At 40.3% G+C, this 72,089-nt stretch overlaps 2 protein-coding genes and 1 pseudogene across 3 annotated transcripts; 2 read left to right on the top strand and 1 right to left on the bottom strand.

Annotated features, from left to right (window-relative positions):
• The first annotated feature begins 4,729 nt into the window (after positions 1 to 4,729).
• Positions 4,730 to 7,735, top strand: LOC112305371 (GRB2-associated-binding protein 3-like; annotated as a pseudogene).
• A 5,661-nt stretch (positions 7,736 to 13,396) lies between these two features.
• Positions 13,397 to 29,956, bottom strand: DYDC1 (DPY30 domain containing 1). 2 transcript variants are annotated; one of them, XM_024561124.3, is made up of 6 exons: positions 29,799 to 29,956; positions 29,258 to 29,359; positions 21,582 to 21,674; positions 18,332 to 18,388; positions 15,731 to 15,835; positions 13,447 to 13,476 (listed from the first exon to the last, which is right to left on the bottom strand). In XM_024561124.3, the coding sequence occupies exons 1-6, from the start codon at positions 29,943 to 29,945 to the stop codon at positions 13,447 to 13,449; spliced, it is 534 nt and encodes a 177-aa protein (XP_024416892.2). In that variant the 5' UTR covers positions 29,946 to 29,956. The 2 variants fall into 2 exon arrangements, with proteins under 2 accessions (XP_053779275.1, XP_024416892.2); XM_053923300.1 differs by lacking the exon at positions 15,731 to 15,835 and having other exon boundaries at positions 13,397 to 13,476.
• A 5,814-nt stretch (positions 29,957 to 35,770) lies between these two features.
• On the top strand, positions 35,771 to 46,861 carry DYDC2 (DPY30 domain containing 2). The gene is given in 6 exon segments (XM_053923548.1): positions 35,771 to 35,864; positions 39,598 to 39,680; positions 41,005 to 41,159; positions 41,513 to 41,635; positions 46,339 to 46,561; positions 46,564 to 46,861. Coding segments are annotated over 5 exon segments (630 nt in total). The 5' UTR covers positions 35,771 to 35,864; positions 39,598 to 39,655; the 3' UTR covers positions 46,668 to 46,861.
• Positions 46,862 to 72,089: the final 25,228 nt, after the last annotated feature.

Raw genomic sequence — 72,089 nt, forward strand, 5'->3', positions numbered from 1 at the left:
ATGGGGCTGAATTGCTGACCTAAGTTTTCACAAAAAAGTTTCTCAAAAACTGTGGCAGAGACAGAAGTCAAGTCACCTCTTTCCCAGAATGAAATTTCTTCACTAAACAAATTCCCATCCCAAACAACTAAACAGGGAATTAAAACATTTTAGAAGCAAAAAGTGTAGAGAAAGATAATTATAGTCATGAAGTAATCTGACTTTAGTTTTCTCCTGATATTTTGTCTTTCTCTTATTTACCTAGAAAGTATTTTGATAATAACAAACAGTGTTTTGGGGTCTAAATATTTTAAATGAAATATGAGAGCTCGAGAAACAACCACCCATTACTTCTCAACTTAGTACTGAAGTCCAAGCCACAGCATTCAGATAAGAAGAGGTAAAAGGCATCCGAACTGGAAAGGAGGAAGCAAAACTGTCATTGTTTGCTGATGACATGATAATGTACATAGAAAATCCTAATAGAGGAGGAAGCTGAACACCAAAAAGAACTGGTGATTTATTTGGGGTCACCCAACTAGCAAGTAATACCACACTCCAAATAATCACTGGCTCCAAGTACTGTCTCCTTTTCCCACACTGTGCTCCTTATCAAAACTACTTCAATTTTACTTCCTATCATAAATAGCAATGACCTTTAAACTTTTGTTACTTATCTGCTACCAGCTACTCTAATGCTTTCTGCTATCAGAGCTTAGAAAAAAAGACTTTCAATGCCTCATTTGTAGAAAGCTTGCTGTTGAATGCTCCAGAACTATACCCAAAGGGTTACTGGACACTGAGGCAAAGCCATCTGTAATTCCAGTGCTAAGCGTGATCTGCTTCCACTGGCTTTTGAGCCATAAGGATCACTTGTACCACAGTGCTGTGTCTAACGCTTCATCAGACACCATAAAGGAGAAAGGGACACTGCTCAGCCTGGGCTCAGAACCTACAGCATGAGCCAAAGGCACTGCCAGCACTGTGCCCACCACCCACCTCCCCTGCCACCACCACCCAGGCAGCCTTCCATCACCTTCCTTAGAACTTCAGCACTAACTCAAATGGCATCAAACACTTTTTTCCCTCCCCAATCCATTCTCCCCCCCACACACCTTCTGTGTATACTTGGGACCCTTGTTATTCAGTGTGGTCTCCTAATTAGCAGCCTGAGCATCACCTGCCCACTTGTTAGAGACGCAGAATCTGGGGATCCACCCTAGACTCAGAAATTAGGACCTACACTTTAACAAAATTCTAGTAGTTTATAAGAAATTGAAATTTGAGAAGCATTACTCTAGGAAAAGACAAAGCAAGTGAACTTACTCCTGTCTGGTTTCCACCCCATGCTGTTCTTCGGTACCAGTTCTTCAGGCCAAGTTCTAACCATCCAGTAACAGACCACCTGCTCACTTATTCCCCTACCATATCCAATTCAGCTAGGTTTTGTTTAGCAAAATAGCTTGGGCTACTTTACCTTAAAGTATAAATAGCTAATAATACCTGCAAACAGTAGTCTCTGATGGATTGTTACTGAGAACACAGTGGTAACCAAGAAAGTTTTGAAGTCAGAAAAATCTGGGCCTGCATAGCAGCTCTCTCAATACTCAGCTGTGAGGATCTCAGAACTTTAAATTTTCTCTGAACTTCTGCTCTGTAAAATAGAGATAGTGTCTGCCTTACATAGGGAATAGACATATTTCAAAGTATCTTGCATACCATATCTGGCATATAGTAAGTATTCTCTCTTCCTTTTGAATGAATAAACTATAATGTCAGAAATAACTGAGTTTCAAAATAGTGTTGATGCAAATGAATATCTAGTCAGTACCCTTCTTGCCGGTGTGGCCACATTGGAGACATTTTGGAGTAGGTAAGTATTTCTTGTGACATAAAATTACATCTACCAACCACTATCAGCTGAGTTTCACCGCACACCTCCCACCTGGTAACTTCTCTTGCACTAACTTATACTTCAGAGCTCTCTGATACAAACGCCCTTTTCCTTCCTCCTTGAAGAAAGTGTTTAATTGTCAAATTAAAAGGCCAAAAATATAGCAGTGGTGGAAGTAGGTTGAGATGTTTACACTGCAATAGTTCATGTTTAGCACTTAAAATATCATTTCAGCAATATTATCAACGTACAAATTATTAACTAGAATTGTTTTTATTATTTAATGTAACTGGTAAAATTACACTTTACCTGATTTTTAAATTTTCAGTCTGATTACTGACTTTACTTGAAGGAAATTAATTTGAAAAATCTAAATGAAAATACATGAAAATAATTTCTAAAAATTATCGGACTGAATATGTTGTAAGAATTAATAATGTTTCATTAATTTATTAGAAGACAGAAAAACACAAAACATGAATGAAAAAGTACATTTAACTAAAAGTTAACATTTTTGCCAAACAAGAAACAGTATAAACCAAGCTAAAAGTCAACCTACCACCTGAGAGATTTCCCAACACATGTAGCCAACAAAGTCAATAAGAAGACAAACAAATCAATAATGAATGTAAACAAATAATATGAACATGCAATTCCCAGAAAAGCAAGCCCACTGTCCAATAAACATGAAAAGATTTGTAACCTCACTAATAATCAGAGAAAACGCAAAATAAAGAACAAAAAAGCTACCACATTATACTCCTGTAATGGGCAAAAATATTGAAGTGTGACATCACCAAGTATCAGGAAGGAAACAACACAGCACAGCAGGAACCCCATATCCCGCTGGTAGAATTGTCTAGTAAACTCACATACCCACTTTGGAAAGCACTTGAGCACTATCTAGTAGCTTGACAAGGGGAACCAGGAACTGCACAGGTGGGCCTCATCTACCCTACAGCAGTGTTTTCCAGAGTGGCTACTGAGTAACAACAGGAGCCCTGGGAGCTTATTAGGAATGCCAGACTTCCTGCCTTACTGGGATGCATTTTTTTAAAAAGATCTTTTGAGAGAGAGGAAGCGGGGGGAGAAAGAGAGGGAGAGAAATGCTAATGTGTGGTTGCCTTTCATAGGCCCCTTACTGGGCACCTGGCCCACAACCCAGGCATATACCCTGACTAAAAATCGAACCAGCGACCCTTTGGTTTGCAGGCTGGCACTCAATCTACTGAGCCACACCAGCCAGGATGCTAGGGTGCATTTTAAGAAATACTCAAGCAGATTCTGAGGCATGCTAAAGTTTCAGAACCACTGCCCCAGAGAAACTCTCACACTTGAGTTCTCACCTGTTTCAACAGGATATTGTGTCAGGATATTGGGGACATGTTTTTTGACAAATTTTCTAGGAAGACTGTCTGACAGACTGGTTCACTAAGAAAGAGTGTCACTGCAAGTCAAGGGACAGTGTGCAGATAATCAGGTTTCCTCAAAGTACACATTTACACAAAGAGGTACATACAAGGATGTAGGTGTATAAAAAGTACTCATTTAGCTCTGGCCAAGTCGCTCAGTTGGTTGGAGCATCGTCCTGTATACCAAAAGATTGCAGGTTCTATACCCGGTCAGGGCACATGCCTCGGTTGCAAGTTTGATCCCTGGTTGAGGTGCACACGGGAGGCAGTCGATCACTGTTCCTCTCTCATATGGATTTCTCTCTCTCTTCCTTCCTCTCCCTTCCTCTCTCTCTAAAACCAATAAACATTTCTTCAGATGAGGATAAAAAAAACATTTAAAAGTCTAAAAACAGCTGCCAACAGAAGAATGGGTACAATGGTACATTATATGGCAGTTAAAATAAATAAAAGTAGGTATGCGTGAAACAGCAGGGATAAATCTTAAGATATAATGGTGAATGAATAAAAGCAAGTTGCAGAATTACACCTATAGGGTGATACTATTTAACATTAAGTTCAAATGTCACCAAAAATATGATGTAATTTTGCATAAATAAACATTTGCATGAAAGCATCAGGAATATGTATCTGGGAAGTTCATCTACTCATCTCTAGATAATGCCTGCCTGTGGTCAAGAAATAAAAGAATGGGATGGAGGAGCACAAAGAGAATATCAGACTTTAGGTTTTTAAAAAGCTATCCCACATATGTTAAAAGGTTAATATTTGTTAAATCTGGGTTGACATAAAATATATTACTCACAATATTATTGTGTATTCTTGTGCATATTTGGAGAATTTCATAATTTTAAAATCTTAAAGTAGTATTTTATTGTATTTGTGAATACTGTACAAGAAGAAATTTTTCAAAGTCACAGCCTCAAGAGTTAGTCCTCCCCCCAACTCCAGTTTCACTGGGGTATAATTGACAAATAAAATGTGTGTATTGTAAGATGTAGTACTTGAAGTTTGATATGCATACACATTGTGAAATTACCACCACAATCAAGCTAGTAAATGCATCCATCAGCTCACATACTTACAACTTATTTATTTATTTGTGTGTGTGTGTCTGTGTGTGTGGAGAGAACACAATCTAAAAGAGGTAGGGCTTTTAAAATCTGAATCTTTGTGACATCTAGTGGTAGCAGAAACAATTACAATTTAGTTACAATTAGAATAAGCCTTGAATCAATGTATTATTTATATCTGAATTCTAGGTTTAATTCAACTGTCACAAAATTTAAAAGCTTGTGCTTTTATTTTTATTTGTGTTTTTGGTGGTCTATACTTGGATATTTTTTATGAGGATGACACTTTGGAATAGATTATCTTGCATATATTATGTGGTTCATCCACTGGTCTGAACATGTCTTATTTCATTTGTAGAGTTCCCCAGACAATGTCCCCCTGTCCCTCCGCCACCCTACTTTCTGGATCAGTGAGAGCAGCAGGGACAAGCTACAGTAAGGGAGCTTCTCACCTACAACCTGCTACACACCCAGCTGGCTAGGTGTCCCTCCCTGCCCCAGACCTGCACCTCTGCATGATCTTTCTAAGCCATATAATGTCCCACCATTTTTCCAGGTCCCAGGCTCTTCCTATGTCCTTTACATCCATACAATCAGTTTCCAAGTCAACCTATAGAAGGTGTCACACCCACTATTGTTTTTGTTGTTGTTGACACTATTACAGATGTACCCATTTTCCCACCATTGTTTTCTTTATATCCCCTACTAGACTGTGAATGACTTGAAAGTAGGAACCACGCCTTGCATGTAAGTTCACCTGAGAACCTAGGACCGTTGTTGGCATGTACTAGATACACATTAAATGTTCATTAAATGAATTTCCACTACCATACCCAGGTTCAGACCTTCATGACCTGAAGCCTAAACAATGGCAATAGCATCCTAAGCCCAAACCACCCTTAATACCACCATTTAAGGATCTTAAAATATCTCTTTGCAAAATAGCACCACTTTCTCATCTTCCATTCCCAATAAAGTTGTTTGATGTACAGTCCTCATTTCCATTCTTATTGTCACCAGATACTGGCTAAACTTCCTAGGTTAGAATTTAATATGCTTCACAATTGGATCCAGATCAACATTCTTGAACTTCCCCTCTCACTACATCCCTGCAGGGACCTGCTAGTCTTTAAACATTGCACAGGCATTCCCGCCTTTGTTTCTCTACTCACCTCGTCCTGCCCACCCACAATCAATTCTGTACCTTTGTTCTTTGGTTTTTTGGTGCATTTTGGTCCCGCACTTCCATGAAACTCCAAGTGAGTTCTCTCCTTGTAGGTAGTTAAGTACTAACTGCCAAACTGTTCATTTGGAGCCTGCATCATTATTTGCCATCTTGCCTGTGCCTTTGTTCAACAACTGGAAGAGGGCTTCTCAAAGGAACTGACTGACTCTCACACCAGTTTTTGCACTAAAAATCTAGCTAAGTCCTCAGAGAGGAGCCAAATAAGAGGTATGTCAAAATGAGGAAAACTAGGTAAATGATAAAAGACCATTGAGGAGTCAGCCCTGCCAGCATCCCTGGCCATACTTCCTCTGGCGGGAGGGCAGGGGGCTGGCTCTTCAAGTTGCCCCCTCTCCCACCCCAGCTTACGCCTGGCACAAGCGCTGGTTTGTCTTCCAGCGTGGCCGCAAGAGTGGCAACCCTGACGTCTTGGAGTACTATAGGTACAAATACTCAAGCAAGCCCATTTGTGGGATAGACCTCAGCGAGTGTGCAGTGGGGAAGCATGTGGGCCCTGGCTTCATTTGGAAGGAATTTCAGAATAATTTTGTGTTCATTGTTAAGACTACTTTTCATACATTCTATCTGGTGGCCAAGACCAAGGAAGAATTGCAGGTGTGGGTATACAGCATCACTCAGGTCTGCAACTTTGGCCACCCCAGGGGTGGAGCAGATTCTGTGAGAGCCCCTCTCACACTCTCTTCCCTCCAGCCATTCCCTGCCAGCTCCCTTCACAGCGCCCATGCTTCAGCTCCTCCTTGCCTAGAGATGGCCCAAGCTCTAATACCACAGCTACTGAGGAAACCAGAAGTGAGCCAGAGTTTCCCTGCCTTCCTGATTATGATTCAGTCCAGCTGTGAGACTGGAAAACTGTGCCATGTCAGTCTACCCACCAGATGTGACAGCTGGTCAAACTCAGACCATTCATTGGAACAGATTTCATTTGATGATGTTTTTGTTGGTGGCCTGCAGCGGCTGCCCTACATTAACTCCGCCCATCCCTCACTCTGGGGCAAGTGTGGCTTCTCTGGCCACACTTGCCCAAGGGAATGGATCTCAGGAGGCACGTTACTACCAAGACCACAGGCTTCCCTGATCTGGATAGAGATATCAGTGGGCCCTCTGGGGATCACTTTTCTTCACCATTGCTGGAAACTTCCTTAAGTTCCACCATTCAGGTAGATAAAAACCAATGTTCCTTGTCCTATGGGGTATAAAAGAAGCAGACATTGTGTCCAATGTGTTGCCTCCCCACCCCACTAAGCCAACCCATCTCTCTAAACAGCGCCAAAAGGAGCAGCTCCTGTGGAGAGGGCAAAACAACATCAAGAAACCAGAATGCATCATGGCACCAAGAAGAATCTCTCTCTGTAGTTTAGATAACATGAGACCATGGAAAGCTGATGTAGAAGGCCAACCTTTAAGACACCAAGACAAGCAGCATAGTTTAAATTTGCCATGCAGGTTCTCCCCAATATGCCCCACAGCTTCAACCAGTGAATGAAGATAGCTACATGCCAATGGCACCCCTGGCCGCCATCTCTGGTCTCAATCCCAGTCTGATGATTACATCCGAATGAGCTCAGGAAACATCTCCAGCCCACTGCCTGAGCTACCTGCAGACCTGGAACCTCCCCCAGTGACTAAAGATCTGAAGCCTCAGAGGAAACCATGGTCATCTCCCCTAGACCTGAGAAGTCTTTCTACCATCCAGGAATATGCATCTCTAATCAGGACCCACACTGTGCCTTGCAATTGGACCAGCTTTCTCTCTCCAGAAAAAAAAAATGGCATTAATTCTGCAAGATTTTTTGCCAATTCTGTTTCCAGAGAAGAGGAAGAAAGCATCACCCAAATAAGGAAACACTGAACAGTCAACTTCCTGAGTAGTGGTGCTCTGATGTGGACAAAGAACTTCAGCCTAGATTATTTAGCCCTGGACTTCAATTCAGCACCACCAGACCCTGTACAGCAGAAACTTATCTTTTCAGAAGAACAAAGAGTAGACTATATCCAAGTGGATGAGCAGAAGACATGAGCTCTCCAGAGCACAAAACAGAAATGGATTGATGAGAGGCAATGCAAAGTAGAGAGAGGAAGACAGAGAGAAAGGGAGAGCGAAACATCAATGCAAAAGAGAAGCACTGACTGATTGCCTTCTCATATGTACCAGAACAGACTGGGGATCATACATGCCCAGACTGGGGATCGAACCTGTAACCTAGGCATGTGCCCTGACCAAGAATCAAGCCTTCAATCTTTTGGTTACAGGATGACATACCAACCAACTGAGCTGCACTGGCCAGGGCAAGGGTTTGAGATTTTTCAGTAGAATCACACTGATGTTCAACACAGGTCAAGATCCAGAGAGAATGTCTAATTTCCATGGGCTTGGCAAGAATCTTTGGGAGAGAGGACCTATTTGTATACATTAAATGGAGAAAAGAAGTAAGCAGTAGCATTCCAGAGGAGACTCTGATGGAGTCCAGCTCCTGCCCTCACCCCCACCTGTTGCCTAAGTTTGCTTCTTTGGCCACACTTGCCCATGCACAGAGCCTCAAGGATGCTTAGGATTGGCTCTACAGTCACAAGGGACAGAAATGGAGGATTCCACAGCCATCGACTGACATGTAGAAAATTACATTCATTCAGACAGAGTAGGAACAATAACAACAAGACTTAAGAGAATATTTTTCAGAGTTTGGTTAAAAATCTTGCCAGTGGTGATTTGGAGTGCAGACTGAAGCCAGCATTACTGACAGGAAGACATTGTTTGACTCCAATACCTGAAATTGACCTCTCTCCTGTACTTCCATGGAAATTATAAATTTTCCTAGCAGAGAAGCCCCAGGAGGTCATCTGATCCTAACACCTGAAGACATGGTTGAAGAGATCAAGACCAGCAACGGTGGGAGAATATGCACTCCTTACATTGTACGTTGCAGCAGACAAATCATTTCTATCTCCCAAAGAAAGGCAATTCAAGTGATGGGGCAGTGAATCCTGGGCTCCATGATAACCATATCAGATGACACCAGTGGCTCTAAGGACATAATGGTTTAAGCAGCTACCTGTGACTGGGTATTCTGTTCCTGTTGGCCTTTTTCCAGCGTGTTTTCAAGTGCATCATCTCCTGTCTTCCTTTAAAAGGCCTTGGAAGCTTGGGTTGGTAGATACCGTTGCTCCCACCTTGAAGAAAAGAAAACTGAGAACCAGAGGAGGGTGTACTTTGCCTAAGATCACTCGTGGATCTCAGACACAGAGTCAGGTTTAGAATAGAGCTGGCCACACTGTCCATTGCAGGTTCATCCCACCATCTGACACTGACTCTGAGGGTTTTGAGGAAATCAAGCAGTTTGGTCAGCCTTGGAGACCTATGGGTAATATGTGCAGACATGACATGGGTCATCCTCACCTCTCCCTTTCATAGAAGTTTGAGTAGTTCTTTTTATGTTTGAATGTATGTCAAGCCAGGGTTTCTTTGCATGGTGTTCAAATGGGGAACTCTGACATACTCAGTAATTACCATCAGAAATAACTCCTGGCAATTGGTGTGAAATCCATTCTTGAATCACAATGTGTTTCCCATGAGTAGGCTAATGCTGGCAAAAGAATTTTTGCCAGCTTGGGAAGGCACAAATTTTCCCTGGCTATCCTGTTCCAGACCCAGGCTTTTCAGTGATAAAGAGTTATGATCAAGAAAAAAACACAAACAAACAAAAACCAAAGAGTTGCATTCTCAGGTTTCCTGGCTAATTTCCCCCCCTGCTTTTTGGAGTATTGGGGTTTAGGAGACTCAGAAGAAAGTCTCACTTGGGCATTGGATTTTACTTGATGTTGTTTCCTGATCCTTCTGAGCACCTGTGGCCAGAAGACAGATCTGAACAACTGGGAATTAAGCAGTTACTGCTCCAACATTTCGACTGACACTGTGTCCTTCATATGAAGATGAATCAAATAGGCCGGTAGGTCCATGATGGACAGGACAGTTGTGGGCTTTACTGTCTGATTTGGGGGCTTTAGAGTGCCCCAAAAGTAAAATGCCAAAGACTTGTTTTTTTCAGATCATAAAGAAGTAATTTTGATGTTAAAAGCAGCAGGATCTGGTAACATCATTTTCTTCCAGGAGTAAGGTGGGAGGAAACTGCTGAATCAAGTCCTTAGTGAGTGCAGGCAAAGCAATGAGAGGGCTCCCTCACCCTGTGGCCAGCTCCATGTCACCACACAGAAGCTGGAGCTGTAAAGAGCTGCCTTCTTCCCTAAGTGACTTGCAAAGAGTCACAGAGCCTCAAGCAAGAATCTAGGGCTGCAGATGGCCAGTTCCCATAGATGGTAGCTTCCTCATATGTGGGGCACCTGTGTTTGGACCACGGAGTACCTGATACAGGCCAGTGCAGAAAAATTGCATGCCCAAGTGTCAAGAACTACACCAGATTGCAAATAGAATGGAAAAAATAATACAGCTGAAATTATGTTGATAATGAAATGTCATTTGGCTTCCGGCCAAGATGTAGGTTAGGTGGACATGCTGTGCCTCCTTGCACAACCAAAAGAAGGACAACAACAATTTAAAAACAAAAATCAAGCAGAACTGACAGAAAATTGAACTGTATGGAAGTCCAACAATCAAGGAGATAAAGAAGAAACATTCCTCCAGACTGGTAGGAGGGGCAGAGACAGGCAGCCAGGGTGGAAAGAACTTGCGGCAGGGCGGCAGCTGGCTGACCCAGCGAGGTGGCGGATTATGGAAAGGGGCAGGCCAGGCTGCATCTAGCAGACCTCACAGCCCCACATTCACGCATAGATAGACTGGGAGGAACGGTGGGGGAGAGAAACAGACCCCGCAACCCAGGGCTTCAGCAAAAGGAGATAAAGCCTCAAACCTCTGATTGAGAACACCCGTGGAGGTTGAGGTGGCAGCAGGAGAAACTCCCAGCCTCACAGGAGAGTTCGCTGGAGAGAACCACAGGCGCCTAGAGTGTGCACAAGCCCACCCACCCAGGAATCAGCACTAGAGGGGCCCAGTTTGATTGTGGGTAGCAGAGGGAGTGACTGCAGTCTGGCAGAGAGTGGAGTGAGTGCCATTGCTCCCTCTCAGCCCCTCCCCCACACAGCATCACAGCACACTGACCAGCATTACCTCACCCCAGTGAACACCTAAGGCTCCGCCCCTTTATGTAACAGGCCGCCAAGACAAAAAAAAAAAAATGACCTGGATGAAAGAACAGATCAAAGCCCGAGAAAAAATACAACTAAGCAACGAAGAGATAGCCACCATATCAGATGCACAGTTCAAAACACTGGTATTTAGAATGCTCACAGAATTGGTTGAATTTGGTCGCAAATTAGATGAAAAAATGAAGACTATGCTAAGAGAAACAAAGGAAAATGTACAGGGAACCAATAGTGATGGGAAGGAAACTGGGACTCAAATCAACAGTGTGGACCAGAAGGAAGAAAGAAACATCCAACCAGAAAAGAATGAAGAAACAAGAATTCAGAAAAATAAGGAGAGGCTTAGGAACCTCCAGGACATCTTGAAATGTTCCAACATCTGAATTATAGGGGTACCAGAAGGAGAAGAGGAAGAGCAAACAATTGAAAACTTATTTGAACAAATAATGAAGGAGAACTTCCCCAATCTGGCAAAGGAAATAGACTTCCAGGAAGTCCAGGAAGCTCAGAGAGTCCCAAAGAAGCTGGACCCAAGGAGGAACACACCAAGGCCCATCATAATTACATTAGCCAAGATGAAACAGAAGGAGAGAATCTTAGAAGCAGCAAGAGAAAAGGACACAGTTACCTACAAAGGAGTTCCCATAAGACTGTCAGCTGATTTCTCCAAAGAGACCTTACAGGCAAGAAGGGGCTGGCAAGAAGTATTCCAAATCATTAAAGGCAAGGACCTACATCCAAGATTACTGTATCCAGCAAAGCTATCATTTAGAATGGAAGGGCAGATAAAGTGCTTCCCAGATAAGGTCAAGTTAAAGGAGTTCATCATCACCAAGCCCTTATTATATGAAATGTTAAAGGGAGTTACCTAAGAAAAAGAAGATAAAAAGTATGAACAGTAAAAATGACAGCAAACTCATAGTTATTAACAACCACACCTAAAACGAAAATAAAAGCAAACTAAGCAAATAACTAGAACGGGAACAGAACCATAGAGATAGAGATCACATGGAGGGTTACCAACAGGGGAGTGGGAGGGGGAGAGAGAGGGGAAAGGTACAGAGAATAAGTAGCATAAATGGTAGGTAGAAAATAGACAGGGGGAGGGTAAGAATAGTATAGGAAATGTAGAAGCCAAAGAACTTATATGTATGACCCATGGACATGAACTATAGGGGGGGAATGTGGGAGGGAGGGGGTGGGCAGGATGGAGTGGAGTGAAGGGGGGGAAATGGAACAACTGTAATAGCATAATCAGTAAATATATTATAAATAAATAAAAATAAAGTAAATTTTCTTAAAATTAAGCCTGATGCTTTATTCACAAAATTTTTTTCATACAAACAAAAAAATGTGAGAATTAAAGAATGATAAAATTGTTACCTCTGTTCTTACTCCCTAGCCTGAGACATAGAATATTATTAGCACCTCCACATTCATTTACATACCCCTGATCCTAGAGGGAACCATCATTCTGAATTTGGTGTTAATGATTCTTTTAGCATGTAATGTATCCTCAAGCAAAATATTTAGTTTTTATATGCTTTTTTTTACTTTTTGCAAATAGAATAATATAGTAATTCTTTTTTTCTATTCAGCTTTGCCTTTTTGAGCTGAATATCTAATCATGATACTCTGCTGGTATGAGTGTGACACAATTTAATCATCTGTACTTCTGTTAATAAGGACTTAGATGATTGTCAGGTTTTGACTGTTAGGAACAATGCGGCTGTGAATATTCTCCTAGATGTCTTTCCGTGTACATGTGTAAAAAGTTCTCCTTATACACACTTTAGAATGAGCTTATGATCAACATTTCTAGGTAATACCCATCTCTCTTCCAAATTGGCTTTATTAATTCACACCTCTGACAGCAATGTATGTGAACTCCCATGCTTCTACCTCCTTAGAAGATTTAAGATGGTCAGACTCTTAACCTGAAGAAAAAAAAAGCCTCTTCATGGCATCTATGTTTCCATGCCTACACCCATTCTTAGGAAAGAGAAAAACCTCATGATGTAGATTTGGAAGAGTTTTCTAAAGGAAATAAAGTTCTCCTTAAAGTTCAAGGCTAGACTTGAAATTTCCAGAGGGCCAGAAATCCACAGACCACCCAGTGTGCATTCAAGGAAGCATGTTGCATGGCCTGTATCCAGTGCAATTGTCCACTGATTGTTCCAGAACAAATGATGCTTCTCTGTATCCTTACCCATCCTAGGCCCATCAACAAGAAAGGATTAAATGGCACTGCAAAACATCAATTCTAAGCAAACCGGGGAAATCTTTGCAGTTGGATCTCAGGAAGAAATGCCAAATCTAAAGCATGTTGAATATTCCCGACACAGTGGCTTCGTGTCCCACTTTTCACAGACAGTAACTTTCATCTCAGGTAATCTTGTCCTCAGATACACACATTCTTTCCAGTTTATCTCTCATTTGCCCCTTGTAGCTGCTTTGGGAAATTCTCATGTTCTGGCAATGGGATCATATGAATAACAAGTTTGCATTAGGGAATCCAAAGCAGTATTTTAAGGCCTCCCTGGAAGCCCATTTACAAAGCTATCTGTACAGAAAAAATATATACTTCAAGTCTACTGAAGAAAAGTTGGGAAGAAAAAATACAGTTGGGACTTCATATTTTGAAACTTGAAACAAGCAGAAAAATTTATTGCTCTTAGCTGGTTGATCCTACAAATCTTGATCAATGTTTAATGCAACCTAAAAAGCAAAATGAAAAGTAAATATGTTTTAATACAATTAGAAATGTGAAAGTGTACAAGCCAAAGAAAATAGAGTTTAGGAAATTTCTATGTGACTATGTAAATGAAGCTTTTTCATAATTTAAAATAAAACCCAAATCAATATAATAACTGTATCCTTGATGTATTTATAACCCACCCTCTCTTCTACTTCTCTTGCTATCCTCTATTGATATCCTTATTCTTCCTGCAGGAATCTTCTTCCTGTAGACACCCCTTAAATGCTGGAATTTCTAATAGTCTCACCCTGAGCCCCCTCCTTTATTCTGTATGCTCTCCTAGATGCCTTACTCACTCTCTTAGCTTCACTTAGCCCATGACTGCCACATTGCTATCTCCTTCCTGGACCTCCCTCCGGTCCTCCAGACCTGTGTTGTACATCAACTGGCCTTTGGCTATTTCCACCTGTATATCTCAGAGTCGCCTGAAATTCAACGTGTCCACAACTGAAGCCATCATTTTCACAAAACCTACTTTCTGTTCTTTTGTTCCTCAACTCAACAAATGGTGAAGCTCAAAAATGTAGAGTCCAGCTGCCTAAGGCAGAAATCTGGGCATCATCCTTGATTTCTTTTTCATCCTTATTCTCCCAGTCAATATCAAATCTACTCAGTTCTACTCATCTCTGATGTTTGCACCCTGGTCATTTTGCATCTGGATGACTGTTAATAACCTCCTAAGTGGTCTCCTGTTTCCACTCCTGACCACCTAAATCCTCTCTCCACTTTCTAAACACACACATCTAATCCTTAAACCCTTTCAATGAGTCCCACTGCACTTAAGTCCAAAATCTCTAATCTGACAAGAGAGCCCTTTATGCATTTCTCCAGCTCCACACCATCCTCCTAGCTTCTTGCAACCCAGCCACAACACTGTACTATGTCAGTTCCTTAAAAGCATCTTCCTGTCTCCATCCTCTGGGTTTATCTCAGCTGATTCCTTAAACTTCAGTTCCTCGAGGAGACATATGCAGACTGGGTCATCTTTCCCTGCCCTGTCCTCTCAGCACCTTCTCCAGTGGTTTACAGCCCCCAAAGGGCAGAAACCCAACCTGCTTTGTTCACTGGTATTTTCTAACACCCTGCATAGTACCAAAACATTTAATAAGTTTTCCCACTGACTGATTATCACCCAGTTCTTCCAGTTCCACCTTCTGAAAAGCTTTTAAAAACAGCATTTACTATTGCCGGCCATCAATGTCAGTTCTGCCTGGGTGACTACAATAGTTCATAAAGTTCTTCTCTTCACTCCATCCTCTTTTATATGCTGTCACTCCATTCTATTTTATATGCTGTAGCCAGATGGCCTTTTGAAAATGAAATTCTAATCATATTGATCTTTAGGATAAAATCTAATAATCTAAGCACAGGTTAGAAGTCCTTTCATGGACTGGACTCTGTCTTCTCCCCTTCCTTATCTCCTCCCTCTCTGATTCACACTCTCAATAGTCTTTGCTAGCTGGGTCTTCATACTTGCTGTGCTGTCAGCCCCCACTCCACCACTGAGTGACAAATAACTGACTTCTTTCAGGAAGACTTCCTTGACCAAGGTTCCTCAACTAGGCTGCTGTCCCACTTGTCAGCACACATGGATTAAGGTGACTAAATGTATCTGTCTGCCAGGACAGTCCCGTTTACACCTGCTGATCTGCCTCATTGTCAACACTCCTTCTTTCACTCTCAAAGCATACTGATTTGGACAATACATTACCTGGTCATTCTACCAATGACTATTAATCTCTTATTCAGTTGTCTGTTTCTCCCCTTAACAAGGTCAAAAACTGTCTTATTCACAACAGCATCAGGCACAGTGTTTGGTGCATAGAAAGCACTGTATGTTTCTTAAATAAAAAAAAAAATTATATACTACTGTAAAAGCATATACGTTCATCAAGATACTTATTTGGTTCCAGGGTTTGCTACTGAGGCACACTGCTACCTCAACACAAACTTCCAGCTACTGTGCCATCAGTGCTGACACATTTGGAAAGAGCCAGACATGTGCCCATCCTCAACTTGTGGCCAGCTGCACATGTTCACAAAAGGGCAGAGGGCCAAAAAGGGATGTGGAACACCCTTATTAGGGAACTGGTTTTCTTTATATGAAGCAAAAGACCCATTTACCAACCAAGTCTGGCCTCATATGCACAAGGCTTTTCCAAAGTAAAAAAAGAAAATCTCGTTTTCACAAAACGGTCTCCTAAAGATACTTACATCGGAGAGCACTGGTTCATCAAGTTCTTCCACTGTGCTCAAGTTAGGTGCCCCATATCGATCACTAATTTCAGCTAGTGTCTTGCCTGAGTCTGCTGCTGTACCCTACAATCATAAAATTCATTTTGACTTTTAAATGACTTAAAAATTAATACATTGATTTTCTTTCAATTTTGATAAGAAATTTCTGAATTACATCAAAGTTCAGCCTTGTTAACTAATGGAATGAATCGATGTGTGTTGAGGATAAGAGAATTCTAGGAATAAATTCTAAAACTTGCTTAAAAATACATTCAGAAGGAACCAAGATGGTGGCGTAGGTAGACACACTGCGCCTCCTCGCACAACCAGAACTGACAGAGAATCGAACAGCAAGGGGGACCAACACCAAGAAAATAGAAAATAAACATTCATCCAGACTGGTAGGAGGGGCGGAGACGGGCACCGGGGTGGAGAGGACTCGCGTGGCTGTGGCGGGACTGAGACTGGCAGAGTGGGACAAATGGCGCAGGCTGTCCGACCCTGTGGCCCCACATTTGCACAGATAAACCCAGAGGGCCGGACTCAGAGTGGCGGAGAGTGGGGCAGGCAGAGTGGCCGGTAGCACCCTGCAGCACCACATTCGCCCACAGATAAACTGGACGAACGGCAGGCAGCGAAGCAGACCACGCAGCCCAGGGCTCCAGCTGAGGGAAATAAAGCCTCAAACCTCTGATTGAAAGTGCCCCTGGGGGTTGGGGCGGCAGCAGGAGAGACTCCCAGCCTCACAGGAGAGGTTGTTGGAGAGACCCACAGGGGCCTAGAGTGTGCACAGGCCCACTTACTCGGGAACCAGCACCACAGTGGCCCAGTTTGATTGTGGGTATCGGAGTGAAAGATTGAAATCCGGAGGAGAGTGAGGCGGGCGCCATTGCTCCCTCGGCCCCTCCCCCACATACAGCTTCACAGCACAGTGACCAGCATCACCCAGCCCCGGTGAACACCTCAGACTCCGCCCCTTAAAGTAACAGATGCGCCAAGACAAACAAACAAACAAAAAAAAATGGCCCAAATGACAGAACACTTCAAAGCTCCAGAAAAAATACAACTAAGCGACGAAGAGATAGCCAACCTATAGGATGCACAGTTCAAAGCACTGGTTATCAATATGCTCACAGACTTGGTTGAATCTGTTCGAAAAACAGATGAAAAAATGAAGCCTATGCTAAGAGAAACAAAGGAAAATGTACAAGGAACCAATAGTGAAGAGAAGGAAACTGGGACTCAAATCAATGGTATGGACCAGAAGGAAGAAACAAACATCCAACCAGAAAAGAATGAAGAAACAAGAACTTGGAAAAATGAGGAGAGGCTTAGGAACCTCCAGGACATCTTGAAATGTTCCAACATCCGAATTATAGGGGTGCCAGAAGGAGAAGAGGAAGAACAAAAAATTGAAAACTTATTTGAACAAATAATGGAGAACTTCCCCGATCTGGCAAAGGAAATAGACTTCCGGGAAGTCCAGGAAGCTCAGAGAGTCCCAAAGAAGCTGGACCCAAGGAGGAACACAACAAGGCACATCCTAGTTACATTACCCAAGATTAAACGCAAGGACCTACATCCAAGATTACTGTATCCAGCAAAGCTATCATTTAGAATGGAAGGGAAGATAAAGTGCTTCTCAGATAAGGTCAAGTTAAAGAAGCTCATCATCACCAAGCCCTTATTATATGAAATGTTAAAGGGAGTTACCTAAGAAAAAGAAGATCAAAAATAGGAACAGTAAAAATGACAGCAAACTCACAGTTATTAACGACCACACATAAAACAAAAACGAGAGCAAACTAGGCAAACAACTAGAACATGAGGGTTGTCAATAAGGGAGTGGGAGGGGGAGAGGGGGGTAAAGGTACAGAGAATAAGTAGCATAGATGATAGGTGGAAAATAGACAGGGGGAGGGTAAAAATAGTGTAGGAAATGTAGAAGCCAAAGAACTTATAAGTATGACCCATGGACATGAACTATGGGGGGGGAATGTGGGAGGGAGGGGGGTGGGCAGGATGGAGTGGAGTCGGGGGGGAAATGGGACAACTGTAATAGCATAATCAATAAATATATTTTAAAAAAATACATTCAGAAATGTAAAATATATCATCGTAAGTAAGCATGTGTCAGTATCTCATAAAATTCTTGTTTTTAAAAATACAAACAGAAACTGAATGTCTAATTTTTATCCACTTTGAGGTTTTGCTTTAAAATTTAAAACACATCATATTTGTGGCTTGATGTTACTAGAATATATATTTGGCTTATCAGTTTTGATAATCTCCTGATTAAAAATTTAGCTACTGCCTTGGCTAGTATGGCTCAGTGGATTGAGTGCCAGCCTGCGAACCAAAGGGTCACCAGTTCGATTCCTAGTCAGGGCACATGCCCAGGTTGCAGGCCAGGTCCCCAATAGGGGGCTCATGAGAGGCAACCACACATTAATGTTTCTCTCCCTGCCTCCCTCTCTTCCCCTCTCTCTAAAAATAAATAAATAAAATATTTTTTAAAAATTTAGCTACTAATGTATCATAATTGAGCTTTATTAACATAGAATAAATTTTTCTTCTCACCTTTGGAGGTGAAGTATCTTCACCCCTAGCTATATTTTCCATCTTCATTTTCATCTCCTGTAACACATAAACAAAGAAAAATACTTTGAATATACTTTTAAATTTGATTACATGTTTAATTTTCAAACATTTTAATTTTTACATAAAGCTATGATCAATTTAACAGTGGAAATGTTAGCACTCTTAAAGGAGTTATTTGAATACAATTAATATAAAGCTGCCAATTAGTCTTTTTTTAACACTCTATGCTAATAGAAGACAACCATGTTTTGCTTACAATTAAATACAATTTTTAAAAAATGAAATAGACTGAAACATCAAAGCTGAAGCCAAATATTAGCAAATCTAAAAAGTGACAAAACAAAAATTTTAATAAACTCTTAGAATAAGAGATTTTAGAGAGAATTGCAGTTAAATAGAATTGTACACATAATAAGAAAGAGGTAAATATTTCTGAAGAAATTAACCTGGCCCCAGTCACTATCCAGTGCATGAATCCTCCTATAGTACCTGAGCAATGCCCTCTATAGTATTCTGAGCACATGGGAAGCTTTGTTCTGAATGTGAAAACATTCTTCCAACCAACAAAGCCTTGCTATGGCCTCTGTCTTTTCATTTTAAGGCAGCAAGATGATCTAAATGATCCTGAGCTGATTCATTTGGCTGTTTAAAGATTAGTGATCTCATGAACATGTATATGGTCACCATAATAATAGGAACACATCTGGTATATTTCTTAAGGCCATTCCATTCTCCTGTAACATCTTATCCCACCACCACATAGCTATAGTTGGGGGGGAGGGGGAAGAGGCATGTTCTCATAGGACCTTGTCCCCCAGCCAGTGGATGAATACCTGACACAAATTAAGCCAGTCAGAATCCTTCCCTAAGAAGCAAAACAAAAAAAAGAGTCCACTCTTCTTAGATGGTAGGAGCCACAACATTGTGAAACCCAGGAGCCTTCAAGGACTATGTCCTTCACCATGTGCAGCAAACCAGGCCATTGTGAGAGAGACTGAAACTGAGGGCCAGAGAATAGCAGAGTTGAGAACCCAGGTAACATTTGATTTTCATCCTCCCAATTGTACCAGAGCCCTTCACGGTTTAGTTGTAAAACCCTTTCTTCAACAAAGATCCTTCCAATAAATTTCCATTTGCAAATGATAGTTTAAATTGTATCTCTACAGCCACCAAGAGGCCAGGGTGAAAAGACATAAATGGATTCGTCTCTGAGCAATAGGTAAGGCAGGGGTACTTTGCAGGAGAGAGGTGAGGAGTGATAAGCCACTAGAAATATGGACTATTGAAGTTATTGTGGTTCTGGTCACAAGGTCTGATGATGCCTGCAGAGAGTAGATAATGAGCCACAAAACAATCCAATCCCTCCTATAAATCATAGAATTTCAAACATTCAAATATAGTGTGAACTTTGAGGGAAAAAAAGACACCTACTAAGAAGGGCACCACTGGGCTCCAATTTTTAAAAACAGAGCCTAGTGACCATTTCTGTACAGGGGTTTCTCATGCAAACTGCACTCCACAGAGAAGCCATCACTGAACTGCCTGCCTGCTCTGTGTTTCTACTGTCTGAGCCAGCTCGTATAAAGAAGTCCCTAGAATCCTATTTCAACCAGCAAGCCTGAGACTTTCCCCATCCCACTGGAGCAGTGCAGCTCTGACTAATCAGGACAGTGCCTTTTGGACTAAACTGGGGTTTTGGAGTCCTCATTTGTGCAAGGATGGAGTAATCGGGGACTTAAGGCAAGGACTTCTACCCATATAAGCCAGCTCCCTGCCTGACTCAGAGAGTGCATTTTCCCTTTCCAGGGAAGAATGAAGACTGTGTATCATCCCTGACTGAGCTGAACCACCAAACATATCTAACCAGAGCAGAATGAAGCATGCCGTCACAAAGCAGAGCAGACCAGTGCAGCACAAAGCAGACCGGCATGGGGCAAAGCACAGCAGTCTAGGAGGAGAGGGGTCTGGCCCCAGGACTGCCTGCCCTTGGAGCTGTTCCACAGTGTGCTGTTTTCATAGCCTTGCTAAATCACAATTGAGCTGTTTTGCAGTGAATAAAGTTTCCTTCTTCACCGCACCCCAAATTGGGGATCCTTGATGGTATTGAATATGGTGCAAACAACCATTGGTTGACAATAGCAATCAGGGTATCTCAATAGAAAATACTTTCAATTTTCTTATCCTTTTGATCATTGTCTTCTTGATATTCTGCTTTTTCTCCTTTCATTTTAGATCATGGAATCTTAACTGAATAGAAAGGGCATATGTATTTGTATTTATGTGTGTATGCAGGCATGTATATCCATGTGCCCTACTATGCTCAGACTAAGATAGCATCAGCATCTGTATATTTTAAAACCGTGTATAAAGCTTTGAATTTATCCTTTTAAAATACATCTTTTTAAATTCAGTTTACCCTTACAACTTTTTAAAAATTGTTTTAAATAATGAAGCTCTCATCTAAGCATGTTAATAAACATATTCTATAAAACCTGCTTCTGTTTTTATTTAATTATGTAATAGAAAAATAACATTTCCATAACAGACGCTAGCTATACACATACAACATGAAATATCCAGCTGAAAAGTATAGCTCAGTCATTCAGAAGTTTGGTTTATGACACGTACTTTTGGGATAACAAGAAACATTGGTCAAACTAGAGACTTGACATATTACACAGACACAGTAAATCGAGATGGACTTTTTGATTTAAGTTACTACATAGATTACTTAATAAAAGACATGAAAAATCCATACTGATAACATATTTTAAATGTAAATTATTGTTGATAATATATCGAACATAAAGAAAAGAGATGCACTACTGTGTCAGAGATCAGAATACCCTGACATTACAAAGGGCTTAACCTTCAATATCAACCACCAGAATTAGAAACAACTATCTCTTAATTAAAATGTTGATAATATCACTATTAGAGAGCTATTAATATCTCTTTTATAAAACTTCTCACAAAGTAGTTTTGAACACATGATCTTATTTGATCCTTAAAATAACTCAGTGAGCTATTGCTAATAATATTATACTGTTATCTCTATTTTTAAAAAATGTAAACTGAGACTAAAAAAGTTGTAAGACTTGTTTCAGTCATACAGCTAATGTGTGGCAGGTCTTTAGACCATGAACCCCATGATAACATCTAGAAAAAAACAGGTTGAGAATCCTGAGAGGTTTTAAATAAAACAGACATTTATAAAACTTCAGATTACCTTCTCTAATTGTTCTTGAGCTCTCTGTAATTCTTCTATTCTCTGTTTCTCTTTTTCTTGCATTTCCAACTCCAGCTGGAAGGCCAGCTGTTGCTGAATATTCAAAAAAATAAGGAAGTCATGTTAGAGTCAAAGCAATGGCAAGAAATTTCTTTTATCACTCTGAGATGTCCCAGGATAATTAACTCTACACCCACCTAAATTTCAGAAACTTACAAAAATAAATGACCACAGCAATCTAATACTTTAGCTTTTATAAATATTTCCTGAAATATAAAATTAAAAGGGAAGCTTCCTTAATTGCAAATTGTAGGAAAGCAGTTTGTACAAAATCAAATCATCTTCTCTGTTATTCTTGAAGCAATAAATGAGATTACAGTAATTTTTTCAGATAAAAACTCATTAAGTATAGATGGATGGGCCTTCAAACAACCAAAACTTGGATACAGAGAGTGAATGAGAAAATCCTAAGTATGTTTTCTAAAATCATTCATGATCAACAATATATTTGGTCCCAACTCAACATATATACCGTACTAAATTCTGTGGTCCAAATCTGACCCACTCCTATTTTTGTACAGTCCTCAAGCTAAGAGTGATTTTTAAATTTTTAAATGCTGGAAAAATATCAAAGAATAATAATAATTATTATTATGCAAAATTCAAATTTCAGTGTCTATAAATAAAGTTTTATTGAAACTGCATGGTCACTCCTTTGCTGCTTTTGCACTGCAATAGTACAGTTGTTGTAGTTGCAACACAGACCACAGGTGGTGCTCTCTTCACTCTGTATCACTGCTCAGCACACTAGGAATCACAGTGACACCATTATAATTTGATAGTTTTGCAGTGCCACAGTAACACTATACTGCAATAGTTATTTTAATCAGTGTATACCCATCATGTATTATATAAACAGGAAATGGATTTGAATGTTGTCCTTTTAAGACAGAGTGGAGAGTGGATGGTTTAATTATCAAATTAAATGACAAAGTATGGAGATTTTTAAAGCAGTGGACACTGGACTAAAACAATATGATAGTATCAATATTACCAGATTAAGCACTCATTACAATATTATCAAGTCACATGGAAAAAAGGTCAGAAATAATATCTTAAAAGTTATAACAATTTTTCATCACACAACTTCACAAAAATTAAAACGAGGTTACAACAAAAATAAGTTTCCCAGTGGCTCCTTTGTAAGTCAAGAAAAGAAACACATTTTCCTAATGTGATTTATTTAAACATATTTGATTTTGGTGTCCAGGAAAAAACAACCTTATTTAACATTTTTAGCCCCAGAATAAGAAAAGTTGCCATAGAGCTGATGACATTGGGAGAAACATCAATAGTAAATTAAATACAAGGCAAATAACTCTGAGTGGTTTTCCTTAGCTCTTGATGAGTGGACAAATGTTCCCAACACTGCTTAGTTGTCATTTATTCAAGGAGTCAATGCTGAATTCGAAGTGACTGAAAGTGAAGTGATTGAAGAATCAACCTCTATGAAGTCTTCATGAGATAACTACAAGCAATAATATTTTCTAAAAAGTTGAGAAACATTATTTCAGTCCATCAAAAAGTAAAATCTGCCAAGATGTGTTTCAACAAATGATGATAAAAATATGCATGGAACAGTAAAAGGCTTAGTTGGACAAATTAACAAAGCTTGTGAAAATCCAGTGTTTAAAGCCTATGAGAATTCATTTTGTTATTCAACAGCAGCTGCTCTGAAGAAAATCTGTCATGTGTATTGAGCCAGTAGTGTCAACAGTGTCCTTCACTCACTCTCATGAACTTTACCATCATCAGTCCTGCGGGGTTTTGTCAGCATTAGGAGCTGAATAAATCTTCACTTGCCCTACCACATGGCAGTTTCATGGCTTAACGATGGTAATGTTTTATTGTGAATTTTTGAGTTCGGGGTCAAGACTGAAATTTTTCCAAATGAGAACTATTCTCAACCACTATTATCAAATATTAAATAGCTCTGGAAATTAGCTTTTTGCTGCAGACTTAATAATGTTTTGTAATCAATTCAACCTAAAATTATAAGGCAAACCAGCACTTACATATCAAACTTACATCGTAGAAAAATCATTTCAACAATTAATGTTTGAATCACAATGCCACACTGCTTTATATACTTCCAGTGCTGTCAAAACTAGAACAATAAGCTAGGTTACCATTCCCACACAAATTTGCAGCAGATGTATTTTCCAAGCTCAAACTGTAGTTTTAGAGTGTTACTAGGCCACAATGTAAGTAAAAAGAAAATTTCCATAGTTCAAAATCCATCTAATTGTGTAATTGAGAAGCTTGTACCAACCTTCAACTGGAATTGATTAATAAACAAGGCAATGACATGCTAAAAGGCCAATATCAAGAAAAAAATCTAACAGAATTCTACAAATGCCTTCCAAGAGATAAATATGCTCAAAATTGTATGTACATGGACTGATTTAATATTTGGCAGGACCTTTGTGTGAAAAGATAATTTCAAAGATAAATACATAAAACTTCATGTCAAGTCAGCACTAACAAACAAACATTTTCAATCAATTTTGGCGATAGGGAATATTAACTTTGAACTCCAACTAAGTGAAATGTTATCTTTTTAAACAAGAATTTAATTCTTTTCTATAGTAAGCTATATTGCAAAAAAATCTATTCAAATGTTATTATTTATTTCATCAACAAAACATTTTTGGAAATTTGTTTTCTCTCTTGCTATATTATGTAGCTATAGCTACATAATACACCATAACACCTATCCTCAATTTTGCCTCTAGGATATCTACTTTTGAGGAAAGTGGTTGCCAGCCCCTAAACCAGAAACCAATTTCTCACCATCAATCCAGCACTACCTCATAAACATGCTAATAAGCTAATCCCATTAAGATCATTTTAAAACTATACATTTCTTTGACACTTTAAAAAATGTCACACCATATGTTTTATTGTGTTTAGAGGGAGAGGAAGGGAGGGAAAGAGAGAGGGAAAGAAACATCAACATGAGAGAGAAACATCAGTTGGCCACCTCCCACAGGCACCCCAATGTGGGATCTAACCTGTAACCCAGGCATGTGCCCTGACCAGGGATTGAACACACAACCCTTTTATGCTCAGGATGATGTTCCAATCAACTGAGCCACCTGGCCAGGGCTAAAACTACATTTTTAAAATGCATTTTATAAAATAATACATTTTAACAAATAGAAATAATAAACAGTGGTTAATATATTCACAAAAGGCTATTAAGAGTAATTTCTTTGCATTCCTACAGGTAGCTGACATATAGGAACATATCATTTAATCAATTTTCAGACATTGGTAGAGGAGGGTAAATAACTCTAATCTCTCAAAAATAATGCAAAATACAGTTCTTAAATATCAATCATACTGGTCAACATAAACAGTTTCTTAACATCTCAGGAAATTTTCAAAACCCAATTCCTTCCTTCACACAAGGAAAGTAAAATCATTAGAAAGATATTCAAATGAATTTTTAAAAGCTTTTATTTCCAAAATAAGCTATTCAGCAGTAAAAATACTATCCTGTTCATGAGGGCTTGGACTTGTTGGAGAGTACCTAATTTTAAAGGACTTTCAAGTCAGTATTACTACTACGAGAACACATGCCCTCGTGATCAATTAAGCTTTTCTCTGTTGGTCCATCTCTCCACATGTCCCTTCTCCTATTCTCATCTGTATCTGCCTACCAATCCAGTTCTTTAACTGGCCATAAAATCTTTTGCAGAATATCACTATATCTTTCACTCCCAATACAATGCTTAGAGTTTGATGCACAGTGAATTGCTTTATACTAGACAACATGCTACAGCTAGGGAAATGTTAGATTTCTAGTATTGACAAATTTCATCTAAGTAAGATAAAGCAGATGAGTGAAAGAAAATTAAGTATCCTCACATTAATGGTATAATTTCTCTGGGGGAAGGAGAACTGCTGGGAAGTTTTCCTTATTCTGTTAGATGCAAAACAGACAGAAGCCATAGGATCTGCTAAGAGGAAGGGCATATATTCACTCAAAGTTGGGGCCACTCCAGCAGACACTTGCCTGCTTGGATGATTATTTGACATGCAACTCAACACTTTGCAACTTCCCCAGAAGAATAAGCCAAATGATTAAAAAATGAAGACTAAGAAATAGCAAAGTTTTCAACAACCATATGCTTCCTAAGGTGCCTAGAATGTTCTACCCAGTATCAAAAAAGGGAGATTAGAGACTTCTGGCCAAGATGGAGGTGTAGGTGGATACACTTTGCTTCCTTGCACAACCAAAAGAAGAACAACAACAAATTTAAAAACAAAAAACAACCAGAACTTCCATAAAATGGAACTGTATGGAAGTCCAACAACCAAGGAGTTAAAGAAGAAACATTCATCCAGACTGATAATAGGGGCAGAGACTGGCAGCAGGGGAAGGGAGGACGTGGCAAGGCATCAGCTGGTGCACTGGGTGATCCCACATTTGCGTGTGGATAAACCAGGAGGAACAACTGGGGAGCCAGACAGACGGCATGACCCATGGTTCCAGCGCCAGAAAAGAAAGCCTCAAAACCTCTGTCTGTAAAAATCTGTGGGGGTTGCAGCAGCGGGAGGAACTCCCAGCATCACATGAGAGTTCATTGGAGAGACCCACACAGTCCTAGAAGGTACACAAACCCACCCACCCAGGAATCAGCATCAGGAGGGCCCAATTTGCTTGTGCATAGCTGGGGAAGTGACTGAAAGTAGGGCGAGAGCCGAGAAAGTGGCATTGTTCCCTCTCTGACCTCTCCCCCACATATAGCACCACAATGCAGCAAAGTGGGTTGCCACACCCTGGCGAATACTTAAGGCTCCACCCCTTACAATGTAACATGTGTGCCAAGACAAAGAAATATGGCTCAAATGAAAGAACAGATCAAAGCTCCAAAAACAGAGCTAAGCAATGAAGAGAGAGTCAACCTCTCAGATGCAGAGTTCAAAACACTGGTAATCAGGATGCTCACAGTATTGGTTGAGCATGGTCACAAAATAGAGGAAAAAATGAAGGCTATACAAAGTGAAATGAAGGAAAATATATAGAGAACCAACAGTGAAGGGAAGGAAACCAGGACTCAGATCAATGATTTAGAACAAGAGGAAGAAATAAACATTAAATCAGAACAGAATGAAGAAAAAATAATGAAAAAAAACGGGGAGACGCTTAGGAACCTCTGGGAAAACTTTAAATATTCCAACATCTGAATCATATGGGTGCTAGAAGGACAAGAGGAAGAGCAAGAAATTGAAAACTTATTTGAAAAACTAACGAAGGAGAATTTCCCCAGTGTGGCAAAGGAAATAGGAAGTCCAGGAAGCTTAGAGTCCCAAAGGAGTTGGATCCAAGGAAACACATACTAAGGCCCATCATAATTACATTACCCAAGATTAAACAGAAGGAGAGAATCTTAGAAGCAGCAAGAGAAAAGGACACAGTTATCTACAAAGGAGTTCCCATAAGACTGTCAGATGATTTCTCCAAAGAGACCTTACAGGCAAGAAGGGGCTGGCAAGAAGTATTCCAAGTCATGAAAGGCAAGGACCTACATCCAAGATTACTCTATCCAGCAAAGCTTTCATTTAGAATGGAGAGCAGATAAAGTGCTTCCCAGATAAGGTCAAGTTAAAGGAGTTCATCATCACCAAGCCCTTATTATATGAAATGTTAAAGGGACTTATCTAAGGAAAAGAGGAAGATCAAAAACAATGAACAGTAAAATGACAACAAGCTCACAACTATCAACAACTGAACCTAAAAACGAAAACAACAACAAAAAAAACTAAGCAAATAACTAGAACAGGAACAGAATCACAGAAATGGAGATCACATGGAGGGTTATCCAAGAGAAGTAGTTGGGGGAAGGGCGGAAGGTACAGGATATAAGAAGCATAAATGGTAAGTACAAAATAGACAGGGGAAGGTTAAGAATAGTATAGGAAATGGAAGGTGCCTCAGAGCAGTAGGTAGCGCATCAGTTCTCATGATCTCAAGGAAATGGAGAAGCCAAAGAATGTATATGTATGACCCATGGACATGAACTAATGGAGGGGGGAATGCTGGTGGGAGGCAGAGTGGAGGAAGGAGGGGAATAAAGGGGATGAAAAAATTGGGCAACTGTAATATCATAATCAATAAAATATATTTTAAAAAAGTGTGGGAGATTAGACAAAAAAGCTATTTTCCATATTTCTATTTAACTTTTTATCAATGCATTAAATAATTGGCTTCTTTCCCTTTTTTAAATATATAAACTCAAATTGAAACTCTAGAGTTAAGTACTATGTGGTAGAACTATAGGGGTGACTTAAATTTAGTTGAGAATCTCCCCATAAATTAAATTAGTCCAGAAGCCACCCTGGAACTTTCCTCTATCTAGTTAATACTCCATGACCCATCTGTCCAACCATTCTCTTCCCAACATTTTCATTTCCTCAGTCCTGCTACCCCAGACTTACTTCAGTCAAAGGGTCTGCCTCTGCCACATCTGCCCTCAGATATCCAGATCTAAGTGCAGAAAATCACTAAACCAAATCACTAAATAATCAGATGGATTAATAATCACTAAACCAAATCAGATGGAAACTTTATAAATGCTTGGTCTTCCAACTATATCAGGGTACTCAATGCTACAAAGTAATGCTAAGTTTCCCCAATCAACTCTCTGCCATTTTCCAAAGTCATCATTTCAAACCTTTCACCATTCCCCCACACCTCCTACTTTACCACCTCATTTTTTTTTTAAGATTTTATTTATTCATTTTTAGACAGAAGGAAAGGGAGGGAGACATAGCGGGAGAGAAGCATCAATGTGTGGTTGCCTCCCACGTGCTCCCCACTGGGGACCCAGCCCACAACCCGACTGAGAATCAAACCTGCCATCCTTTGGTTTGCAGGCTGGCGCTCAATCCACTGAGCCACACCAGCCAGGGCTACCACCTCATTCTTAAAAAAATGATCATCGTCCCTACTTCATAAAGAACAGCAAACAGAAACTGCTTTCAACTTTGTGCCACAAATCCTACATACTCACGTGTACCTATGCCATACTCTCCTCTTTCCTTGACTCAAGGAATAAAAGAAGTGCCCTTCTACCTTCATAACCTATGTTACAGACTCAATTCTTTTTTTTCTCCATGGAAAGCTGACTCTACAAATCATCCCCTCTACTTATTAATATCAATCACTCCCCTATGTTGCAAAAAATAAAAAATGAAGGAAAAACCCCAAAACTCCTTCCTTGAAAATCTGCTTGAAAGTATTGCCTGTACTCACCATCTGCCTTCCTATAGTCCACCCCATCCACACTGCTCCCACCAAAGTCACAATTTGTGGCCTCTAATGAGCACTTTGCAGTCTGCTCTCACTCAACCAGCCTATATGTGGCTGTCCACGGAGGTCTCACTAAGACACTCTCCCCCTGGCTTGCTTGGGACCTCTCTCTGGGTTTTCCTCCTACCTCACTGCTGCTGCTTCCCCAGCAAAGACAGCATATATACCAAGATGAAGATATAAGAAAACCATATATGAGTAGCCAGACACGCGAGTTTTTCAACATTTGCGTTGCCCCACATCCAGGTTGATACTGCTAATTTCAGTCACATCTGAACTTTATTACTTGTCTCACCTGCTGAAAGATAAGTTCCTCTGCTTTGAGCCTCTCCATCATTTCCTGCTCTGTCAGAGCTAGTTCTCTTTCACGCTCCAATTCAGCCATTTCCTTTTGTCTCTAGCATTGTTTAAAACAGTGTCACATAACTAATTAGAGATAAAACAACTTGTAAAAACAATTTGGAAAGCATCTTAACCACAAACAGTAGGGAAGGGGTTAAGCAAAATATAATCTATTTGAGAACTGTGTAATACCTTGGAGAAACATGTTTTATTTGAATAAAGAGCATAGAATTAAAGTTGTACATTTAGTATGATCATAATTACGTAAAAAATCCACACACAAATGTGTAGAAAAAAGATTAGAATACCTAACAAATCTAAATAGAAGTCTTCTTTTGAAATGTTATTCTTTCTACTTTTTCATGTTGTCCAAGATTTTGTATAGTAAACATACTACTTTATAATAGAAAGAAATCATAATACTGAGCTTTTTAAAAGCAGATAAATGAAACCAATTATTTTTATCTTCTAAATTTCTAAAAATCAATACTTACCAGTTCCTCCATGGTCACATTTTCCTTATACTTGTAAATCCACAATGCTAAATATTCTATTGGATCCACTGGGCGAATTCTTGCCACTTCTGCAAGACCTTGAGTTAGACATGTCCCAAGGTGCTTTTGAAGATATGTTGACTCCATTTCAACCGCCTAACTTCTAAAAGATAAATGTTTTTGCATTAATGCAGGCAATTTTCATTTAAGACACAACGAAAGTCCAATGAGGCCAACAAAGCATTACATCCTGTCACTAGTCATGGGCACCTCACATCAGGGATGGTACCAGCAAGCTGGTCTCAGGAAACTTCTAATGGTTTCCAATAAAGGCCCCACAGAAGTCACTACAACTAAAATAGTTTCAAAATCTTGAAGAGCCCTCAAATCCAAGAGTCAGAAAAGAAATACTGTCATTACTGATTGTGAGAGGACTGTATGCCAAGCAATGCATGTCTCACTTAATCCTTACAAAATACCTGAAAAATAGATGTCATTATCCCCATGGTACAGATGATGAAGCCCAGGCACAAAGAGCATAAGTGGACAGTTCAGGATCACACAGGTGGCACACGGTAAAGGTGAGATTCGTACCCAACTCCTGATTCCAGAGTTGTTAACCTAGATTCTGTACTAAGATGCTACTCCCAAGTCATGGGAATCATTTTTAGAAAACATCACAATCATCCACCTCAAAAAAGAAAAAAGTCCAAAGAATAAAAAACAATTAACCTTCAAAGAACAGCATATGAGGCTCCTGACACTCTCACCCCAATTTTCTTTCGAGGCTCACCAGACAACTCTTTTGCCTACATTAAACCCTGGGCTCTAACTACATTAAACACCCTGCCATTCTGCTGATCACATCTTGTACATTTCCATCTCCATGACTATTTATCATGATGATGCCTCTCTCTCCCTCAGCTTGGAAAGTATGTCCTCACCTGCAAGATAAAGATCATCTCTCATCCCTGAGCTTACCTAGGCAATGCAAAAAATTCCTCCTTCCCCAATTCCTGATTCCCCTGGTAGTTCTCATAGTCATTCAATATATTGACTCTACTCCCTATGCTGCACTTTACATCCTGTGTCTTTTGTAACTAACAATTTGTACTTTTTAATCTCTTCACCTTTTTCACCAAGCCCCACCCCCTCCCATCTGTGTGCATGTGTGTATTCACATAGATACTGAGTACCTATTATATGTTGGGTATGAGCAATTATATGTAGGGGGCAGAATGTCCGTGTATCAAGACCTATCTCTGAACAAATGCACCTACCATTTTGTAAAAAATTTTTACAACAATGACTAGAGGGCATTATGCTAAGTCAAATAAGTTAGATAAAGAGTCCATTGAGTCCACATGGCTTAACTTACATGTGGAAACTAAAAATCAAAACAAAACAGAAACAGACTCATACAAAGGGAGACTCATAAACAGACTCATAAAACTGATGGTTGCCAGAAGGGAGTAGTGGAATAGATGAAAAAAGGTAAAGAGAACATAATCAATATTGTGATAACTTTGCACTATGACAGATCATTACTAGACTTAGTGTGGTGATCACATTGTAAGGTATATAAATGTTGAATTACTGTATCATACACCTGGAATTAATATAATACTTTGTTACAACTATGCTTAGTTTTTGTAAAAAAATGACCTCCTGAGATTCATCCGTAAACCCCAATACTGCTCTCTCTCATGCTATGGTAGTGAGAGTACAAAATGGCATAACCACTGTGGAGAAGAATTTGACACTACCTAGAAAATTACATTAGACCATTCAGAATTTACCCTTAGACCATTCAGTCTCTCTTTTGGAATCTTATTTTACAAAAATATGAAGTCAAATATGCACGTGGTTATTTTGCACCAGTTAGAATACCCAAACTGGAATCCCATCCAAATGTACATCATTAAGGAATTGATGAGATACAGCAACACAACGGGTGACTGTGTAGATATAAAAGGAAATGAGGAAGATCTCTAAAATAGGGAGTGATCTCTAGGACATAATGTAAAGTGAGAAAAAAGCAAGATGCAGAAATTCTATGCACTATGACATCTTCTGTATTAGCAACAGCAGTGGGGAAAGGAATGTGTATGCGTGTAGGCAAATGGAGTCATAAAAACTGAAACTCTGAAACTGCCACAGATGAACCTGATTCTTTATCAAGGTGATATTGATAACTACACAGAGAAAAGAATTATTACAGCTGAGTTCGGAGCACTGTATCTTCACTGTCCTTCTTCAGTGGGATAGACTCTAAAGACAAGAATAACTACATTGATATCTCAATATCATTTGGAGTGGAGTGAGATTTATTTTAGCCCACAATTTTAAAAGGGTACAGATTCTTATTGCTTCCTCAAAAAGATAATACATGGGAAGGGGATCATTGTCCCTAAAGGAGAAACCTCTAGCCTAAGAGTAGGGCCACACTGAGGGTCAGTCTCAGATCTATAGGTGCATCATGTTATGGGAGAACCCACCTGAGGCTCATTATCTAGCTTGACCTGTTTGCAGTCCATGAAATCTCAATAACACCCATCTCATGAAGGTTGTGTTTTAGTTTTAGTTTTGTTTTGTATTATAGTTTTTTCATTACCTTTTATCCCCTTTATATCCTCTTTCACCTCCACGCTTCACCCTCCCCTGTGCTACACTTTACATCAATAACCACACTGTTGTCTGTGTCCATGAAGTCCTTTTTCTTTTTTGCTTGATCCATCCACCCCACAACTCCCCCACAGAGCTGTCAGCCTGATCTCTATCTATGAGTCTGTCTCTATTTTGCTTCTTAATTCAATTCGTTCATTAGATTCCAGATAAGAGTGAAATCATATGGTATTTGTCTTTCTCTGACTGGCTTATTTCACTTAGCATAATGTTCTCCAGGTCCATCCATGCTGTGGTTAGGGGTAAAATTTTCTTCTTTTTTATGGCTGAGTAGTATTCCATTGTGTAAATGTCCCATAGTTGTTTTATCCACTCATCTACTGACGGACACTTGGGCTGCTTCTAAATCTTGACTATTGTAAATAATGCTGCAATGAAGATAGGGGTGCTTATACTCTTCTGAATTAATGTTTTGGGTTTCTTTGGATAAATTCCCAGAGGTGGAATTGCTGGGTCATAAGGCAGATCCATTTTTAACTTTTTGAGATCACTCCATACTGGTTTGCACAGTGGCTGCACCGATCTGCATTCCCACCAACAATGCAAAAGGTCCCCACTATCTCTACATCCTTGCCATCACTTTTGTTTGTTGATTTATTGTTGATAGCCATTCTGACTGGTATGAGGAGATGTCATTGTGATTTTTTCATTTCTCTGATCATTAGTGATGTTGACCATCTTTTCATATATCTATTGGCCATTTGTATGTCCTCTTTGGAAGTGTCTATTCAGGTCCTTTCCCATTTTTTAATTGGATTATTTGTTGTTTTGGTGTTGAGTTTTATAAGTTCTTTATAAATTTTGGATAGTAACCCCTTATTAGATGTATTGGCAAATATATTCTCCCATTCAGTGGATTGTCTTTTTATTTTGTTGATGGTTTCCTTTGTTGTGAAAAACCTTTTTAGTATGATGTCATCCCATTTGTCTTTCTTACTTTTGTTTCCCCTTCCTGAGTAGACATATGAGAAAAAATATTGCTACAAGCATTGTCTGAGATGTTACTGCATATGGTTTCTTCTAGGACATTTGTGGTTTCAAGTCTAACATTTAAGTCTTTAATCCATTTTGAGTTTATTCTTGTGTGTGACATAGGAAGATGGTCTAGTTTCATTTTTCTGCACATATTTGTCCAATTTTCCCAATGCCATTTCTTGAATAAACTATCTTTAGCCCATTGTGTATGCTTGCTTCCTCTGTCAAATATTGACTATAAAGGTATGGGTTTATTTCTGGACTCCATTCTGTTCCATTGATATATGTGTCAGTTTTTATGACAGTACCATGCTGTTTTAATTACTATAGCCTTATAGCATGATTCCTCCAACTTTGTTCTTTCTCAAGATTGCTGTTGCTATTTGGGGTCTTTGTGGTTCAATATAAATTTTTTGAAATATATGTTCTAGTTCTATGAAATACGTCATTGGTAACTTGATAGGAGTTGCATTGAATCTATAGTTTGGTTTGGATAGTATGGACGGTTTAATGATGTTAATTTTTCCCATCCATGAACATGGTATGTATTGCCACTTATTTGTATCTTTTTCAATTTCTTTCTTCAATGTCTTATAATTTTCCAAGTATAGGTTTTTTACAGCCTTGGTTAAATTTATTCCTGGGAATTTCATTCTTTTTGAAGCAATTGTGAATGGGATTATTAATTTCTCTTTCTGATAGTTCATAATTAGCATATAAAAATGCAACTGATTTCTGGATATTAATTTTGCATCCTGCTACTTTACTAAAATCATTTATCAGTTCTAATAGTTTCTTGGTGGGATATTTAGGGTTCTCTATATACAGTCATCATGTCATCTGCAAATAATGACACTTCTACCTCCTTTCCAATTTGGATGCCTTTTATTTCTTATTCTTGTCTGACTGTGGCTAGGACTTCCACTGCTATGTTGAATATGAGAGGTAAAAGCAGACATCCCTATCATGTTCCCTATCTTGTATCTTAAGGGGAATGCTTATAGTTTTTGCATGTTGAGTATGACACGGCTAGTGGATTTATCATATGTGGCCATTATTATGCTTAGGTATGTTGCCTCTGTTCCCATTTTGCTGAGAGTTTTTATCATGAATGGTGCTGGATTTTATCAAATGCTTGTTCTGCATCTATTAATATGATCATGTGGTTTTTATACTTCATTTTCTTTATGTGGTATATCACACTTATTAACTTGCGAATGTTGTACCAACCTTGCATTCCTAGAGTAAATCCCACTGCTACTGGTGTATTACCTTTTGGATGCACTGCTGCATTTGGTTTGCTAATATTTTGTTGAGGATTTAAGCATCTATATTAATCAGAGCTATTGGTCTATAATTTTCTTTTTCTGTAGTGTCTTTATCTGGTTTTAGAATGGCTTTGTGAAATGAGCTTTTAAGTCTTCTCTTACATTTTTTAGACTCGTTTGAGAAGAAGAGGGGTTAGTACTTCTTGAAATGTTTTTGGTAAAATTCACCTGTGAAGCCATCTGACCCAGGGCTTTTGTTTTTTGGGTTTTTAAAAATTATTATTATTACTGTGTCAATTTCACTAGGTATAATCTGTCTATTCAGATTATCTGGTCCTTCCTTAGTCTTGGAAGACTGTACATTTCTAGGAATCTATTCATTTCATTCAGGTTGTCCTATTTGTTGGCATCACAAAGGTTGTTTTCAGGAATGTTATTTCTGATATAAGAAAGCCCCTTCCCACAGAATCAGCTGCCTCCAGCCTAGAGAAGTTGATAGAATAGAAACAGGTCCCTCGCCCCATGCCTCATAGAAAGCGGTCAGATAAACGGAAAAGGAGGGGATTGGGATTATGGTTCCCAGATTTAGCAAACAAAAACACACTGCCCAGTTAAATTTTGAATTTCAGATAAACAAATAATATTTAGTATACTATACTATTAAAAAGTTATTCCTTAAGTCTGAAATGTAAGTTTAACTGGGCATCTAGGATTTCATTGCGCAATTGGCGCTTGAGTTCCTTTCCCTTGCCCACAGAAGCATCCCCACCTCCCCCACCCTCCACTAGGCTGGGCGCCGCTCCTCACTGTGGAGGAGGTTCACCGCCCCAGATGCGCCTTCCGAGCCCACGGCAAAGCACTAACCCTCGCTGGGCTCAGGGAGCCTGGGCGTCGCTGGAGCCCTACACCATTCCCAGAACCAACGGTCCAAACCACCTCGACCGCGGAACCCCAGCAAAACCGTAGAAAACTGCGGTTCCCAAACTGCGAGTCTCCCTAACTGCGCGTGCGCCCTCAATGCGCACAGCGGACGCACGCTGAACGCTCGGCCGCTGTCGCGTCCCGTCGCTAGGCAACAAGCTAGCGCGCTTTGAGTGCGTAGGGGGAACTCAGCAAACAAAAATCAACCCAACTGCAGGTGAGCGGAGCGCGCGGGGCGGTGGTGGAAGAAGAAAAAAGGGCAGTAGGGAGGAGGGGGCTAGTGGGTGGGTGAGCTGAGTGCGCACGGGAAGGGGAGAACGCCCGCCCAAGAGGACGGGTCGTGAGACTAGAGCAGAGACTTGCACTGTAGAGGCTGTGAGGAGGGGCTGCGGAAGAGGGGAAAGATCTGGGCTGTCAGCGCGCAATGGGAGAGATAAAGGGACAGCTGGCTCCTGGGGAGGAGCCTAAAGGGCTGCCTGTCTATGAAAACACCCCCTCTCCGGATGACACCTGGCCAGAGGAGACAATCGCTTCAGGCTCCAAGGTCCTGTATTTCCATGACTTCGCACCTTTGCACTTGCGGGCGACCTCTGCTTTGGTTCCTTTCAGAATCAGCTCAGGTGCCCTCACCTCCGGGGTGCTGTCCAACTCCAGCCAGGCCATAGCCTGGGAACTAGCCAGTCTTCCCTGGCCTAGTTTTGTACACAATACTCTGCTAGAATTTCCCATGTTCTGTTTTAATTCATGGAGAGGGCAATGCTAGGCAGAAGCCTCACTAAACGTTGGCTGAGATAAGTGCCAGATTGGACACTGACAGGTGGAAGGGAGCACGTGCACTTACTTGGGCTCACAAGCATTAGAGCCCTAGCTGATTAAGTCAAGAAATATTTACTGAGCACCTACTGTGTGCCTAGCACTGTGAATAGAGTGTGAACAAAGACGATCTCCATGCGTATTGACCTGTTTTACTGAGTGCAAGGCCATGAATAGGGAGCACCAGTGTAAGCAGAGTTTCCCAGGAACTCTGGGAACTCCCCCCCACACACACCAAATAGCTCTACCCCCTTGGTCAGTGTGTCCTGAGTTGGTGTGGAGTGAGCTGTGAAAGCATCCCTTTGCCCCCTCCCTCTCCAAGCCTCACACTGTTATTGTGGCTCAACTGTCTTGGCAGCAAGTCTTGGTAACTGTCAGATCAACAATATTTCATTGAGACCATTGTTGAAAGTGTGCAATTTGGAGCAGATGCTTTGTGCAGAAAGGGTTTGCCACACACTACACAGTGTGGCAGCCCTTCCCTCCCCCCTCCCCACCAACTACCACCAAGGACTGGGAGTGGAGAGACTTCCTGGGAATGCAAAATTAGTGATTCTATGCTCTGGGAAGGGCAGTTCTACAGTGATAAGGGCAAAGTGGATTTTGTAACTTTGAGTCACCTTGGGATTTTGATATTATCTAGACTGAATCTGTAGGTCTGGGATGGAACCTGAACATCTTAATTTCAAGGAGCTCCCAGTTGATGCAGTGCTGCTGATCATGGACCACCCTTGAGTAGAAGGGGAGTAGAAGATAGTTTATCCTTATTGATTCAGATGGGGCACAGATTGGCAGGAGGAGACGAGCTCCACACCCATTCCCACTCTCCACCTGAAGGGGAGGAAGAAACTTTACCCTCAGGGTTCTTTCAGCTAGTCTAATACTTCATTAGACATGAGACAGATTAACAAAATAAATGACCAAATTTAATTTCACACATATGTATGGGAACCCTGCACACATGACCCCACATACATGAGAGGTTCAAAGACAGAAAGGGAAAATGAGGTATTCCATGACATTCTGAGCTAAGGATCACCGTGGGGCTTCAGAGGAGAGGTAGGTCATTGCAGGACACTAAGAAGAGCAGATGTTCAGTATTTAGAAGTGTTCCCTGCCCTAGGCATAAGGTTAAAATGTTATCTCTGACAATCTCTTATTATGGGGAAAGCCTCTACTTCAAATTCTTCTAGGTAGATGGAGGGAGGGCGCAAAATTTTCTCTTGAGACTGAGGGTCTTGGTTGCCTTTAGCTCAAAACAATCCATGTATCACAGAGGCGTATCTTGGGGTGACTCATTCTGAATACCCCAACCTCAGTGGCTTCAAACACACATTTATCCTTTTATAGTTTTTGAAGTCAGAAATCCAAAATGAGTCTTACAGGGCTAAAAACAAATTGTTGGCAGGGCTGGTTCCTTCGGGAGGCTCTAGAAGAGAATCCATTTCCCTGCTTTTCTTGCTTGTAGGGGCTATCCACATTCCTTGGCTCATGGTCCTGAATCACATTACCTTTTTTCCCCCCTCTACTTCCATCATCACATCTCCTCTGTTTGACCTTATGGTGTCCCCTTATAAAGAACCTGTGATTACATTGTAACTAACTGTATAATCCAGATAATCTCCCCAAATAAAAATTGTAATCACATCTGCAAAATCCTTGCCATATAACATATTTCATAGGTTCCAGGTATTAGGATTTGGACATTTTTGGGAGCCCTTACTCAGCCCTACCACACTGTGCACTTCCTAAGAACAAGAACATTGTCTGTCTTACTCAATTTCAATTACCAAAACCAGGAATTTGACCTTGATGCCATTCTGTTATATAATCTACAAGTCACATTCTATTTATCCAATTTTCCTGACAATGTCCCTTGTAGAGTTTTTTTTCTGGTTCAGATCCAATCCAAGATCATGTATTGCATGTAATTGTTATGCCTGTTTAGGCCCCTTTGATCTGGAATGGTTCCTCATCTTTTTTTGCCTTTCATGACCTTGGCATTTTTAAGAGTTCAAGTCAGTTGTATACTCAATTGGGCTTTGTTTGGTGTTACCTCGAATCAGATTCAAGTTTTGCACTGCGGGCAGGAAACCACAGAAATGTATTATGTCCCATTAAGAAGTATACTACATCAGAAGACATGTGATGTCACTGTCTCTTATTGATGATGCTTACTTTGATCACTTGGTGAAGGTCATGCTGGCCAGGTTTTATCACGTAAAATTTCTGTATTTCCCTTTGGACTTAATATAATTTGTGAGGAGAAACTTTGAGACTATATAAATATCCTATCCTTTGTCAAATATTCACTGAGATTTAGTATACATTGATGATTCTGGCTTGAGTTACACTATGATGGGTATAAAATGGTGATTTTTAAAAAAAACTCCATTATTAGTTGGCATTTTACTTGGCATCTCTCTCATTCACTTATTTATTTTTATATGGACTCATGGATTCTTGTTCTACTCAATTAGTTATAATCTATTACAGTCATTATGTATTTTGATGATTAAATTGCGCCAGATTCGGCCAGTAGCGGCCCCTTCAAGCTGGTTCCTGTGTCCTCAACCATTTTATTTTTCAACAGTTTCCTCCTGGGACAACAAAATGCTTCAGGCTTATTGGACTTTTCCAACCTCAACCTTGGAATTAGACATTTCTCCAAGGAGCCCTGATTCCTTTTAAGTAGTATTAAGGCAGGTATTTAAAGACCAATTCTGTGTGTTCAGTGTGCTGCTCATTGCTACTGAGGTGTTTTTGCTTCTCGGCCTTTGCAGTGAGAAGAGCTATGAGATAATATATTTTTTCTATATTCATATCTGTGTATCTATCTATTTATCTTTCCTTCCTTAAACTGCATAATGCCTCCAGAAAATGTTAAGACTGGGTCTAAGTCTTTATTAGTCACTTTATTATTAACTCTTTTGGAGTTAAAACATGTAAACTTCAGGAATATGGAGTTACTCAGGAATAGGCCAGGGGCTAGATCATTTCATATCACAATATTCCACTGTAATAGCAAATATTTATTAAACACTTATGATATGCCAGGCTTAATGCCTTATATGTGTTTATTGTCTCATTTAATCCTCACAGTTATGAAGCACATACTTTGTTATTCTGTTTTACAGATGAGAAAACCAAGGCTCACAGAGGCTGGTGACTTGCTGAAGACCACACAGCTAATAAATGACAGAAGCAAGACTGGAACTTGGTCTGTCTGATACCAGAGTCTGCGTTCATACTGCTGCACTACAGCACCACTCCTATTTGTGGTCTACCTCAAGGCTGTACTTCCAGCTCTTGAACTCTCATTAGTAGTGAATCTAGGGCTATCAACTCAACCTAAAGTAGCTTCTTGCTTAAAAAATAGAGAGTGAATATTGTGTGAAGTGCTGGCAGGATCCCTGACCAGCAGTAGCTACAATGCCTAGCATTTTCCCTCCCTATTATCCCCAGGGCTTCTCAATGTTACCTTATAAAATAAGGAAGCCTGTCTTATCTATGTCACAGATGACTGTTGCTTCCAATCTCATAACAGCATACCTTTCTGGGTACTCAGAGCCCCTCTTGGGACCCATGTCTGCTCAGTTATTCCCTCTCCACTCAAAAGTAGAAATAGTTGGGTAAGTGGAGGCCTCCTATCTGAGTACTAACCAGGCCCGACCCTGCTTAGCTTCTGAGATCAGGAACATTCAGGGTGGTATGGCCATAGACATGTAAGTGGAGGCTTTAGCCACACTTAACCACCAATCTACGAAGCTCTTGTCACGCCTGAACTCCTCTGGGACCTATTGTCTGACCTAGGAGAGCTTTAGGAAAAAGTCCATTTGAATGTAAGAGCTACTGGTATATATATATTTATTGATTCTTGGAGAAAGGTGGGATCCAGAAACCTCTCATATTTATCCTGCTATGAATCCTAATTATGAAACCGGAAAAGCCGGCATTCATGTTGCCTATCACTACCAGAACCAATAAACAGAGATAGGGATTGAATCTTTATGGATGCTTTATTCAGATGGCTGGCAGTCTGAGAAGATGGTGGGTTATGTACCCTAACAGACCATCTTACATTTCCTTTCAAGCCAGTCTTTTCTATAAGGAGGAAAAAGTGTAGGTAAGGGATTTGGAATTCAGGAAAGATGCAGTGTGGCAAATTTCCCTAACATCCTTTCATCCGCTGACTAGTGATTTTCTATCTGGGTCCTGTGTCCTTGGATGATATTTATCTGTATCCTGGGCGTCAGGTTGTCTCTCCCTGGAGCACAATGGCTCATATACCATCTTGATTGCTTATGGTTTCTTCTTTAGCACAAAGGTTGAATTGCTCATGGTCTCCTGGAGTCAGGGTGGGCCGTACTTTCAGTTCCTGAAACAATAGCTTTTTACCTGAATTAACTGCTAAGCTTATTGACTATTACCCAAAACTAAAATTTTCCAACTCTTGAGTTCCCCCATCAATTGGTTAGAATGTGTCTATTTTTTAAATCATATTAGATTTCTAAAATAGTGTGACTCTTTTGATGTGTCCTAAGCCCACAAGATGGAAACTGACTACCTGAAGAGATGCGTTGGAAATTGCCTTGCCCAGGCACTGGCAGAGATGGCAAAGGTTCGACCCAGTGACCCCATAGAGTACCTGGCTCACTGGCTTTATCATTACAAGAAAATCACTAAAACAAATGAAGAGGTGTGTGTATGTGCACGGGTCAGCTTGGGGAGGGCTTTCCAGCTTTTCCAGAGTAATCTGGAATCCAAGGCATAATTCTGGAGCTGGCCTGGGGAGTTTTTTGGTTTATTCAGCTTGTGAGGGTGGTTTAGGCCCAGATATCCTAGAAGCACTGGGAGTTTAGGCGGGGCTGAAGAAGGAATAAAACATGAGTGATGGAATTGGTGGGTTTGGAGCTACTAACAGCCTAAAAGCTCATTATGAGAGCAGACTCAGGACACCTGGAGGGCCTGAGGCCAGTCCTAGGGAGAGAGGGCCTCTTTGTGCATGCTTCCCTGGGGCTAATCTGATTTAACTCTGTCACTTTGCCCCAGAATAGGCAGGAGAAGATCCAGTTGAAGGAGGAATATGATAATAGCCTCAAGGAGACCAAAATGACAGAAATGCTGAAGCAAGAAGAGCATTGGATTCAACAAAAGTGTGAAAAGTAACACCAGGTAGGGAGGAGGAACTCAGTGTTTGGGTGCGTACACCTCAGTGATGGACACCAGGAAATCCAGTCATCCTGGCCACAGTGCAAAGTGTGTTGAGGCCTCCATTAGTCTCCATTTTTTCTGTGTTTATATGTCAATAAGATCATAGCCAATGAAAAAAGAAAATATTTAAAGGTAATTCCATTTTAGGTTTCAGGAAATACCTTAGATGTTACTGGGTTAAAAAATTCATATTTTAAAAAATCTAATATGTCTGTTGAAACAAATATATTTTTTTCATAATTACATAAACACTTTTATTAAAAGAAAACATGTATCAAGTTTCATGTTTTTAGAGAAGGTTTGGAGAAAATAGTGCTTTATAAAATGTCTGTAGTTTTTCTTTAAAAAATGGACACGTGTATAGGCTGAAGTACATAATGAATATATGTTAAAACAACACAAAGAAACATAGAAAATTAGGTTAACTTGAAGGCAAACCAAGTTCACCAGACCTTTCATATATTCAAATTATGTTTGCAATAGAAAGTTTTAGTATCATAATTTAGAATAACATAATAATCTAGATAATAGATTTTGAAAGTTTTACATTTAATTCTACTTATTAGTGGTTATTGCTATTTTTTCATGTTTTGTGCAAATGTGTTTTGTAAACTTTTATAATAAAACTAGAGAAATGTGGGTTTTTTTTAATGAGATAGTTCATTCTCCTACAGTATTTTCATTCTGCTTTTAATTTTTAAGTATATTTTGATTATGCTATTACAGTTTTCCCAATTTTCCCCCTTTATTCCCCCTCCACCCTGTCCCCCCAACCCTCCAGCCTTCCCCCACCTTAGTTCATGTCCATGGATTATACATGTAAGTTCTTTGAGTCCTCTGTTTCCTACACCATTTTTTATCTCTCCCCATCTATTTTTTGCCTACTAATTTGAAGCAGACCCCGGCCCCTGGGGTCCATGTGTTGTGGCTGCAACGAACAAATTCACACATACTACAGAAGTCCTGTGGAGAAAAAGGAATGGCATGGCCACTCTCTGAGTGAGAGAGGGCCCCCGACCTCACAGGCTTGAGGACAGGCTTTTATTGTTTTTCTGGATACATTACATCAAGGATGGTCTCCTCATTTATTATGCACAGGTTCGCTTTGGGTGGTTACCTTTTACAGAAAACAAAGGAGAGGATGTTGCTAATTACATCAAAGAAGAAGGATATTTGCAAATGCAAAGGGAAAAGTGGTTGAACTGGTTACACTTTTCCTTGGGAGGTTTAGCATAGATTTTAGGAAGTTACTTTAAAGATAGGCAGTAAACATTTGCTGCCACAATTCAGGATGAGGGAGTTTTAGCAAAAGCAAGACTCAAAGCAGCCTTGGCACAATGCAGTCCTGATTCCCCATGAGAGAACCTATCTGTGAGCGTGGTCCTGTGTGCTAGACATCACTCCCCACTGGCCTTTCCGAGTGGGTGCTGGGCTACATTCCCCACACCACACGGAACAGTCCCCTATACTAATTATACTTCTACTTCCCCGTACCTTCCCCCACTATTCCCCACCCCCCCCACCCCTGAAATCCCTCCATGTGATGTCCATTTCTTTGACTCTCTTCCTGTTCTGGTTGTTTGTTAGGTTTTGTTTTCATTGTTTTTCTTTTCCCTTAGGTTCATTTATTGATAGTTGTGAGTTTGTTGTCATTTTACTGTTATATTTTTGATCTTCTTTTCTTAGATAAGTCCCTTTAACATTTCATATAATAAAGACTTGGTGATGATGAACTCCTTTAGCTTGACCTTATCTGGGAAGCATTTTATCTGCCCTTCATTCTAAATGAAAGCTTTTCTGGATAGAGTAATCTTGGATGTAGGTCCTTGCCTTTCGTGACTTCAAATACTTCTTTCCAGCCCCTTCTTGCCTGCAAGGTTTCTTTTGATAAATCAGCTGATACCCAAATTGGTACCCCTTTGTAGGTAACTTTTTCCTCTCCCCTTGCTTCTTTTAGGATTTTCACTTTGTCTTTAATCTTGGGTAACTTAATGATGATGTGCCTTGGTGTGTTCCTCTTCGGATCCAACTTCTTTGGGATTCTCTGGGCTTCCTGGAATTCTATTTCCTTTGCAAGATTGGGGAAGTTTCCCTTCAGTATTTGTTCAAATAAGTTTTCAATTTCTTGCTCTTGTTCTTCTCCTTCTGGTACCCCTATAATTCATATATTGGAACGTTTCAGGTTGTCCCAGAGATTCCTCAGCCTCTCTTCATTTTTTTGGATTCTTGTTTCTTCATTCTGATCCAGTTGGATGTTTATTTCTTCCTTTTGTTCCAAATCGTTGCTTTGAGTCCTAGTTTCCTTCCTGTCACTGTTGGTTCCCTGAATATTTTGCTTTATTTCATTTTGGGTATCTTTCATTTGTTCTTTCATTTTTTGATCAAGCTCAATCAGTTCTGTGAGCATTTTGATTACCAGGGCTTTAAATGCTCCATCAGGTAGGTTGGCGATCTCCTCCTCACTTAGTTCTCTTTCTGAGGTTTTGCTCTATTCTTTCATTTGGGCCATATTTCTTTGTCTTGGTACAGCTGATAGGTTGTAAGGGGGCAGGGAATTAGGTATTTACTAGGCAGGGCAACCCTCTTTGCTGCGCTGTGGTGCTGCCTGTGTGGGAGGGGCCAGAGGGGGAGCAGTGTGGCTTGCCTGCTCGTCTCTAGCCCACCTTTCACCGAACTCTCATGTGAGACTGGGAGAAACTCCCACCGCGGATGCCTCCACAGTCTGCCATGTTGTCACAGTTTTTCTGAGTCGGCCCTTGTTGTCTGTGCCTTACCAGTCTGGTTGCTCTGGTTGATTTTTTTCTTTAATTCCTTGGTTGTCAGAGTTCCATGCAGTTTGATTTTCTGATGCTTTTGGTTGTTTGTTGATTTTAGATTGGTTGTTATCCTCCTTTTGGTTTTGTGAGGAAGTGAAGGGTTTCTACCTATGCCTCCATCTTGGATGGAACTCCAAAACAAATATATTTTTATAGAGGATCCTTGAGCCCTTTTCAAAAATTATTCAATGTTTTTTTTAAAGATTTTATTTATTTTTAGAGAGAGGGGAAGGGAGGGAGAAAGAGAGGGAGAGGAACATAAATGTACGAGAGAAACATCCATCACTTGCCTCTCACACACCCCCAACCAGGGACCTGGCCCAAAACCCAGGCATGTGTCCTGACTGGGAATCGAACTGGTGGCCTTTCGGTTCTCAGGCCAGCACTCAACCTACGGAGCCACACCAACCAGAGCAAATTATTCAGTGTTTTTCAAAAACCAAATATAGTTATCATTATATACTTCAGATATTTTATTTTATTTATTTATGTATCAAGCCACAGATGCCACCCCTGTGATGCTGTAATAGTGGTCATAAATGAATAACTTAGGCTAGTTGGAAATAACTGATTATTTATTTGTCAGACAAGCATATCTTTTGCTTCCATAATTTTTGCCACAATCTTCTGGAAAATGTGTCATTCTGTGTTTCCACAAAGTATATGATACCCAGATAGGAAATTGACTTATTGGGCTTGATGTCTGACATCTTTGTAACTATCACTACATCCATGCATTAAAATCTTTAATACAGTCTTATACAATTAACTAGTTTTTGCTATTTTTCAAAGCCCACTTTGATGAAAACATGAAAGTATTAAGCTTATTTACATTTATATGGATATGCCCAGCTTTACTCATAAACAATAGATTTTTTAAAAAAATCTGGATGTTTCATAAATAAATCAAACAAAGATGATTTTATACTATTGTTAGACAGTAGTCTTAACACCGAACAGACCAGGGCCCATCCATATGGCGCCTTGGTGAATGGCCCAACAATTAATGCTGGAAGGAGCAGGTCTTTCTTTACAACATTCCAACCCTGGGGATGCTCAGAGTACCTCAGCTTGGAGCCCTCCTTTCCCACAAGACCCAGCACTTCCCATGCTCCCCACCAGGCCACTAGCCAAAAACATCCCCAAAAGTTTCCTGTGTCCTTATCTATGCAGTATCTGGAGTACGTTGCCATTAGCCTTTGTATAGTAGTCCAAAAACCATGTGCCATGTTACTCTGGATTGTGGTGAAACTCAGGAAAGGCACAGGTCTTAAAAGTCCAGGTAAAATCCAGGTGTAGCAGGATGGGATCTTGCAAGGAAGTCCTTTGCAGCTCCAGAGTCAGCTAGAGCAGGCATGGTCACAGCAACAGCATCTCCTTTCTTATTAGTCCAGGCCACATGAATTATTTCCTCACTGTAAACTACATAGCTGCTTGCTTATTTCTCTCTTCCGAGCCCCATGGCAAAAATCCCTTACTATAGACAGTATGTCTCTTCTCTCACTACTACTCCCCGCATGGCCAAGAGCAAAGTGTGAGTGAGAGAGAGAGAGAGAGAACAAGAGAGCCTCATGGGTGCTACATAGTCCCTTCTTCATGGCTCTTCTACTCCCTTCCAAGCCACATGACCAAGAGAGAGAGAATGGCTGCTGTGCTTGAGTTTAAATTCTCACCCTGAACTTCCTCCATAACCCCATTTCCAAGTTTTCTTTTATGCTTTGCTAGAACAAGTCTCTTTCCATTTTGTTCTTAGTCTTGAGCATGAAAATGGCAATATTGTGTTCTTACCATACTAAGTGTGTTTTACTCTCTGCTAGTGACTTTTTGCTTTTTTTGTTTTCTCTTTAGCCACTGATATCAGTAGCTAGTTCCACAAAGAAGACCATATTCATTCAGGAGAACACAAAGCTCCTTGAAAAGGAGTTCTTGAAGCAAGAATGACTGCCCGGTACTTCTAATCTGATTCCAGGAATGCCTCAACAGATTGCTTCTCCCAACTCATGTGGCCAGGCTGGCTAGAATGTCAAAACTCCACAAGAAATAAATTACTAGACTTTTCAACATGAAGTACTCCTGAAATGCATCCTGGCTCCAAATCTCCTTCTTATGTTATCAGAAGGTGGATAATTCTGATGATGCTTCTCTCAAAGCTGCAAGCCAAAACCACAGTCATCTAGAAGAGCTCTTACCTAAAGATGATAACTGTATGGATTAAACAAAGATTTGAGGGGCTGTGGAAGCAGGTGTCTGTGGGGACTCTCCAGCTCAAGTCCTATTCTGATAGCTGTGAAAATTCCTTAATCATGTGAAAATTTGAACTAGTTATAGGGTAAAATAAACTCAGTAAGGATTTAAAATAAATAACCTAACTAATGAGATATTTTCCTCCTGTGTTGTTTATTTATTTATTTTTGGAGGCAGTGAAAACACAACTATGTCATGTGGTCATGTCTTCACTTTACTAAACTTTGCAGTCAGGCCCTCCAAGTGTTACACCTGCCCTAGACTGTACCTGTGTCACTGACTACACATTTTGAAACAGCTCCAGTGTCAACAAAACTCAAACATTTGAACATTTTAAAAATTATTTTATATCTGTGGTCATTCAAATATCATCTATATGCTGGTGACTTCAGATTTATATTAAAGATTTTCTTAAATTGACTGCCTGTTTGACATCTGCTTGGATAACCAATGGACATCTCAAAACTTAATTTATCCAAGTGGAATCCCTGATATGCTTCCTGAACCAGTATCACTCCCTTCTTCTATTTGCTCAGGTCAAAACTCTCGGTTTCATCCTTTACCTTTTTTTGGTCACCCTACATCTGGTCTGTTGATTTTCCATTTAAAATAAAACCAGGACTCGGCATACAACTGTAATTGCATAACAATAAAAAAAAAAAATAAAAAATAAAAAATAAAACCAGGACTCGCCCACTTGAATGCCCAAGCTACAATTATCTTTTGCCTAGATCATTACAATAGCTTGTTAACTGGTCTCCCTTCTTCTGCTCTTGACCTTCTCCAGTCTATCCTTCTCAGTCTTTGAAGCCAGGATGATTTTAATAAAACATAAGTCAGATCATGTTTAATGAGCAGCTTCCCATCTCAGTACCAGAAACATTCAAGGCACTGCCTATAACCTGCCAGCCTCTACAAGATCTGTTTCCCCATCACCTTCACTCTGTATTCTCTCCACTTCAGACACACTGACAAGGCATGGTCCCACCTCAGAACTTCTGCTTTCTTCTTCCTTTTCTCTCTTCTTGTAATTCTCCCATCTACTCACATACTTCCATTTCTGAAGATTCTCTTTTCCTCAGGTCTTTCTCAGAAGTTGCCTTTTCTTATTTATTTTTTATTTATTTATTGTCTACAAAACTCAGCATGATGCAGCACAAAGGCAATAATCATCCATTACATACAAGATGAAATTAAATCTTTCTCAAATATACCCTTTTTTTATTTATAAGTGAGAAAAAGATTTTCCTCAGTCACCACATAAAAGAAAATGTGGTCCCAATACTTCTGAAGTAAATCTCTAAGGTCAAAAAAGGAGCTCTTCTTTGAAAGCTTAGCAGGATTTGTACAATCACCCTAGGAAAATGGCCTATTTTTCCTTTACCGAAAGTTGCCTTTTCAGTGAAGTCTTTTCTGGCTGTTTAGATAGATAGATAGATATCATATGTATACTTCCCATATACTATATATCCTATCTGAACTTCCTATATGTACATCTACATCCTATAGGGACTTCCACACACATTTGATACCCTCTTCCCTGTCAGTCTCCTTCAGTAGAATGTGAGCTCCATGAAGACAGGGATTTTTTTCTCTTTATTTTTGTATCACCAGCACCTAAAACAGTGCCAGCACATAAGAGGTGCCCAATAAATATCTGTCAAATAAGTGCATAAATGAATTTATACAAGGGCTGGAAACTCATAGCAAGTGCGAAAATGGCAAGCTAGCCATATTTGATTGGCACAAGGATTTATTGGCAATGCCACACCCCTGACCCTTTCCTCTAGCCTAGGGTTGGCTACATTATATGTGGGTCCCAGTGAAAAATGAAAATGTGGGCCTTCTTGTTAAAAAATTATTACATATTTCACCACAGTGATGGCAGAGCATTAAACGGAATGTACTCCCCTTCCAAATGCAGGCCCTGTGCGACTGCACAGGCCACACACTCATGAAGCCAACCCCACTTCCGGCAGAGCTACCCTCCACAAGGAGTATCTCTGATGGGGTCTTGGGATGGGCAGCTCAGATACATCAAAGGTCACACCACTACCCTCTCAAGGACAGGTGAGATCTCCCACTGTGCTTCTACAACAGACACACATACACACATTAATCCAAGGCTGCCTCAGGGCTCCCCGTGGGCCAAGCTTAAGGAAAATGCTCAGAATTTTGGAATCCACTGCGATTGTGTGTCCTCTCTCTGTCTCATGGGTGTGGGTGGCTAGCCCAGGTCAGAGACTAAAAATGGGCTCCTTACAGCTCCAGAGGGTGAAAGGGGTTCTACCTACCATTCATGGACACTATGGTCTGAACAGTCTGCTATAGACTAGCCTAGTAACCTAATACCATTTAGATGAGGCTTCTTTCTTTTTTTATTTTTTTTTTTCAGTCCTCACCTGAGGATATGTTTATTGATTTTAGAAAGAGAGAGGAAGGGGGAGAAAGAGAAACATATATGTGACAGAGAACCATTGATTGGTTGCCTCTTTTTTACACCCTGACTAGGAATGTCAACCTAGTCACACCTCAACCTAGGTATGTGCCCTGACCAGAGATTGAACCCTCAACCTTTTGGTGTATGGGAAAATGCTCCAACCAACTGAGCCACCCAGCCAGGGCTAGAATGGTGTTTCTATGGGAAGTGCCTTCTTGTTGCAGGATGAGAGGTAGAAACATGTTATAAACAATAATTCAGTTTAATGTTGGGAATTGCCTGTCTAAAATGCCAGAATCTCTGTATTTAATGACTACACCATACTGCCTCATGAGATCTAAGAAATAATTTAAAGATAAACTCAAGAAGTTGGTCACTAAATAGAATGAAGAGGATGGAGGTAGAGAAAATCCAAGATGGCTGCTAGGTTTCTAGCTTCCATCACATGAATTGGTGGCAGTGGCTTTTCCTGTAATAAAGACACAGGAGGAAGAGCAGGTGTGGGCGTGTCAAATATGTAGTGCCTGTGAAAGGCATTGGCAGGTTGATGCCACAATATAGAGCAGCCTTGAGTGATGGCCCCTTCCCCTGAGCCCCAAGGAAGTCCAAGACCCCAGCCCAGCCTATCTTGTACAAGATGCCAAAACAGGGGGTAAATGTGCTGTATGTCATCTGAAGGGGTTTCACAAGGTTTGAATTTCAACTCTGAAAATGGTAAACTGTTCATTTCCAAGTTTATTTTAAGTATCTGACATCCTGTGGGAGATACTCTTGGACACTAGATAATAATTATGCTTGGCCTAAAAGGGCATCACTGTTTGTTTTCTATTCCAGAAGCAAATTTAGCTTCTTAGCTATGTTTTAAAACCAACATTAAAAGGTCTCCCACTTTTTCTGAATGATCCTGACACAAGCTGACACAAGCTATTTTGGCTGGTGCATAGCATGGATGAGTTCAGTCATATCAAGTAATTCTTTGATGAGACAAAACCCAGCAGACTCAATGGGGATCTGAGGTAGACAGCATAGAGGATGGGCAGGGAAACCTTATTATCAAAGAGCCAATGAGTGATGGGGGTGGGGGTGGGAATCAACTGAGGGCCAGCAAGGTAAAATCATGTTAATTTGGTATTTTGATATTTAACAATGAAAGAAATGTCTAAATCATTCAAAGTAGTGATTTACAACAGAGGTGAATAGAAACAACTGATGGCTCCTTCAGACAGTCCCTCCTGTCCCTAGGGAAAACCCTTGCCATGATGATCCACAGTCACTGATATTCCTATCCAATTCCTTCTAGTGTGCCAGGACAGGAGAAAGAATGAGGATCCTCTCTTCTACATTTTAATATAGAAGACTGAATGGATTAATTTTCTATTGGCTGTGTAACACTTATCCCAAACTAGTGACTTAAAACAATACTAATATTTTTGAATTTACAAGTTGTTTTTATTTATGTATTGTGCTTTATCTCTCTTAAGAAATCCTTCCCTATCTCAAAGGTATAAAGATAGTCTTCTATGTTGTTTGCAAAAGGTTTTATCATTTTGCTTTTTATATTCAGATCTTTAATTCTTTTAACCCCCCCCCCCCTGCACCTTCTTTCCTTCTTTTTGGTAAGGTATGAGGTAGACATTACCTTCCCCGCCCCCCAAAATGGATAACCAGTTATCTCAGCACCATTTATTGAAAATTCATTATCTATTGATTTGAACAGGCAGCTCTAAGCTGCGTATGTGTAGATTTCCTTCCAGCCTTTCTATTCTATTCTATTTTTTTAAACTCATTTATTATTCACATTTCTGTAGGTCAGAAGTCCAGGCAAGACTAAATAGGGTGTTCTGCTCACAGTTTCACAGGCTGAAATCAAGGTGTTGGCTGGGGTTACAATCTTATAGAGGCTCAAGTTTCTCTGTCAAGCTCATTGGTTATTAGCAGAATTCACTTCCTGCCTCAGGGGAAACCTGGTATTTTCCCAAGCTCCTACCTTCCCAGTACCTCTCCATTCCAGAAGGCCAGAATTCTGGCCTTAGCTGCTGCTCCCAAATCATTACTCCCAATCCCCATCTTAGTTTTATTTTTTTTAAGATTTTATTTATTTATTTTTAGAGAGAAGGAAAGGGAAAGAGAAAGAGAGGGAGAAAAACATTGAATTAGTTGCCTGCCACACGCCCCCAACCAGGGACCTGGTCTGCAAACCAAGCATGTGTCACTGGGAATCTAACCTGTGGCCTTTGGTTCACAGGCCAGCACTCAGTCCACTGAGCCACACCAGCCAGGGCCCCACCTTCATTTTTAAATGCTTCAGTTGAAACACATGTCATCAAACAACTCTACCTCTGATGATTCTTAATGCAGTTGTATTTACATTATCTTACATATCTCATTGACTTTTTAAAATTTACATTGTTGTAGTTACTTTGTAATTGTCCAAAGGTCTTTAAGAAATTGGAGTTCAAATATAAAAAGAACTCATACAACTCAACAACAGAAAATAACAAACAATCCAATTAAAATATTGGCAGAGACCTAAACAGACACTTTTCCCAAGGAGGCATACAAATGGCCAACAGATGCATAAAAAGATGCTCAACTTCATTAGCTATAATGAAAGTGCAAATCAAAACCACAATGAAATACCACCTCACACCTGTTAGGAAGGCTATTATCAATAAGACAAGCCCTGGCTGGTGTGTCTCCGTGGATTGAGCACCGGTCTGAGAACCAAAGTGTTGCTGATTTGATTGCCAGTCAGGACACATGCCTGGGTTGTGCACCAGGTCCCTGGTGGGGGCGTGTGAGAGGCAACCACACATTGATGTTTTTCTCCCTCTCTTTTTCTCTCCCTTTCCCTGTCTCTAAAAATTAATGAATACAATATTTTTTACAAATCCTTTTTTAAAAAAAGGCCTTCCTCATCTATAAAAAAAAGACAAAAAATAACAAGTGTTGGAGAGGTTGTGGAAAAAAAGGAACGCTCATTCACTGCTGATGAAAATGTTAACTAGAACAGCCACTATGGAAAACAGTATGGAGGCTCCTCAAAACATTAAGAATAGAGCTACCATATGACCCATCAGTCCCTCTTTTATCTACCTGAAAAAATTTGAAAACATTTATTCATAAAGACATTTGTACCCCTATGTTCACTGCAGCATTATTCATGTTGGTCAAGACATGGAAACAACCTAAGTGAGCTCTAATGGATGATTGGATAATGTCGTACGTACATCTACACAATGGAATACTACTCAGCCATAAGAAAAGATGAAATACCGCCATTTATGACAACATCAATGGATCTAGAGAGTATCAGGCTAAGCAAAGTAAGTCAGACAGAAAAGAACAAGAACCATATGTATAGTTTCACACACATGCGGGATACAAAACAGAAAGCAACAAACAAACAAAATAAAACAAAAAAAAATCCTTCTAGACACAGACAGCAGTATGGTGGTTAAGAGAGTGGAAGGGGTCTGGGGAGGAAGAAGAGGGTACTGGCAGTCAAATATATGGTGATGGAGGAGACTTGATTTCAGGTGATAAGCACACAGTGCAGTATACAGATGATACATTATAGCATCATACACTTGAACTTATATAATCTTGTCAACTAATGTTACCCCAATAAATTTAATAAACATTTAAAAAAGACATTGGAGTTCAACACAAAATTGTGCGTGATAAATAACGCTGGTGCCCATGAAAATTAAGGATTAAAGAAGAGTGCTGGACTAAAATACAAGAACTTGTATTTTTTTCAATTGTTCCTTTCATTGCTTGTATCCACTAATTGTACAGAATTCTATTGAATGAACCTGTACTTAAACTACTTACACTTATTTGAGTTCTCGCTCTTTTTCCTTTTCTTTCTTTCTTTCTTTCTTTCTTTCTTTCTTTCTTTCTTTCTTTCTTTCTTTCTTTCTTTCTTTCTTTCTTTCTTTCGAGGGAAAGACTTATTTAACCCTTTGTCTACTGTTCCATTGCTCTGGTTTAGGCCTGGCCTGGTTTAGGTCTCTCAATCTTTTTCCCCACTAAATTAAACCAGATCTCTTTAGAAAAAGGATTTCTTCCTAGGTGCAAGAGAGCAAAAGGTGAATATGAGACATTGTGTGGTGGTTGTCAAAGATTAAGGATGTTTTCAGAGGGCCCTGAGTGGAGAGGTCAGCCTGGAAAGAGAGGCTTCCGGTGACACTGGATCTCAATGAGAAACCAGAGCTTATAATTAATTGGAACTATTTGTGCCCATGGAGAACCATAACAAAAAGAATAAACAACATGTACTAGAGCAGCACTTCTCAAGATTGAATGGGCATACAAATCACCTGGGGAGCTAGTTAAATGATCGCCAAACTCTGAGTCACTAGATCTGGAGTCGGCCTTGTCATGAGCTTGTGTTCACAATATAGTCTTCCGTACAAGTCAGCTGGGCAACTGCTTGGCTAGCTGCCTGCTGACCAGCCCGGCACCAAGGAATAGATAAGAGTCACACAAGATAACTATGCTATTCTCTCAGCTTTTATTGAATATCAACATACATCAATATCCTCCTCACACTCTAACAATCTAAGAGAAATATAACACACACACATAGCAATCAGTGGGGAATAATGACCTGAGTCTCATAGTATCAATCTGCAGGTCCAGGAGATAGCACAGTGGGCAAGGGAGTCTTCAGCATCTTGCAAGGAAGGATCTCTGGAGCCAGTTGGGCTGCCGAACAGACGGTGCTCTCCATCAGGGCAGAGCTTCCAGCAGCTGGTGCCAAGGGAGATCAACATGGCATGGGGCAGCACTTTGGTGAGTGGAGCTCAGCTGTCTCAGCTGTGGTCTGGAGACTTTTATACCTTGAAAGGGGTGTACTCCACCCTTCTGGGTCTCTTGATAAGTGTCTCAGCACCCCGGATGGCTAGTGTGGGTGGTCCTGCTCTGCAGATATCTTGGGTGTGTCTCCTTGACAGATGTATCTGCTCTGACTTAGGTACTAGTTTCCCTTTTGAACCAAAGTGTCAGGGCTGACTGGCAGCCACCTTGGTTGACGTGAATGACTCCACTTTGTTTAACATACTTTATGCTACCTTGACCAGACCAATGCCATTTTATTGGTCCTGCTCTCCACAGGCCTGAGATTCTGCTTTTCTAACATGCAGATTCTGCATCATGTCCAAACATCTGGTCCAAAGACCACACTTTGATTATTAAATGCTAGAGCAGAGTTTGAGCAGAGTCTCAAACTTAGTATTACTGACATGTTGGACATTCTTTGCTGTGTTGAGCTGTCTTGTATGTTGTAGGATGTTCAGAAGCATTCCTGGCCTTTACTCAATAGATGCCAGTAGTACACATACAGCTGATCAACCAAAATGCCTCCAGACATTGCCAAACATTCTCTGGGGATAGGGTGACCAACTGTCCCAGTTCACCTGGGACTGGGGAGTTTACCAGGATACTGAATTTTAGTCATGACATCAGGAAAGTCCTGGGAAAACCGGGACTGTTAGTCACCCTATCCCAGGGAAAAATTGTCTTCAGTTGAGAGCACTGTGCTAAAGTCAATCTTCTAACACGGGTTAATTAGTAGCCATTTTCTTTTAGAAAATAGTGGAGTGAATTTGGGAGGAACAAAACACTTGTTGGCAAAAGAAATATGAAATACCGTGATTTGTACAGTGGTCTCTTATTTACCTCAGGTAGTTACTGTGGTAATGGAAAGGCAATTTGTTTTTTTTTCTACTTAAGATTAAGAATATTATGTTTTAAAAAATAAACTTAAATAGGTTAGACCTACTGAGTTAGTAGTGAAAAAATATTAAACCTTAGGTCAGGAATGAATTATAGCGGCAATTTTCAACCGTTCTCATCTCATGGCACACATAAACTAATTAATAAAATTCTATGGCACATCAAAAAAAATTTTTTTGCCAATCTGACCCAAAAATCCAGGTATAATTTTGATTCACTCATACCAGATGGTTATTGTCGTGCTGGATATTGTTATTTTTTTATATGATAATCTAAGGGAAAAGAGGTCAGTGCCCCTGACTAAACAATCACATATTGTGTGTTTTAGAAATTCTTGCAACACACCAGTTGAAAATTGCCGGGTTATAGGAATAGGCCCCATAAAATTAGTGATACGATGTAGGAATAGGCCCTCAGGCATGGACTTACTAGACAGGGTGTTGTGGCTACACAGCAAGAAGGTATGAGAAGATTTATTACTTCCATAATGAAGCTTTCAGGGACCAACAGGACAGGCTTCCCAAGCTGGTTTGACAATGGCTTGAGAGAGAAAGGAAGGGAGACTAGCTTGGGTTTGTATTGTGGTTAGGGAGGGGGCCCAGATAGGAGTTCCCACACAAGGGAAGGGGCTTGCATGGTTTGAAACTCCAAATTTGGAAACACCTGAGCTGATCACCTTGCTCAGATGTGGGGCACAAGGGTAAGAAAGTTGAAGTCTACAAGCTGTCAGCAAACATAAAAAAAAAAAGTGGAGCCAGACTCCAATAAAGAGGGTAAACTAGGAAATGAGGTGAGGTACTGCCATCTGTGCCAGCATGGATGGACCTTGAGAATATTGTGCAAGTCCGTCAGTCAGTCAGACAAAGCTAAGGACTGCATGAACTCACTAACATATGAGATATAAACTGAAACTCATAGACACAGACAACAGTATGGTGGTTACCAGGGGGAAGGGGGTGGAGGATAGTAAAAGGTAAAGGGGGACAAATATATGGTGATGAAGATGATTTGACTTTGGGTGGTGGGCACCCAAAGTGCAATATACAGATCATGTATCATGGAAATGTACTCTTGAAACCTATATGACCCTATTAACTAATGTCATCTCAATAAATGTAGTAATTTTTTTAAAAAGGGGTAAAACTAGGAAACTCTCAGTGGCCTCAAGTCATTCAATCTATCGGAAAAGCACCCCAGGCATGTGCTGAGGTCATCAGTGCTAGTTTGCACCTGGTGGCAAAGCATGCAACCAGATGTTTCAGAGTAGCTGAAAAAGGCGAGGAGATCCTATATCCTCACACAGAAGAAGAAGGGAGAAGTCCAGAAAGCTTGTCCTCTACCTGGGCGCTGCTATGTCTTAGATGTCACAGTCTGTGTGAAGTAAGTTGTAACCTTTGTCTACTTCAAAGGAGTCCATGCTGTTTGGTTCAGTTTTTGATTATACTGAGGGCAGTGATAATTTAATTAGTTGCTATTAACATTCTTTACATTGTTTCCAGGGTGGGTTTTGTTGTGTTATTACCAAAAAAAAATTTACAGTGAACTTTCTTATACATGTATATCTTAGTAAGTTTCTGCTGGTATAACTATGGGTTGCTAAATTAAAAGATGCAGTTGACTCTTGAATAACGCAGGGGTTAGGGGTGCTGACCCTCCACACGGTTGAAAATCCACCTATAAATAACTTTTGACTCCCTCAGAACTTAATTACTAATAGCCTACTGTTGACTGGAAGTCTTACCGTTAACATAAACAGTCAATTAACACATAATTGGTATGTTACATGTATTATATACTGTATTCTTACAATAAAACAAGCTAGAGAAAAAATGTTGTTGAAAGAAGATCATAAGGAAAAGAAAATACATTTACAGTATTTACTGGAAAAAATCCAAGTATAAGTGGACCCATGCAGTTCAAACCCATGTTGTTCAAGGGTAAACACTATTGCATTTTGGCAGGCAAATGACACAGGCATTTCACCAAAAAGTATGTACACGTGACAATCAAATGCACGAACATAATATGTTTAATATCGTTAGCCATTAGGGAAATGCAAATTAAAATTGCAACGATACATCATTACGCACTTATCAGAATGGCAACAGATAAAAAGTAGTGACCACACCAAATGCTAGAGAGGATGAGGGGAAACTGGATAACTCACACTTAACTGGTGGGAATGTAAAATGGTACAGTTACTTCAAAAACTAATTTGGCAGTTTCTTATAAAAGTACATCTATGCCCTGGCTGGTGTAGTTCAGTGGATTGAGTTCGGCCTGCAAACCAAAGGGTCACTGGTTCCATTCCCAGTCAGGGCACATGCCTGGGTTGCAAGTAGTTCCCTGTTGGGGGGGTGTGAGAAGCAACCCATTGATGTAGCTCTCACACATCTATGTTTCTCTCTCTTTCTCTCTCCTTTCCCCCTGTTCTAAAATAAATAAATAAATAAAACTTATTTTTTAAAAAGATTTTATTTATTTATTCTACAGCAAGGGGAAGGGAGGGAAAAAGAGAGGGAGAGAAACATCAACCTGTGGTTGCTTCTCACACGTCCCCTACTGGTGACCTGACCTGCAACCCAGGCATGAGCCCTGACTGGGAATGGAACCAGCGACCCTTTGATTTGCAGGCTGGCAATCAGTCCACTGAGCCACACCAGCCAGGGCAAATAAATAAAACCTCTCAAAAAAAAAAAAAAGTAAATGTGCAACTACTTTATGACCCAGCAATTGTTCTCTTGGGCACTTAACCCAGAAAAATTAAACTTATGTTCACACATAAACCTCTATGCAAATGTTTATAAAAGCTTTATTCAGAATAGGCAAAAACTGGAAATAACCCAGATATTCTTCAGTGGGTGTTGAGTTAAACAAACTGTGATACATCTGTATGAGCTATTGATACGTGAACAGCTTGGATGAATCTGAAGGAAATTATGCTGAGTGGAAAACTCTAATCCCAAAGGTGACATACGATATAATTCCTCTTATATAAGGTTCCTTGAAATGACAAAACTACAGAAATGGAAACAATTAGTGATTGTCAGGTAAGGGACAGGGGTTGGGGAAGGAGGGAGATGGATGTGGAGATGAAACTGCTTTATATTTTAAGTTTGATGGTGGATACATGAACCTACACATCTGAAAAACATTGCTTAGAATTAAATACACACAAGCACACACACACAAATAAGTACAACTAGGGGAATAGGAATCAGATTGATGGACTGTACCAATGTCAATAGCATAATTGTTTTATAGTTTTCTAAGATGTTACCACTTGGGGAAACTAGTTAAGGACACATAAGATCTCTCTATATTATTTCATATGATGGCATGTAAATCTATCATTGTCTTAAAATAAAATGCTTACTTTTTTAAAGATAAAATTCTTACCTTTTATACAGTCCATTTTCAAATGTCCTTCAGTTATCCCAATAATGTAATTCAGTTTTTATTTATTTTTCATTATTTATTTAAAAAAAAGAAAATTTTATTTCTAATTGCAATCAATTTTGTGAAATTGTCATCTGGAAAGGCTAATATACACACCCACATGAAAATGGCCATTTTTAAATACTCTTGTCATCTTGATTTTTTCTGCCAGCCTAATATATGAAAAAAAGTAGATATCTCTATATGTATTCTGGATACAGAACCCTTATCATATACAGTTTTGAAAATACATACTGTTATTATCCCCATTTTACCAATGAAAAAACTGAGGCATGAAGACATTAGATAGCGTACCTGAACCAATGTGGCTAGAAGAACAGTCAGTGGTCAAATTCCAGAGTGAGGGTTTGAACTCACTCATCATCAGTGCTCTCAGAATAGAAGCTGCAAGAATCAAATAGTTAAGGGCACTTGACTCAGGCAGCCCCACTTATCCCTCTCACAATGGAAATGGCCCGGCCCTGTGGTCCAGGGCAAACCAAGTCATGATTGGTTACCATACAGTCACAGGCTCTACTGCGGGTTAGCCTTGCCCAGGACTGAAAACGGCAATGTAAAAATACCACCTCCGTCTTATCTCCCCAGGGCAGTGCTTCCAGGTCACTGACAATGCTTGCACTGCCTCGTTCTGATGGACACAGTCTTTCTAAAGGGAGATAGCTGTATGTCTTCTCTCAGAGTATAGTCTTTCTCCCCTCTCTCTCTAAGATAACATTATGTATCTCACCTCTGACCAAGCTTGCTTTGCTCTTATTGAGCAACTGAGACTTGTGGTTGGCAGTTCTCTTCATTTGTCCTGTCTACCCATTAAGGGCAGCTGTGATGGGCAGGGGTGGCAAGGGATTCAGTGCTGAGCGTACGGGAGCTGTTCAATGATCAAAGCAAGAGTCCGGGGTAGGGAAAGGTGATGACAGAAGCAAAGGCAGGTGAAAGACACCACAGGAGTGTTTCAGACCCGGAGAACAGCCTGTGCGAGGGCACGGAGGCAGGAGGAGCACTGACAAGAGCATAGGCGGGTGGGTGTGCAGGAACTACCAGCAAGGCTCAGGGTGTGGCGGAAGGCTGCTGCTGAGAGAGTCTGGGCAGGAGGAACCCTCGGTAAGTGGGAAGGAAAAGTCTGGAAGAAATTCCAGCTTTTATTTGTTTAGCAGAAAATGAAAGGACTGAGCAAATGTTTCCTGTAATAATGCCCGCTTTTGAAGTAACTTTAAAATCAGGACTGTTCTCAAAGAGCCAGAACCTGGGGTGGAGCACAGCTTCCCCTGAAGCTTGTGTGCTCATCACACCCTCTGTACTCTTCTAAAGGGAGTACGGAAATTCCCACTAACATTCAACTTTATTCCTCCATGTGTGTTTAAACAGAGAAACAGACATGGTTTATACAGCAGTATCTTAATTGTCAATCGTAGTAATATTTGACTTACACTGGATATTTGATATGTGCCAGGCACTATGCTAAGCACTTAATTACATATCACATTTAATTCTCACAACACTCTAAGAGTAGGGCACTTAAATAATCGCCTTGTATGGGTGAGGAAGCAACCAAGGTTCAAAGGTTAATGGCTGGCCTAAGGTCAGACGACCAGGAGGTGGAGCTCAGGACTGCCTGTCAGGAGCCCACACACTTGTCTGTCAGGCTGTGCTGCCTGATGCTCTCCAACGAAGGAAGACGAATTCCCCTGCCCATGAGCATTTTGCTCTAAGTCACTTGCAGTCTTTTTCTTAGATGAAATGAAATCTTCAAAGAGCTTTCAAAGATCATTGTTATCCAGAAGCATCTCAGCTCGCTCATGCATATTTTAGTTTCTTGATTATTAGCCCGAAGTAACTGAGGCTCTAAGCATTTACAACCCCAAACAGGATACTTCAAAAATTCATGTTAGGTCTTTTATAAACATATAAGTGATGAGGATGTATTAAAGTTCTTGCCAGTGACAGAATAACTCTTAGTGAAAACATTCTTTTGAATAATTACTACTGAGTGATATCATTTCTATTTTCCTTATATAGATTTTAAATATTTTCTCAAAAGGTTGAGTACTATCTTATGGAAAAATATATCACCTTTTTCTATCTTTAGTGAGGGAATTAAAAAATGACTTTGGGGGGAAAAAGCTGTGATATCACAACCAGATATTTTCAGAATATGAGACAAAAATGGGTATATCAACCAAAAATGTAGCTATAAAAGATGCTTGTCAGCAAACAAAATCTAGTGGGTAATTTTCCTGGCAGGATTAAAGTTTATTATTTGTATGAAGACACTTCACTGCTTGGGCCAACAGTTCCTCAAGTATAGCTTACAGCTGAGTCATAATGCATATTTCATATTAGTAAAGGGAAGGTTCTCTGGATCTTTCTGTTTTCATATTTGGGTCCTATTTTTGAAGAAGGAACTTCTTCCACCTTGGCCAGGTGGCTGAGTTGGTTGGAGCATTGTCCCATACACCAAAGGGTTGTAGGTTCAATCCCCAGTCAGAGTGCATAGGAGAGGCAACCACTTGATGTCTCTTTCTCCCTTCCTTCCTCTCTCTCTGAATCAATAAACATATTCTCTGGTGAGGATTTAAAAAAAGAAAAAAACTTTTGACATCTTTCAACAAAAGGCAAGTCCAATGTCACAGATGGAAGAGAATCTCAGTAAGTGTTCCCAAAAAGCAGACATTTGGAAGCATGTTGGCACTAGTGGGGTTTCCTGGATTTGCTGTCCTCTACAGTCATGGTCAAAAGATACCCATTCCAAAGAAGTTGTTAGAAGAGAAAAAATTCTTTGGTTGTCATAGTCAGGATGGACAACCCCCTGAAATAAAATTACAGGGTCCAAGGATGTCACTGTTGAAAATATCACACTTGTAGATAAGTTTAACTGAAGTGAAATAGAATAATAAAAAATATCAGGAGAGCTTTCCCGCTAGTGCCAAGTCATGGGCATCTTTCGGGACAACTGGCAGAAGTGCTGCCAGACCAGGGGCAAGAGAAAGCCCCATCACAAGAAGCAAAAATATGAGCTGGAACACCCTTCAGCCAACACTAATATTGGCCTCTGCTGTATGCACATAGTCTGTGTTGGGGAGGCAGCAAAAAGTACTGAGCCATGAGGCTGGACGTGGGCAACTTCCCCTGGGGCTTCGAATGTTGTATGTGCAAAACAAGGATTATTGATGTTCTCTACAATTCATCCAACAACAAACTGGTCCATACCAAGACCCTAGTAAAGAACTTCATCGTACTCATTGACAGCACACCAAACTGGCAGTGGTACCAGTCCCACTAGGCACTGCCCCTGGGCTGAGTCGGGGGCCAACCTAACTCCTGAGAAAGAAGAGAATTTAAATGAAACACAATCAAAGAAAATTCAGAAGAAATATGATGAAAGGAGAAAGAATTCCACAATCAGCCGTCTTCTTGAGGAGCAGTTCCAGCAGGGCAAGCTTCTTGCGTGCATCGCTCCACCAGGCCAATGTGGCCAAGAAGATGGCTGTTACTAGGGGGCAAGGAGCTGGAGTTCTATCTGAGGAAAATCAAGGCCCACAAAGACAAATAAATCTTCTTCCTTCCCTTCTTAAAAGCTCATGTAATAAAGGTGTTTATTCTTGGGGAAAAATATCAGATAAGGATTATTGGGGCACAAATTTCTCCACAAGAAATACTAGAAAAGAAAGAGTTCGTACATAATGCCAAGAAGGTAGAAACTGGTGAGAAATCATTGCCATTAATGATGAAACCTACAGCTTTTTTCAGCCAGGCTACAATTACCTCCTCATTACCTGACACCCAAAGTCACCATTTTAGGGACATCTTCCAAGACTATACTGGGCCAGAATGAAAAACCTCCAGATCATTTGTTTGAAAAAAATTAGCTATGTGGATACAACTAGCTGAGGAGAGACTGCAAGAATTGTCACCAGGGAAGGTAAATTCTTCAGATGAGCCTGGCTAAGGAAAATAGTCCTGCATGATGAACCAACAGAAAGCAATTTTATGAGAAAAGCCAGGCAGAAAAAAATTCCTCAATATTCATCATCATCACATTCAGTGCATAAAATCAGTGTTTATGAGACTCCTCAAAAATCAGTTGCTAAGTGAAAAGATTCCATGAATAAAATTAGCCACAGAATAATTAGCCCAGGAGGGTCTGTTGAAGGCCTAAGAACCTTGGTTAAAGCTATTAAGGACAAGGCTCTTCAAAAAGCAATGCTTATAACATATATAAATATATGTATTTACATAATATATATTTAATATAAAATTTTATTTTATATTTACATAATTTTATTAAATATATAATTTAACAAATCCGAATATATATATATATTTGGCTCATTATGTATCAACTCATTTAAAAAAAAGATATCAGGGTACATTTACTCAAGTGACAGCGATTGATTTCTCAGCAGTGGAAAAATGGAACTGGGACCTAATTCCGCAAGCGGCTTCTTCAGGAAGGTTACCATGTAGAAAAGAGACTGACCAACAAATGATTCCTCACCCCTACTCAGGAGCATTTGAGTCAAATTGACAGACAAATCTAGGGGGAAATTCCCCCAAAATTCTGGTCTGGATGAAGTATTTCCAGTTCTAAATTGAGAGCACAATTACTGAGAAAACTGAGAAAATGGCCTTAGAAAGAGAAGCTTCCACCAGCAGGATTAGCCAGGAAGATGATATTCAGAAAGTTTATAGAGAAAAATAATGCCTAAAGATCCAGACGTTCAGAACAAAACCTCAAAACTGGTCAACTCTGAAGGATGACTTATTGACCCAATGAGAAATGCTAAAGCTAAGCAAATCTTGAAATAAGGAGGAGCTGAACCACTGTACAAGGGCAAGCTCCAAGGCTGCGTTTCTTAGGATTACTCTTCAGGAACAGCCAGGTTTATGGAAGAGCTTCTGCAGGGTAATATTCCTGATCACCTGCCTTCAGGAATATTAATATTCATATCCAGATCCCTTAAAAACAAAATATCAGAAAAATTATCATTTTGATGGGTAAAGCTCCTAACTAAAGAACCCTAAATAAAGAACAAATTTCTCAGCAAATGTCCCCACAGATAATAGTATATAAGTCTAGTAAAATAATGCCATCTGGAAATAAAAAAGATTCAAGTATAAGATTAATCAGGATAAAAATCTTCCTAGGAATTCTTTAGGGGAGGGACAAGTAATGAATACTTGGAGCCCGGGGAACTCTCCCCACAAATGCTGTCAAGAAGTCTGTGGAGAGGATCCAACTCAGTGAAATGTCCTGGCAAACACTATCCAAGGGAAGAAAATCTTCCAAGAAAGATAGCCAGGACAAAATGCCTTAAGAGTCAGGAGTGGTTTGGAGTGACAGACTGAGCTGACCCTGAGCTCACAGTGATGTCTGCCTGTAGGCCACCAGGAGGAAGTGTTCTGTTTGCTCTCCTGCAGAAATTAACCTCTGCTGAGCCAGGCTCCATATCTCAATTCACCTCTTTTCAGGGGAAACAGATAACCAAAGTAAAGTGAATCCAGGCCCTTTATTCCCGCAGGTGTCATCTTGTAGTGCAAGCTCTGTAGTCAGTGTTACCCAAGCCAAAGCTTTAGAAAAAGATCTGCCTTCAGTAGTCTCTGACCCATTCCTGGATAGCCATAATGGCATGAAGATTTTCTCCACTTCAAGTTTAATTTGCTTATCTTTAGTACTTCAAAAGTACACTAGTCCTCCCTTATCTATGAGGGCTGTGTTCCCAGTCTCCCAGTAGATGTCTGAAACCACAGATAGTACCAAACTCTATACATACTATGTTTTTCCTATACCTGCATACCTGTGATAGTTTAATTTCTATATTAGGCACAGTAAGGGATTAACAACAATAACTAACAATAAAATAGAATAATTATAATAATACACTGTAATAAAAGTTATGTGAATGGCTTTGGGGTCATTATTAAGTAAAATAAGAGTTACTTGAACAAAAGCTCTGTGACACCACAGTGGTTGACCTGATGACCAAGAGAGCCACTAAGTGACTAAGGAACAGGAAGCACATACAGCAGCGTGGTGCACTGGATGAAGTGATGATTCACACCCAGGGCAGGACAGAGTGGGACAGTGAGAGATTTCATCATGCTACTCAGAGCAACACCTAATTTAAAACCTACTAATCATTTACTTCTGGAATTTTCCATTTAATATATTCAGACCACAGTTGACCACAGGTAACTGAAACTGTAAAACCAGAAACCACAGATAAGGGGGACTACTATCATCATTTCAAAAATTTCCACAAGAGGTAACTCCAGATGAATATTAACAAAGATAATGTATCTTAGCAAACAAAAATGAAAGTCACAGCATCAAAAAATGAAGTCAGTCAGGATGAAGTTATCCCAGGAATGATTCCCAGACTTTCTTTTAGAAAGGGATGAAGTTCCCAAAGATTTTCCGCCTTCAGAGACAAGTCGGCAGCTGAGAGAGTATTTCCTTTCCAGGAGAGGTGGCTGCTGGAGGTAAAGCCAGTGAACAGACACCATTAAAGAAATAAAAGAACCCAGCCACACTTCATGAGAAAGTGTCACCGCAATACATGAGTTCCCTGGGACTGTCGATCAAAATTGAATTGCTCCTGATATCCTCCAATCTGAGTAAAATTCCTTCTCAAAAGTGGTTATTCTATAGGTAACTAACTTTTCCACTGTGATTAAGTGATATTCTTTAGATGTGAATAATGATGGTGAAATTATCTAAGAAATTATCAACAACATAACAAAATATCAGGTCTAAAGATGCATCAAATGCTTCAGAAATTCCAGGAAAAAATCAAATGATTATATGGGTACCTAGAGGATAAATGAGAGCAGCCCATTAATTCAATGGGTAGTGAAGGCAAAACAAATATAAAGAATTGATAAGATTGGTTAATTTCTACCTGATTTTCCCCTGAGTTGAATTGTTATTTAATTGTAAAGCAAGCAACACGAAGATGTAAGAGCAAGACTTCTGGCCTCAGCACAACCTGGGTACAAATCCAAGACCTGACCCTTACTAGCTGTATGGCCACGAGCAAGTTACCTAACCTCTGTGTGCCCCTGATGCCTGCCTCCTCTAATATTAAGATATTGTGTAAAGTTGTTTTGGGATTTTCATGAGGCAGTGTATATATGTTCAATAAACAGTAGCTATGTGCCATGTTTCCACAGCTCGACACTAGCCTCTGAAAACCATTACAGTAAGAATGATTACCCATATTTTAGTGGTGTTATTCCATCTCTCAGTTCAGATTCTACTCTAGATTATTTTTGTCATCCCTAGTATATATGTCATGTGAGCTCATAGAGGACACCATGTAATTTCTCTCCCACTCAGTGAATTTGCTCCCCAGGCCTCTGCATTCTGAGGAGTATTTTGAAGGTGTCTGTCATCTGGCATCACTGCTCCCTCCCGCCTCCAGGGCAGCTGCTGCGGCTCTGCTCACCCTCCCGGGGCTAAGGCTGCACCATGCTTCCCAGAGACAGAGCCCTGAGGCTACAGGGCATTTTGGGAGAAGTAGGGAAAAGAACCTCTGCCACCTGTTTCCACCTGGCTCTAAAAGCAGGCTATTGTTGCTCCCAGTCTTGAAGAATTCTCTTGAAAGATTTGCAAGTGCTCTTCCAGCTTCTGTTTGCAGTCCCTCTGCTCCCACTAAGGAAGTAAGGCATGAGAAGAAGCTTTTCAATTTAGCAAGATGTGCAAAGATGTATGTGCAAAGTTGTTCATCAAAATATGTTTACAATGGTGAAAAACCCAAAGCAATCATAAGGTCCACCAATGGGGAAATGTGATATGGCTAAACAATTATACAATTTTGGTGTATATATGGAATGATTGGGTATGTGTGTGAGTGAGGGGGCTGCAGAAAGGAAGAGGGGTTTGAAAGGATGCAATAAAAAAAGGTTTGGTTCTTTTACCTTATTCCAAAACTTAAAATACCGAAATTTTATTGCATTGAGAATCTTCATGACTAAAAAGAAACCTTCTCTCCCTTTTAACATTTCTTCCTTCTGGCTAAGTTGTCCCCTTCCAGTAACCAAGGGATGGGAAAAAGAAGGAAAAGACAGGCAAGACTGGAGGATGCTGGGCCCAATCTTGACCACGCACCACCACCACCAGGGGGCAGTATCAGAGAGACAAGAGCAAATGTACAGGGAGGACCTCTAAGGGTCTTGTTTTACATAACTGGTAGACTGAACACCAGAGTCTTGTGCTGTTCTCTCCTAGGTTCCAATCTGCTTAACATCTGATCTTTTCTTAAAACAAACATATGAACATTTCCTGAACAACACACACAGAACAAAAGCAAAACCACACACAGACTGAGAACAATTTTGAGGGCTGATTACAAAAAGATTACTTTGATTTGGTATTTAATGTCTTGTATATTTCAGATTGATAGGTAGATAGAAAGAACAAAAGGCATCACTGGAATTCATCATGGAAATATTCCGCTATAACCATCATGCAGTCATTAACAGCAGCAATGTAGGAAGATATGTGATAACAAAGCAAACGTATTATTTCAGGGTGTGTGTGCACGTGTCCATGCCTGAAAAGAAAGATGGGCATTTGAATGATAGCATTACTGCTGAATTCTCATTTTGTTATACTTTTCTGTATCACTTAAACTTCTTCATAATGATAATGAATGCTTTATAAAATTAAAAAGAAATAGTTATTGTTACCATTGGGGAAGTGAAATTTATTTTTTAAAGTAAAATGTATCCATACGAGTCTAAACAGCTCAATTTCTTTACTTTAAAAAGTATGAAATGTACATTTGTAACTTTAGCTTTCACTGTGACTGTCAGATAGGAGGATTAACTCCCAAGTCTTTGGTTTTCATCAGGATTCTTCTACGGGAGCTGCCAGAATGGGACAGTAATTCTTCTGGTTACTTTCTTCACCAACCTTTCCTCTAGGAGGAAAACTGACCTCTCTGGCTGTTGAGATTGTTAGGGACTGCCAGGCTTGGGGTCACATTTTTGCTGGGCAGACTAAACATTAAATGTCACACTTTGTTTTTACCCTGTTGTTCTCTTGAACCTGTCCACGTGTGTCAGAGTTCAGCAGGTCTTCACTCTCTCAGTCTGAGCTTCTCCCCTGTATTTTGTGGGAAAGTCAGGCTCGTGGTAGGTGATGGGAGACACGGCCACATTCTTCAGTTTAGCTGCTTACCTATCCCTCTGAAGATAAGCCTAAATAGACAATTACTCCACCAAAATACAAGAAGAACTCACTGAAACTGCTCTTCTGTCATAACACTACCCTTCAGATTGTAATTACTATAATGGCCTTTTCAATCTATTATCCATTGCTCAGGGCTAGTCTTTTGATCACTAATATAACCATCATTAGCGAAATGCTTCTAACTCTTTCCTACCAGACATAGTCCTCCAGGCACCTCATATTCAAAAGTCAGTCTCAGGTTACTCTACTTATGAACATCCATGTCCACCTTCCACTACCCCCTGTGACATTTAAATGAGTTAATTCATGTGAAGCACATACAGTATTGTGCCCGGGACATGGAAAATCCTCAAAAACATCAGTGCTGCTGCTGTTATCATTATCGTTGTTATGCTAGACCCACGTAATTTTAAACCTGTATTTGTGTTACTGCTGTGGGTTTCCCCCAGTAGCCCACACTACCTCCACCATTTTCTACTTTCACAAAAGCCCCAGGCTGTGTTTCCTCTCACAGCCAGGTGGTGTCACCAGCACTTCATAAATACTCATCTGAAAAGGCTGATTACTAATAAATAATTTCAGGAGGTCTTTCAGCAGGGATTCAGATCCGGACCACATGTCTGCTTATGCAAGGAGCCAAGCCTAGACAAAGAACCTTTCCACAGATTGCAGGAAGGTTTCCTTTCTGTGTTTGTTAGCATTTGATTTTGTGTAAAATACCCCTGCTGTAGCCTCCATATTGCTCATTAACTATACTAAGAAGATATAAGTAGACCAACGGACAACTTGAAAATAATGGTCATTTATCGGGCACCTATCATGTGCCAGAACTGTTTTAGGGGAGACAAGGACTCTGCCCTCCTGGAGCTTACAGAGCAAGCTGAGGCCAACTGTGAAGATGAAGCTAGAGAAAGGACAGAAACCATTGGGCTGATCATCTTGTAAGCCTGGGAGCTTAAAAAAGGGGCAGTTCCAGCCTGGGTCTGGTCCAGTGGCAGCCCCCAAACAGGCAGCTGACAACGGGATGCTGGGCCAGGTCTTCTGAAGGAAGCCAGCTGTCCTCAGTCTTGCATGATGGGAGTAATTTCAGGCTTGATTTCGGGTGGGAGGTGGAAATTTTACCAATGCAAAGATGTGTCAATGTATGTCTGTTTCATTTGGCCATTCATGTGTCTATCCATTCATGTGGAGATGAATTAAAACCCCAGCTCTACCTTTTCCTTACTCTATGACCTTGGGTAAGTCATTATTCTCATCTTTAAGAGGAGGATAGTAATGCTTTCTTTACAGAACTGATGTGAGGATTACCTGAGATAATGTATGTAAAGCCTTAACACTTGGCCAGACAGATCATGAGCATCTGGTAATCCGTAGTTATCTTCACTATTATAACAATTAAGTTCACACAAAACCATTATGTACCGAGGATTAGCCAGGTACCATGCTTGCTTTTGAACACAACAGAGAAATTGGTCCAACTTAATCTTTGCCCCAAAAGGAGCTTCTAATCCAACAGAGGAGCAAATCATACACCAAATAATAATCACACAAGGCTGACTGGAATCCTGTCCCGAGAGAGGAATTATAAGCCCTAATAGAATCTAAGGCACAAGTTGCTGTTAGTGTAGGAAAGGAGAATTCGCCAAACCTTTGGATCTAAACACAAGTATGGGATGGAGGGGCAGAGGTCAGATCCACAAACCCAAGACAGTGCAGAGGCAAGACACCCGATGGCCCAGGGTTCCATTTACTGGGTAAATCAGAACACAGCCTGGAGCCTGCCAGGAGGACTCATGCAATATCTTCAAGAAAGCCCCCTTCTCCTCTTTGTCAGGCTTGCAGTAGCTGACAAACTGGGTGATAAAGGTACCTCCCTGAGGTTTCACAGACTTTCTGTGAAGAGAACTATGGGATTTGCTCAGAGAACTTTCCAGCATGCCTGGAAGCACCTGTCTCAGGTCCTAGAGCCTCCTGTGTTCTGTGGCCGCCTCTGAGGACCTCATCAGCAAGAAACTTCAGTAACACAGTTTCCTTAAGGCTACATTACAGCCCACAGCTGCACAAATCAATCTCTAGTACAGATACTTTCCTGCTGGAAGTGCTAGTGAAGACTTCAAAAAGGGGGTGGCACTGAAATGGGTTTTGGCAGGATTTAGGGAAGATGATCTAGGAAGGAAGAAGAGCAAAGCAAGACAGAGGCAAAGGGTGGAATGCACAGACCATGTGTAGATCTGGCAAATAAGCCTGCTTTGCTGGAATAAAGACACCTGTGACGAGAACAGAAGCTCCGGTGTCTAAGTACTTCAGAGAGTACTTAGATGGTATCAAGTCCGGGCAAAGGTTTGGAGGGCATTATCACATCAAATCCTCACCCCTGTCATCTCTGTTTTTCTTTAACGTAAGCTTGGTGCGATGAGTGAATATCTAAGGTTGAAGAGATAAAGGCTGTTAAGACTGGAATTCAACGCTTGACCCCAAGTCCAACCTTAAGTCATTCTCTTCTACTGAGCTATGATTAGAAAAGTACATCAGGATTGGGTCAGAGAGGGCCTTGCACACCTAGCAAATAGCATTGCATTCAGCAACACTGAAGTTCTGCAATGAGAACATTTGGCAGGCCTCCAAGCTTGTAGTGAAGTCTTCTTAAGGCTAAACAGACAGGTGCATGCAGACCCAAGCCAATAAACAACCCAATGTGGAGCCAGAAAAACTCTGATTCGAGATAGGGCAGTGTCTGCTGGGAGTGTGATTGCAGATCCAGAGCACGGGAAAACTCTTGCCCAGGTGCTGGCTATGCTCACTCTGCTATTCTTTGGCAAAACTATGGGTTACTGTTATCTTTAGAACCCAAGTGGACCTTGACTTGCTTCCGCAGTTATAGATATCTGTGCTGAGTAAAAATGAGCAGCCAAGGAAGCTGCTGAGGGTACGGAAGAGAGTGAGACTGAGGAGAACTCAGGGCCCCGCCCCACTGCTCTAGCTTTGCTTGGGAGCACCACAGGGCCTTGGGCTCCTCCCTTTCCTGATGCAGAAGGAGGAAGGGAAAGTCACCAGAACCACAGGAGAAGCAGGCTGCCGGAGCACAAAAAACAGGCAGCTGGGAGTCAGGTCACCTTGAATGAATGGATGATGACTTTGGGGCAACCTCTGTGCCATTTATAAAATAACAGGGCAGACAAGGTGATCCTGAAGAGTCTTCAGAGTTTTGTTTTATTGCTGTTTTAATTTTTTATTGTAATAAAGATGCATAACATAATTTACCATTTTAACCATTTTTAAGTGTATATCTCAGTAGTATTAAGTATATTTACATTGTTGTGTAACAGAGCTCCACAACTTTTTTATTTTGCAAAACTGAAACTTCGTACACATGAAACAATAACTCCCATGTCCATCCTTCACCCCCTGGTAACCACCATTCTACTTTCTGTTTCTATGAGTTTGATTACTTTAGCTATATCATATTAATGAAGTCATACAATTGTCTTTTTGTGACTGGCTTATTTCACTTAGCATAATGTCCTCAAGGTTCATCAATGTTGTAATATGTGACAGGATTGCCTTCCTTTTTTAAGGCCGAGTAATATTCCATTGTATGTATATATCACATTTCATTTCTCCAGGCACCAGCTGATGGACATTTGGGTTACTCCCATCCCTTGGCTATTATGAATAATGTTGCTGTGAACATGGATGTTCAAGTTTCTTTTGAGACACTGCTTGACTCTCAGGTTCAAGTTGCGATCAGTTTACTTGCATGTATAATTACTGCTTTATTTTAAAAACCAAATAAACACAGAGCCTCTTGAAGAGTGAACAAATTGAAATTAACACTTCAGATGCTACAGGGTGACATTTATTGCGAGAAGTTTGCACAGCGAAAGCTAAGATTTTGGCACTCAATAAACTGCTAAAGCTGCAGCCCCAGAAGGAGCTAGAACAGTCCTAAATTTGGGCCTTGTAGAGAGAGTCCTGGCATTCTGTAGCATAATTATGAATTTCAGTCACAACATTATCTAGAAAAAAACACTTCCAGCAAGATCATGGGTATCTGTAAACATAAATCATTTGCTGAATGAGCCATGCATTGACTTGTTGGAAAATATGGCACATTACACGCCAGGTGTGCAGAAAAACATCCTTCAAAGTCAGTTATGTATACTGTACCCCCAGGGAAAAACATTTAGAATCCATACACTGTCCTTTGAAAGGAAGGTTGGCTTTACTCTCCATGCTGAGTAGTGTGGTTGAAAGGTCTGGCTGAGGATCGAGCCCACGGACATGTCCCGAAATACTGGAACGTGCACCTGCAGCACAGTGACTCAGCGGGGGTGGTGGGTGTTTGCTAGGTGATTAATTTCTTTAGTATACATGTGCCTACGGGTTGGGGCGCAGAGGTAACTGAAATCATTAATCACAGAATCCTCTTTAAAGAGAACGGTAGTTTTCTGACTGATCCATTAAAACTTATCTCTCCGGGTTCATTTCCACAATCAGAATTCCTATCTCAGGGAGAGCCAAGCC

This window comes from Desmodus rotundus, chromosome 4, assembly GCF_022682495.2.
Source record: "Desmodus rotundus isolate HL8 chromosome 4, HLdesRot8A.1, whole genome shotgun sequence".
NCBI classification, from domain to species: Eukaryota; Metazoa; Chordata; class Mammalia; order Chiroptera; family Phyllostomidae; genus Desmodus; species Desmodus rotundus.

Bases quoted from the DNA above. Each gene is read 5' to 3' on its own strand.
- DYDC1 (XM_024561124.3), bottom strand. From the start codon at position 29,945: ATGGAGTCAACATATCTTCAAAAGCACCTTGGGACATGTCTAACTCAA. The intron at 21,675-29,257 runs GTGAGACAAGTA...TTGAATATTCAG, and splicing joins AGGAACTTATCTTTCAGCAG to CAACAGCTGGCCTTCCAGCT. The intron at 18,389-21,581 runs GTAATCTGAAGT...TATGTGTTACAG, and splicing joins CTCAAGAACAATTAGAGAAG to GAGATGAAAATGAAGATGGA.